The sequence below is a fragment of the Nilaparvata lugens genome, chromosome 4, assembly GCF_014356525.2.
Source record: "Nilaparvata lugens isolate BPH chromosome 4, ASM1435652v1, whole genome shotgun sequence".
Taxonomy (NCBI): domain Eukaryota; kingdom Metazoa; phylum Arthropoda; class Insecta; order Hemiptera; family Delphacidae; genus Nilaparvata; species Nilaparvata lugens.
Window position 1 is genome coordinate 62918958 of NC_052507.1, and position 72089 is coordinate 62991046.

Below are 72089 nucleotides of genomic sequence, written 5' to 3' on the forward strand. Positions count from 1 at the left end.
AGTCTATTTTGTATGGTTGAAAAAAAAGGATGGAAACCTTGAAAGAAAAAATATTGCTCTACTATCTCGTGGTTTTGAGTTTCTGGTGAAAAGTAGGCAGCCTATTAAACTTCATTAATGTGATAATTTATTTATTTATTTGAAAATTTACATATTTGAGGGCACCAGGAACTGAATCCCATTATTGCGGCATAACACACATTGAGCATACAATTTGAAAATACAATACATTAAAATGAAAATAAAATAATTTAACTAATATACTATTGAGTTTTAGAAAAAAAAACAAAATACAAAAAAAAATTCAAATTCATATATTTGCCATAAAATAATACAGATTGATAAAATAAATATTCTAACTTACAAAATGGCACTACCGGCAAAGAAAACTTGTGCGCCTGCAGTGAGTTCGAACAACTAGGTACAGCAAACATGTCAACAGAAAGAAAAAGAACTTATTCAAACCACTAGAATAACTAAAATTATGGAAACCAGGTCACATCTCAATACTTACAAACGATAAGACAAAGTAACAAAATCACAAGCAAGTGACAAACTCAAAAAGACCAATTCAAGGAAGCCATGGCAATAATATCTTTTAAAATTTATAACATAAGAATGAAACACTACATAATGGATATAGATAATTTAAAATAAGCATTTATCCTAATCCAATCCAGTATAAGATTCATTATGGATTTTGTAATAATTCTATTAATAATGAAATCAGTTGGGACTTTATTTATAAACAAGTAACACTGATATTCAAACTGACGTCTACATACCGGTACACTTAAGCTGGTAAAGTCAATATCAAATTGTAATGGATTGGAGGGACGCAAATTATATGGATTATTACTTAAGTTGAATGTGTCACTATTCTTATTAATGAATAATATGATTCTTTTAACATATGTTTGCCTCACTGTAAGCACCTGGAATTCTTGAAAAAGAAGTCTACTAGGGTACAATCTTGGCCTGTATAATGCAGCTCTGATAAGGTGTTTCTGTAATGTGAATAATTTGTTCATATGGTATTCATAAGCAGCCCCCCATATCTCAATTCCATATGGAAAAGTGATTGCGCATAAGCATAATAAATCTTTTTCATTATTACCATATCAGCTATTTGATTTAGTTTATAAAACTTATCTAATTTATAAGTTTTATAAACTAAATCAAATAGCTGATATGGTAATAATGGAAAATATTTATTATGCTTATGCGCAATCACTTTTCCAATATGGAAAAATAATAGAAAACCTTGCAAATATGAAACTTATAGTATAGCAGATAAAAGACGAAGAACTAAGTATGTAACTAATACTGAAGAATTCAAGAAGAAAAGAAATACTTATTATACTAAGCGAACATTTAATTAAATGCTGTAAATCACCCCGAAAATCAAATCAGAATCAAAATAATTTATTTGCCAATTATAAAGATAACAATAATAAATAAAACAAATACTTCATACTTATACAGAATAAAAAGACTTCTGCTACTGCAAATATTGACATCAGGGTAAACAGGAGGTAAGCATTCAAATTTAGTTATTATTTTTCTTAATAATTATGATTTATCAATTAGCATTTGAACAAGTTTAATTTTCAATTTATTTTCATCTGTAATAATAGCTCATAAAAAGCATCACAATATTTGGTATGGATGGAAAAAACACTTACTTTTCTTGGAGTATTGAAGGTTTTTCAAATATTACAAATTTTTCAAATGTTTTTCAAATATTTACAAGTAACACAGTGTCAGAACTACAACAGATTTATTATATAGTGTTTCGTCATGGAAAGCAACATCAAAAGAATACATAAATAACTTTTAAATGTATTGGAAATAATTATATACCATTGAAATTGATACAGGCCTAGTCAATAACAGATTTCTTCAAACATAACTAGTAGACACTCCAAAAGCCAAAGATTTTTTAACTGTCAATACATTCTTGAAATAATATTTATTATTATAATATCGTGATACCAAGCTTGCTCAGGTCTGGTGTCAGAGTTTTCAGGTAGCACATGATCAATTTCAGGGCCTCTGACATGACCTAAAGACGTTTTTTAGGCAGCCGGGACCGACGGTGAACATGTCCATCCAAAACACCGAAGTACCCCGAGAAAAATATAATTAAATACAGTACGGTACTGTACCCACAAAAAATTACAAAATAGACCCAAAAGCTGACCACAGGTAATAGACAGCCAAACACACTAGTACAATATATTACAAGTAAGATACTTTTCTGTTGGAAAATCAAACAAATCTGCTACATTCTTAAAAAATCCCACTGGCCCCAAAAAGATTTGTTTCCAGAAATGCAGCTATTATTTAGTGGCTATTTTCCTGTTCATGTTGGAGAGAGATGGACAACTGAGATTATGGATGAGAGAGAGTGAGAGAGAAAGAGAGAGAGAGAGAGAGAAGGCAATTGATTAGTGTGCTGGAGAAAGCGGAAGGGGATCTGATGATGATAACAAAAAACACCAGTGGTCAACCGCTCTGTATGTGTGTGTTGGTGGACTGTATGTTAGTGTTAGTGTGTGTGATAGTGGACTGTGTTAATATGTGTTAGTGTGAGAGTGTGTTAGTGTTAGTGCAGCCACACATTTTCAAGTGCAACTTGCCGCAAAACTGGTTCGTCTCTCGTCGAGTATATGTTGATCTTTACTCAGAACTCAGTTGTGTGGTGCGGTTCTTACTCAACTGATCGCTGCACGATCTTATCTGAATCTCCATCAAATCATACGTTTGTTCAATGCGCGCATGAAGCTCCAAATCAGTGCGCGCAAAAAAACGTGAACCATCCATAGGCGCCACTCATGATTACGATTGTGGACTACAATTTACGCGGTTCTCCGCGATTATTCTCTAGTGTGACTACTCCAAAACTTGTAAAGTTTATGACGTTAAATTTTCTAGAATAACTTGTTTTCAACGTTAAATTCTCTACAGTTACTTATTTTTGTAGTTAGATTCTCTAGAATCTAGAGTTTTCAGCGTTAGCTGCTGGTGTTTTTGTGCACAGGTAGAACACAAGGTAAAGTTTTTGACGTTAGATTCTCTAGTGTGACTTGTTCTCGACAATATAGATTCTCCAGAGTGACTTATTTTTGTACGGTAGTTAGATTCTAAGGAATATAGAGTTTTTAGCGTTAGCTGGTGCTTTTGTGCACTATATTAGAGAACCTGTAAAGTTTTTGAGTTAGTTTTTTTAGTGTGACTTGTTTTCAACGTTATCATTCTCCTGAGGACTTGTTTTTGAAGTTGGAATCTCTGAAATCTAGAGTTTTTGGCGTGAGTGTATATGTTTTTGTGCAAAATCAACGCAATGATCTTCTCGTTTGAACTTGTTTTGTTGAGTCTGTTCATCCTTGTCTCACACATCACCACCAATGCGGCCAGAACAGGTGAGAAGTTGTCTCTCTCTTTCTATCTTGTGGTTTTTGAATTAGTTTTGTTTCTCATTGGTTTGTTTAGCACAAAAACGAATAATATTCTGGAATATTTTTGTGTGTTTCTATGAGGTTTTTAATGATTTATATATTTGATGATTCAGGTGAAATATCAACCGTAAATTGAAAATTGGAACATGCTGATAAATAAAAAATATGCAATTTATCTATTCATCAATCTTAGGCTATAACAAAATTCTCATAAATAAAAAATCTGTAATTTATCTGTTTATCAATGCTTATAATAAAATAAATTTTCTGAATCTAATATTCATAGCTGTCAACTCCCATAAAGGAATCTTCATGAGTTCTTAATTTCTCATAAAAGCACCTATTTCTTTCATGTAGATACACTATATATTATAAGATTTCAAACTGTCATGTTCTTTTTTTAATGTATTGTATTACTATTTTTATACATCTTTAAATAGGATATATTATTATTCTCAATATAGAAATTTTTTCTCTCAAGCAATAAATGGGGAAATAATTTAATAACGCAAAACAAATGAAATGATGAATTTCCTATAAGATAAGTCAGATCTGCGAGTGGGAATTATATTCTTATTTATTCATTATATTATATAAATTATTATATTTTCAATGAAGAAGATTCTTTCTTTCAAAGAATAAATGGGAAATAATGCAATCATGAGAAAATGATAAATTTCCTATAAAATAAATCAGTTCTAAATGACTGGAATATAAAGTACATATTGAAATTGAGAACTAATAGACCTTTAGAATACTTTGACATCCAAGTGTACATTTTGTGCACCTACTTTGTGAAAACTATGAAAACTGAAGTTATTTAAACATTATCAAATAATATTGACCGATTATTGACAGGGTGTTATATCTCATAAATATATATTGAACTATAATTTTTATTTTCACAATTTCTATAGCCTACACCATATAAACGACCACTGGACAATGTAACTTAGTCTATAACAATAAAATATTATTATTCCATGTTATTCTCTTTTGAACCTGAATTATCCAGTGTGGAGAATAAAATATAATGTTGTCTTAGGTGATATTTGAAGAAGTTCATTTTGATAAGATAGTTTTCCACTCTGAGGAAATTTTTTAGTAATTTTGCAAAATTTTGAGCCAGAAAAGAAACACAACTTCACTACTAGTAGTTCTGTGAACAGTAGGTAGACCTTGCAGCGGTTATAAACCGCAGCCTCCTCTCTCATACTGTCAAATTATAAAGATTAAATTAGATTAACCCAATTTAAATTAGTGAAAAAAATTTTAAGAAAAAAAAATATTAAAAATAAATCACCTAAATTGAATTTATTAAACAAAATAACCAGATATCAGATTAATCGATTTTCCTCTCGATTTACCTTCGTCCATTTCTTGGACGAAGATATGAAGATATTTATTGGATGATGGTGATATGAATCATATTATTCAAGAATCAAGATTATAAGACTAGAACTTTCAAAAAATAGCTAATTAAATTATTATGATTTATTTGCATAACTGAGTTCTTTCTTCATCATGTGCATCTAGCAGTAGTAGCCTACTGTAAAAAGAATGAATTTTAGCATCAGAATGTACGGATTTTAAGAAAGAATTGAAAATATATTTAATTTCAATTAGCCCATATTCTATACAAGACTTTCTCAAATGATTATTGTGATTTATTATTTTATCTTCATCTTGAAACTATTTATATTGTATAAATGCAATGATGAATAAAGAACTGCAGTATTTGATTTGATTTATCTAAATATATTTAACTATATATAAATAACTCTAATATATTTTAGAGCTGTGAATAACAAATAGTGAGTAGGTTTTTGATTTTGTATTCAAATTTTTTAAATAAGTGAAATATTTCTAAAGTTTTTAATTCATTGTGATTCATTTAGAGTATAAAATCAACCTTCAAAATTCAAATTTTTAAATCATCATTTCTGGACCGAAAATCAAGTGACGAAGCAGTGTGTGACTATATAACCTTATCTTTTGGACAACATTAACATTTTATCAAAATTTTTGGAGAGAGATAGTACAGGCTTAGCCTAGTTTTTCCTCCAATGTCATAATTGTATTATGATTATAGTACCGGGTGTCTATAAGTGAATATCGGGGTTTTAACGCTTTATAAGATTTATTACATTATACTTACATCAGTTATAAATGATATGTCAAATGAAAGAGCAACTCAAACAGTTTTTGTTCGTTGGCACCAGTGCGCATGTGCGTGAAATGTTTCCGCGGCGATCCGCTAGAATGCGGTATAGCAAAGATGGTTGAACGTAACTGTACCCGACCGCTGGATTGGCCGCAAGGGGCCCAATGACAGAGCTTGCTATGCGTGGCCTCCACGGTCACCCAACCTAACGCCATGCGATTTTTACCTTTGGGGTTTCATCAAGGATCGTGTGTATGTGTCTCCGTTACCAGCTGACCTCCTTGAATTACGAAAGAGGATTGAAGCAGCTGTTGCAACAATTACAGAAGACACACTACTCAACGTTTGGGAAGAACTCGGCTATAGACTTGATGTGTGCCGTGTGTCAAATGGTGCTCACATAGAACACTTGTAAGCTTGTATATAAAACTGTTTGAGTTGCTCTTTCATTTGACATATCATTAATAACTGTAAGTATAATGTAATAAATCTTATAAAGCGTTAAAACCCCGATATTCATTTATAGACACCCAGTATTTTATACAATAAATGAATAAAATAAAAAAATAAACAAATAAACAAAATTTGAGATAAATTTATCACATCCATTGGAGAGCTCCAATAATATTCGCGAAAAGAATACGGTACATTTTGATCCTAATCATCATATATCGCTGCTATGATGTGTAGTAGAAGGTCAGAACAAGGAATGTAAGCAATATGTCGACGATCGCAATTATTCAAGGTTGAGTTGAAAGAACTTGTTTGTTGTCTCATCAATAGTCCAAAAATTAGCAGTTTCTCACTTAATAGTCCATTTTTTTCATCATATTGTATATATTCATAATTATGTAGGCTAGGTACCGTACTTGATGTTGAATGTAATATTATATACACTTCATGCATTATAAAGGTTGCAATCATTATTATTGTGTATAATCAGAGGCGAAATTATACTATGAGTAGCCTATCATTTCAATATATTTACTCTATGGTAAGTATGATATCTTTTAGGATAACTTTTAAGGACCTCATACTAGAGTGGCTTGTATTCTACATCGGGAAATGCTGTGATTAATCGAAAATCCATATAAGCAACTACAGTAACAGAGTTACATTTGATTTTGAATTTTAAGTAAGAATATTTCTTGAAATTGATTTTATAGGAGTAGATTTTGAAGTATTTCTTCATAATAAAGAGGAAACTATCTCTTATCATTGTGTATCAGTATAGGCTTGCGAAGAAAGTTGCTATGGGATAAGTCCATGAACAAATCCACTACATTACCGTATTAGAAGAATGAAAATTAAATTAAAAACGCCTTCATTGGCTTCCTACTCCATACAATAAGAAAAAAGAATATGAAAAATTAAACATCTCTGCTAAGGTAATACTTATTTCTTACAATACTTATTAAAACATTACTGAATTCAACTATAATTGTATTCTTTTTTTAGTATTATTTGAAGTACAAAATTGAATTTTAAAATGCAAAAATCTTCTTTTTCTTTTGTTTATGGAAGCCAGGTCCTCTATTAGACATAGGCCCAGAAGAATAAAAAGCGAGGTATAACTCAATAGTCCAGTTGCACAAAATCTTTCAAATTTTAACTGATATTAAGTGCTAATTAAAGACGTCTTCTCTGATTGTTTTTCATGGCATTTATTCATCACTTAATCACCCTCAAAATTTAACAGACTTTTCTTGTGCAACTTAGCAAATTTCTACTTCAGTACCCTACTTGAAAATGTTTGTGAATCTACAGAACAATATGCAATCCAAAATGCTATGATATTATTGAATTTAAATTTGAAATATGACAACATCCCATTTTTTTCCACATTTATTTCTCCAAGGCTAAGTTTTATTTTAGAATCACTAACTACAGTGAGGTCCACGTTACAATGGCAGTGTTTGATTGACAATGGTATTGCTATCCTTGTCTATCATTCAACAAAGCCGATATAGCGCTATCACTTTCTCGCTTTGCTCTGTTGCTAGATCGTCTTACAACAATGTAGAATTAATAATTAATTAACAAAATATTTCATCTTAATCATTAAAACTCATTATGAGATTATTGAAAAATATAATTTCCTGCTTAATAAAATATAATTGATTATTTTAAACGAGAATGAACAGTAAATATTACATCAATAAACCTGTATCAGCTACCGCCTATAGAATGCATTGACAAGACAACGTTCGGCAACGTTGTTCTGCTATCTTTATTAATTGCCAATATATTGTAAGAGCGAGGACTCTTACAACACAGCAGTTCAAAAAATGCATCCATGTATTCCTCGTGAAAACCCCTCTGTATTCAATAAGAGAGTTTTTCAATATCCCGAATGCTACCATCAAAGAATTTTATTCATGAACTTTATGGGATACTGTCTTTATTCATGTGATATTGTCTTTTTTCGCACCAAAGACGTTTTGCTTTTAATATAGGCTTTATCAATTTCTCCTTTGTTGATATATATATAGGCCTATATATATATATATATATTATATATATATATATAATATATATATATATATATATATTTATATGTTTTGTGTGCTTGTTTTTTGACGAACCAATTGCTACAATTAGCTTACAAGGTAATAAAGATCATTTATTCATTTTATTTAACGTGTACACATCATGATGAACAACCAACATAGATGCATATGATGAACAACTTGATTATTCAGAATAATTAATAATTGAATTGGCTATTTTTTGAAAAATTATTCTTCGTACAAGAAACTGGCAATCTCAGAATGGAAAACTATCTTATTAAAATATCTTTCAAGACAACAATTTTATTCTGTACACTGAATAATTTGGGTTTAAAACAGAATATGAAATTGATCGCTTGGTACAGGCTGAGTTAAATTTTCCAGTTGTCATTTATGAAAAGTATAGAAATCGTGACAAAATAAAATATATTGGTATCAGCTACCGTCAATAGAAGGCATTGACAAGACAGAGCATCGGCAACGCTGCTCTGCTATCTTTCTCCACTGCCATTATAACGTGCACCTCACTATAGGTAAGATGACTGTATAGTCACCAAAGAAAATTATGCTAGTGTGATTCTATAAAATAAAATTCCGTTTTTTATTTGTTTGTGTCCTGGAAATATCTTCCTCCTTCGATTTTGAGAATCACCGAATTCCATTAGTTACTCATCCTGGGACAGCCCGCTACTAAAACTGATGCGTCATCATAATATCAGTAGTTAAAGCTTCCGTTTAAACTACAGAACGCGACGAGAAAGTTGTTATATTAGCGAATAGCCCCAAGTCACGCCACCTATAGCGTTCACTGGAATGTCGGATGAGCATCTAAATAATTAGATTATTTTAAACATATTTTTAAACTTGTGACGTGTTTTTTAGTCATGTTGAAACTCACACATATCGCCTAGTGTGGAGAAAACAATGCGTTATTTCCAGTTCATATACAGTGGATGTCTGGATGACTCACGAACCAGACCTGAAGAGTGGTTTTCAATTAAAAAATATTCTCATCGTTAAAGGTTTTAATGTTAGAAAAGATCCTTGAACTTGAAATATTGCTGGAGCCTCATAAATATTCAAGTAGTTAAACATCCTTTGCTATGTCAGATTCATTAGATGAGATTGTATTGAAAGTTTTAGTACTGTGGAGCTCCTTATATTCATAAAACTGTTTGGAGTTGGTTTTACGGCTCAGTTGATTGTTATTCCTGAATATTATTCAGCAGTTTTAATTGTTTCTTACTCCTTGAATTATTGTCTAGTATGAATTAGTGATCATTATCTGTAATGGATTATTGAAAATCAATTATTTTTCCCTAGATCCTTTCAAAGACCTATCTAATAGATCCAAATTGGAAAGAAAATATAAAATAAATTCGTATGGCTTCTGTTAGTGGGGAGTCCCTTGCGGGAAGGTCCCACCGCCTGAATATATAATTTAAACTGTCAATGATGGGCCTTACGACTGTCATACTTCAGCCGGGACGGAGAATTTAACGTGCCCATCCGATAACACGGGAGTGATCTGGTTAAAAACGTTTGGTACCTATTGAGAGGGTTTGAACCCGAGATCTCTAAGCTGCTACGCAAGCACTCTATCCACTAGACCACGGAATATAAAAAGAAAAATATATTGTAAGGATTGAAATTTTTCAAATTATTTATCGGTAGGCTACAATAAAAGTATTATAATTATATTCATTAATATATTGCTATTTATACATTCTGATGAACTAATCTCATCTTATTCGATTCATTTCTCATGTATGAAGAAGTTTTCTGAATGTAGGTATTTCATTCCTATATTTACTATTTTCTCTGATTGTAATTGTTTGATTGGCAAAATAAATTTGAATTTAGATTATATAATAATTGGTAATGAATAGGCCTACAGGTTGGAACACTGACAAGATTTTCAGTTCAGATTTTTCCACTACCGTAGTTATAATTTTGATATATAGGAATATGATTTTTTATAATAGAGAGTCGAAAATGATAGAGAGCATATTTGAGCTACTAAATTTATATTGTAAATTTTCAAATATATTTCAACAGGAATTATCTCCGATGCTAACAACAATTTAGGATCTATTTTTATGTCAACTGTATTGAATTTATCCATTGATAATTTTATTGTATTTCAATAGAGTTCTTGATTAACTATTTCTAAGTAAATGTTGAAATATTCGCAACGGTTCAAAAAATTGTTGCAATAGTAGTATCAGAGAAACCTTATACGTTAAGAATAAACTTAAATTTCAAAACTTGAGACATTGTTTTATTCTATATAGTAGTATATTCATTTAGGCTAGTTGATCTCATATTTTACATGAACATAATCGACATCTAAAAATATCCAATAAACTATCTTAAAGGTCAAAATTTACAAAATTATTTAAGTAATAGAAATTTAAAACTGTTGTACCCAACAGTATGAATATAGTTGATATTATGTTCTATATTAACTAGAAAGACATGCTTGGAAAAATTATTTTGAAATCCACAAATTTACAGAATTGAATATCCAATAGCAATCTACTAAAAATCTATCAATATAAAAAATGTGGACTATTTTTATCAAAATTAGGGAGAGGAACCGTTTTGTGTTCTTCCTCTGTTGATTCCCTCCCAATCATTGATTTGATATTATTGTGATTGTGAGATGTGATAAATAAATGGAAATTACTGAGATATTGCAATTATTCAAATGCTAATGAATTGATTATTATTATTAAACGAAAATCCAAATTAAATGCTGTAATTCACCCCGAAGACTTCTGCTACTGCAAATATTGACATGTCAGTTTGGTGTAAGGGTAAGCATTCCTGACCGGCAATTAGGAGGTACTGGGTTCGATTACCAGGCTGACAAAAAATTTTTGAATAGTAGCGCTCATCGAATTTCCATCTAGCTGTTTTCCCTATTGCCAATATTTGCAGTAGCAGAAGTCTTCGGGGTGAATAGAGCATTTAATTTGGATTTTCGTTCAATGATAATAAATAAATATTCAGTTGTACCCCTACTGAATTTACTATCTCATATGATTATTCTACTGATGTAAAACAATAAGTACCTTTTAATAATTGATTCTAAAGATTATCTTGATTTGACGTCCTTGACTTCTAAACATTATTAATGACTCAAATGGAGCGATCTGTGAGCCCCTATACGAATACTTTTCAATTGCAATATACTTTTTTCAATTGCAAAATTAAGTTGATATTGAAAATAAGTGAACAAAATTTAACCAGTACTCAAGTCAACCATAAACAACTATGTAAATCATTTATTAGCTTCAGTTTAATGATCCGCGATATCTTCGGAATATTAATTTATGAACCCGACAAACTGGTTTAGGCCACCACTGTATTATTCCGGATGAACATGTGTCTGCGTTGATTATAATGAACGAACATCTTTTTTCATTACGAATCCGGTAGCCATCAACTAAATTCATATAATTATAGAAATGCTTCATAATTGGGAGTGTTTTTGGAATTACTTTGATGACGGGGGCTGGGCTAGTTTCTTTTCCTTCATATAAGTTATAGCTACCGTACATATTGGAGAACAAACTCTTATATACAGTATTTTAAGTGGGGTTTCAATTTTTTCCTTCAAGCAAGGTTGAAGGTAGAGAATACAAACTTGGATTTTTATTTTTTATTCCTTATTCTCATATAACATGAATTTGTGCTCTCATGATCGGTTTGATTAAATTTTAGTGTGTAAAATCATCCTGATCCAATATAAAACTTGTGCATAAATGTTTTATCCATCTGAATTATACCATTAATAGACAAACAATACAATGTAGAGGCCTCTGAAATAGGCCCATACGGTACTAAATATATGAAAAATGAAATGCTTTATCTCTCTTCTATGATTATAAATAAATAAATAAATGTTTATTTCCCGAAAAACTAAAACTAAAACATTATTCAATTACACAAACTATTAGATAAATTACAATTACATACAATAGTTCTTTACAAAAAATTCTTATAATGTGTCCTCTACTTGTTTAGTTTTTTCTTTGTGGAAATTGACCTAGGTACTTCACTATGGCGTACCATGTTCTAGAGTAGGTTCTTATTTATTCTTCCATAAATACTGGTTCAAATACTGGTTTATGTATTTAGAAATATTTTCACCAGAGGTACAGTAACAGTTTCAGTTCATTTTAAATTCTAAAACATTATTGGTATGACTGAGTGTATATTAATTATTAACCTTCACAATTTTATCTTTCCGTTGATTAGCATTTGCTGTAGCAAAATTAGGCTTCTTTAGGTATTGTGCAATAAGGGAATAATAATAATAGTTATGATAATTTAGTTATAGAGCAAAAAATATAGTATAAGAAGATATCCCATGGTATAGGTCGTTGATCCGTTGATGTTCCAAATTTCAAGCCGATTACTGTCGAATACTGTCTATTATTACTGTTATTATTCTTAATGAATGAATGAATTACTGTTTTGTTGGGATGAGAGTGTAAGAAGGGCACAATATGAGAGACTACCATCGTCACATAGTTTCACCAAAAACAATAATTACCGTAGGCCTACTAGGACTATTGGTTTGAGGACTATCAGCGCACTTTGCAACACCAACGCCCTATACTATGGAATATATAATACATGATATCTTTTCTCTACGGTATATAGTGTAGTGTACTATAGATATAGTGACAAGACTATAAAGGCTGGAAAGCATCATCTCACAGCCGTCAATTAAGTGGTCTGGTTGATTTAATTACACCTCGCTCGATTCACACGGCAATTAAAGTTTGTGTTTCGATGGATTTCAGTTAGATCCATCAAAATTAATTGCGCAAAATATAAGTTAAAAAGAAATTTTCCGTTAGTGGAATTCTACTAAGAAATGTTTCCACTGTAATCGGAATGAGATGGGGCCGGATTTTGTAGCCTATTGATTGTATTGATACCATAGTGAGATTCAAGTTTTAAAGGTAGCGGGAATGAGTAGAAAAATGTTAGGATGTCGAAGTTTCAAAGTTTCTGTTATCACCACCTTCTATCTATATATATATAAAAGCGAAATGGCACTCACTGACTGACTGACTGACTGACTGACTGACTCACTCACTCACTCACTCGCAGAACTAAAAATCTACCGGACCAAAAACGTTTAAATTTGGTAGGTATATATGTTCAGTTGGCCCTTTAGAGGCGCACTAAGAAATCTTTTGGCAATATTTTAACTCTAATGCCCGGTTTCTCAGTCGTTCAATAAACAACGCTATAGCTATTGATTCAATAACTTTATCAATTCAATAAATTTTTATTGGTTCCTTAAACATATTGATAGAATCCATGGCAATTCATCTGTTCAATGAATCTGGCAGCATGGCATGATTCCAAACCGACCACTTTCGTAAACAAACTTTATATGGTAGCCATGGTAACCAACTGAATCTTGTCTGTTTAATCCTTGCTGCTTGTTGTGAAGTTAAAGTTGAAGGTTTTTTCCTACTTTAATGATATTTTTTCAAGTTATTATTATAATTATGGCAGAGAAACGAGACCGGGGCAAGAATTTTGCAGAGGTTGAAAAAGAACAATTAGTAGAGATCTGCCTAAAGTATAAAAATGTGATAGAAAATAAAAAGACACATAAATATTCAATAAAAGATAAAAGCAAGGCATGGGATGCAGTGAGAGAAGAATATAATTCTATTCAAATCTAACTCAAACACTCCATCATCTGAACTGCTGCTGTAACTAATTATATCTAGATCCATTTCAATATTGTTTTTATTTAAATAACAGAACATCGAACACAAAACATTACAACATAACCTTTAAACACAATTCATCGATTCGATATAGATAATTATTATTACAGGCTGGATTTTGGCATTATTTCGTTCAATAAACAAATCTATAGCTTATCCCATATGATTGTGATTAGGCGTACGGTAGTCAAAGAAGAAGAAGAAACAACGCAATAGCTATTGATTCAATAACTTTATCCAATCAATAAATTTTTATTGGTTTCTCAAACATATTTATAAATCCATAGCTATGGAACGATTTATCTGTTCAATGAATCTGGCAACATGGCATGATCCCAAACTGGTCACTTTCGTAAACAAACTTTATACATGGTTCCTATGGTAACCATGGTAACCAACCAAATCTTGGATGTTAATCCATGCTTCCTGTTGTGAGGTAATTTCCTACAGTACTGACATCTTTTGGCTGATGTCTCCAAAACAAGATGGCTGACACCAAATGAGGGCTATCGATGCTAAATATAGTGCAACTTTGATTCTGTTTTGTTTTTAAAATACTGGTGATCTACACTAATTTCAATTTTATTTTGTAATTTAATTTTTCTATCTTAATTTTTTGATTGCTACCAAAAATTTGAGAAATTTATCCATTCCATAAATATTTATAGGCTGGATTTTGGCACTATAGTTTATCAATAGATTTATGGATTCAATAAGTTTAAGGAGCGTTCTAGAAACGCATTTCTCATTTTTATCGGTTCAATAAAGTTATTGAATGGATAAACAGCTTATGGAGCGACTGAGAAACCAGGCATATAGTGTTTATCGAGAGATTTAAGGATTCAATAAGTTTAGGGAGCGTTCTAGAAACGCATTTCTCATGTTTATCGATTCAATAAAGTTATTGAATGGATAAACAGTTTATGGAACGACTGAGAAACCGGGCATAAGGGTGGTTTTTAAGGGTTTAAAGTTCTTCTTTCAGCATGTATATTATTATTCTTATGCCCGGTTTCTCAGTCGTTCCATAAACTGTTTATCCATTTCTCATTATCCATTATCATAACTGTAACGCATTTCTCATGTTTATCGATTCAATAAAGTTATTGAATGGATAAACAGTTTATGGAACGACTGAGAAACCGGGCATAAGAATAATAATATACATGCTGAAAGAAGAACTTTAAACCCTTAAAAACCACCCTTATGCCCGGTTTCTCAGTTCTCTTTGAATAGAATTATATTCTTCTCTCACTGCATCCCATGCCTTGCTTTTATCTTTTATTGAATATTTATGTGTCTTTTTATTTTCTATCACATTTTTATACTTTAGGCAGATCTCTACTAATTGTTCTTTTTCAACCTCTGCAAAATTCTTGCCCCGGTCTCGTTTCTCTGCCATAATTATAATAATAACTTGAAAAAATATCATTAAAGTAGGAAAAAACCTTCAACTTTAACTTCACAACAAGCAGCAAGGATTAAACAGACAAGATTCAGTTGGTTACCATGGCTACCATATAAAGTTTGTTTACGAAAGTGGTCGGTTTGGAATCATGCCATGCTGCCAGATTCATTGAACAGATGAATTGCCATGGATTCTATCAATATGTTTAAGGAACCAATAAAAATTTATTGAATTGATAAAGTTATTGAATCAATAGCTATAGCGTTGTTTATTGAACGACTGAGAAACCGGGCATCATTCTCTTAATTATAATTGAAAAATGTCCATACCATATGTTAATATAGAACTACAGTATAATCTAGAGAAAGTACCTCTTCGAAACAGTTGTTAACTGGTAACTAAATTAATAATTTTGTCAGGTTGGCATTAAGTTGAGTTGACTTTGTTAGGTTGGCACCAAGTTGAAGATTGAAATGCATTCATAGCGGAAAAATTGATTGGGCACTGCTACTTCAATCAGAGCTATCCATGGGAATATTATATTACTAGCCGTCAGGCTCGCTTCGCTCGCCATATCCGTTTAGCCAGACGTTTAGTCTGGACCCCCGACTGGATCGTCCTAACATGATAAAAATGCTCATATGAAAAATGCAGGCGAGCGAAGCGAGCCTGCTGATCTCATTCTTGGACGATCCAGTCGGGGGTCCAGGGGGCGGAGCCCCCTGGCTAGACGGATATGGCGAGCGAAGCGAGCCTGACGGCTAGTCTCAGTATATATCTGATCTAGAACTATAATTGTTGATTCTTGTCAAAAATTATCAACTGTATTTCAAATTTAATTTATTCGCCAACAAAATATTTTTTCATGATTCGATAACAAATTTTCATAATTGTGATGAAATATAAGGTGATTATAAAAGGACTTTACAACTTTGAAAGCATATAAATATTTATTGAAATCACTTCCGGAATTGGAGATTAGTAAGTGAAACCTTCTGTGCAATTATAGTATAGTGAGTCCACGTTATAATGGCAGTGGAGAAAGATAGGAGAGCAGCGTTGCCGATTCTCTGCCTTATCATTGCCTTGTTGATAGCTGGATATCGGGGCACAGAGTTTCGCTCGTTATTTATTCATCGACTCTTGATAAACCGAACACAATTCTTCAAAATGATTGAGGAAGGACAAACAGGCACAGCCCAAAACTGTTTCTTCCCGAATTTTGATTTATATACACTATAAATAAATAGTCCAGAAAGTAGGTTATGTTCCATACTGTTTCTATGGGATGTAGCTGATACCAGCGTATATCTGATGCAATATTAATTGTTCATTCTTGTTAAAAATAATTAATATTCTAATAAAGTTACAGTTTATTTCACGATATATTGTATAATATTCCACAGAGAAACTGCAGTATTATATTTTTTCTTTAGGGCTACTTTTAATACAAATAAAAATATTAATCTCTGAGACTTATATTTTTATTTAAACTGCAGTATCATTTGTAGTTTTCATTATCTTTGTGAAATAGAGTGTCATCAATATGATACCGAAATCCAAGAATCATCTTATTATATTTTATTTGCCAAGAAAAAATTTATATTTTCAATTATTATTTAATAATAAATTTTCATAATTGAGACTGAATACTGTATTTAGTTGATTAATTTTATCTCGACATTGTTGGAAAACGATCTGGCGGAGCTAGAAAAGGATAGCGCTATCTGCTTTGTCGAATGATAGACAAGGATAATAGCAGCACCAATGTTGATTGAATACTGTCATTATAACGTGGACTTCACTATAGCTATTACCATATTCAATGGTCCACTTGACGTAGGAGCAAGGAGTCAATTGTCGAATAATTATTTCATAATATCAGTTGCAGTTCTTCACACAACGAACCGTTTGATGCTTTAATGTGAGTAGGCCTACTACTCATGGGAAACTCTATGGCGTATTCCACTATTCATAAATTATTACAAAGATACATTAAGTTACTCATCTTTAAATTGGAATCCTTTTGCTTCTCAGTATGATTTTTGTGTACAGATGAATAAACTAGTAGTTCTGTGAACAGTAGACCTCGCGCAGTCATAAACCTCAGCCTCCTCTTATACTGTCCATCAGAGTAAATCCTGTCTGTATGTCGTGTCGGCGAGATATCGGTGTGAAAACGGCTAATGGCTGTTGGGGTTGGTGTATTAAAAAATAATGCTAACATCAAAAGCTAATCTCCTTTAAGACATACTGGCAACAGGACAGCCCGAGTTCAAAGCAGAGAAAGTTCGAGAGACAATACTATGTTATTTTAGTTATTAATTGCATGCGTTATTGCACGCAATCAATACGGTAGTTCATAAAAATTGCATTCAATGAGGCATGCAATTAATAGTTTACACAGCTGCTGATTTTTCACCAAGTTACATTGAGATATTGAATTGCATGCGTCATGGCATGCAATTTATAATCCACTCGACAGCTGATTTATGACGAATTCTATAGTCTGATTTTTACTCCAATATTGGAGTATGAAGGAGGCTTCTTTTCTCTTTTATATTATCCTTGAAATGCAAAATTTCCAAAAACCTTGTATGTACGTCGACGCGTCGACAATTTAAAAAGGAACATACCTGTCAAATTACATGAAAATCTATTACAGCGTTTCGCCGTAAATGCGCAACATATAAACATTTAAACATAAAGAGAAATGCCAAACCGTCGACTTGAATCTTAGACCTCACTTCGCTCGGTCAATAATTTCATATCAGTTGCGGTTCTTCACACAACGAACCGTTTGATGAGAATCCTAATCATGGGAAACCCTCTGGCGTATTCCACTATTCATAATTTAATTCACAGATGCATTAAGTTACTCATCTTTAATTTGGAATCCTTTTGCTTCTCAGTATGATTTTTGTCGAGAGATGAATAAACAATAATCCCCTTCACTTTTTCCCTAAGTATAGATTGAACTATGAAAAACACATTAGTTTGTTAAAAACTCAGTGGATTTTTAAGGTATAATCGTTAATTTTCAAGCCTGATGATTTTTTCTCTTTTGCCCAGTATTTTCCCATTCTGAGACAATTTTGTCACGATTTATACATATCTTTCTTGTCCAGCCAAAACAATTATTATAGGGACTAGGTATTTTATTTATTTATGTTATTTTTTATTTATTTCAAGAAAACATAGGAAGGCTCACAGACAAACTCCAGTACGAGCCTTAATGACATAGGTATATGATAGTAAAGCATTACAATTAACATACAAAAAAGTAAACAAAGTAAACATGAAAACATTGCTTATAAGTCTCGTTCCTATCTAATTTCCTTAGAAAGTTACTATTTTACCATGATGTTCATTTGCAAGGAAATCCAAACTTCTCTCAATTAATAATTATTATTTAGTGTCCCCTTAAACTGCGTTTACACCAAAGTTATTAACAAAATGTTAATAACTCAATCCTTATAGATTCATAATTATTATTTAACAACAATCCTAAATAAATGCTGCAAATCACCCCGAAGACCTCTGCTACTGCAGACATTGACAACAGGGTTAACAGCTAGATGGAAATTCGATGAGAACTACTATCCAAACAGTAGTTGCCAGCCCGGGAATCGAACCTGTTAATTTTCGTTAAATAATAATTATATATTAATCAGAATTTGAATAAATGCATTCTCTATTTAATTCCATCCTTATAGATTCTATTAGATTCAACGGAACTTGACAAACACATATGATCATCATGTGTGTGATAAGTTATGTTCAATCTAATAGAATCTATAAGGATTAAGTTATTAACATTTTTTAATAACTTTGGTGTAAGCGCAGCTTAAAAGAAATAGGTATTTTGTATTCATAAAAATGAAAAAGCATATAGAGTAAAGTAGATTATTCTAAGAAATGATGTGCTTATCATTTGGCAGAAGTTATAATTTGTGGTGAATATTATAAAATGATCTATTATATGAATAAAGTAGGCTAATATATATAACAACTTCTCTATTCATACTATTCATTCTACACATCCTATTCATTCTATACATTCTATTCATATATAACTTTCCTCTATTCATGATAAATTAATGGAGTAAAGTGGAACATTGTAAGAAATGATGTGCTTATCATTTGGCAGAAGTTTATAATATCTGATGAATATTATAAATGATATTTTACATGAATTTAACTTACCTTCCATTATGCGTTCGTTTAAAAATATTGACATGCAAGTTATTGTTAACTGGGATCAACTTTCTGCTATTGAATAGTGAAATATATTGATAATAATAGTTTTGAAAGTGATTGAATAAAAACACAAATATGTTGTCAAATTCTACACAGTTTTATTCGGTACACGACCATGGTTTCGAGACCACACCGGTCACATTTTCAAGCTGACTTGAGAGACATTAAGGCGGGATGCACACCGGAGAAACGCATTTCGTGAAGCCATCTTTCATGAAACTTGTTTCATGCAATCCGTTTCACTCGCGCATGCATACAAGAGAAACGTTCCCTGCTTAATCTTATCAGTCGATTGCGAGCAACTTTCCTTTCACGATTCCTGAAACTTTTTTCACGAAACGCGTTTCTCCGGTGTGCATCCCGCCTTAATGTATTTCAAGTCAGCTCGAAAATGTAACCGGTGTGGTCACGAAATCATGGTCGTGTACCGAATAAAACTGTGTAGAATTTGACAACATATGTGTGTTTTTATTCAATTATGGAACGGTTCTACAATATTGACAATGACTTAGTCGAAGTTTTGAAAGTGTTCCACTTGTAATCTATTATTTATCATAATTATTCTTGAAATATAATAAATAAAGTTCAGCCTTTGAATCAAACTTGGATATGAAAGCAAACATTCGACTACCTATCTCAATAATATTGAATGGGTCAGTCAAAAACTCATTCCATATAATAAGTCTTGTTCTGCTATTGCAATATTATATATAGGTATTAACTTTTTTTCAATTCTTGTAAAATATTTTAAAATGATAGCTTCAATCAATCAAGATCTAGTACAGCCTTCTGCTTATGGGTGAAAGCTGCAGTTGCATTAAGGAAAAATTGGTATTCGATAAAAGTCAACTCTTATTTCGTGTGAAACCTGATGCTGAATTTCTTCCAGTTCACTTTCATTTTGAGCTGATGCCAAAGTGATGAGGACTTCAGCTCTCATTGTATGCAGTTCACGTTTAGGCTACCGTGTGAATGAGCTGTAGTGAGGTCCACGTTATAATGACAGTGGATAAAGATAGGAGAATAACGTTGCCTATTCTCTGCCTCAATCTATCTACCGTATATATATAAAAGCGAAATGGCACTCACTCACTGACTGACTGACTCACTCGCAGAACTAAAAGTTTACCGGACCACTATTCTCTGCCTCAATCTATCTACCGTATATATATAAAAGCGAAATGGCACTCACTCACTGACTGACTGACTCACTCACTCACTTGCAGAACTAAAAGTTTACCGGACCAAAAACGTTCAAATTTGGTAGGTATGTTCAGTTGACCCTTTAGAGGCGCATTAAGAAATCTTTTGGCAATATTTTAACTCTATGGGTGGTTTTTAAGGGTTTAAAGTTCTTCTAGCATGTATATTCTTCTTATTCCAATATCTTAAAATTATAATTGAAATGTCCATACCATATGTTGATATAAAACTATAATCTAGAGAGAGTACCTCTTCGAAACAGTTGTTAACTGGTAACCAAATTAATAATTTTGTCAGGTTGGCATTAAGTTGAGTTGACTTTGTTAGGTTGGCACCAAGTTGAAGATTGAAATGCATTCATCCAGGACCTCCTAAATACCAATTTATCCAATTAATCTAATTTTTTGCAAAATTAGCGTTTTCTCAGCTTTTCTGCGTTTCCTCACCTTTTTCATTAATTGATGGAAATATATTTAAAAAAAAATCAGTAAACAGGTTTAGCTGAGGTGGAAAAATTTTATTCGCCAAAGATACGCCGATATAGTAACAGGTGTTTTTCGAGATCAAATTGACATAATACGTTCAAATTCGGTACAGAGGTTCCGCTGAGGTCTACATGCAGGCGAGCGAAGCGAGCTCTCCGATCTCATTTTTGTTTCGGACGATCCAGTCTGGGGTCCAGGGGGCGGAGCCCCCTGGCTAGACGGATATGGCGAGCGAAGCGAGCCTGATGGCTAGTTAATTATATATCTACATAGTCAAAAACATAATTGGCATCGTTGTGGAGCTAGAAAAGGATAGTACTACCTGCTTTGTCGAATGATAGACGAGGGTAGCAACACCAAAGTTAATCAAATACTGTCATTATAACGTGGACCTCACTATAGAATAGATTGTATTAAATCACTTTCAATATGAATTTCTCCATACTGCTGGACACAATATTTTTGATAATTATACAAAGTGTTTCAAAAGTTATTCTACAACTTTGAAAATTCATATAAATTATTGATGAATCAAGGTACAGAGCTGGTTTTAGTGTTGTTTCAAAGGAGAGCACTTCAATTTATTATTGAATTTCTGTTTCTCTGCCTTGCCACTGCCTTCTATAAAGGATAGCTACAGAGCTGGTTTTAGTGTTGTTTCAAAGGAGAGCACTTCAATTTATTGAATTTCTGTTTCTCTGCCTTGCCACTGCCTTCTATAAAGGATAGCTGATGCCGGTTTATCTGATGTAATATTAACTGCTAATTCTTGTTTAAAATAATCAATAATTACAGTATATGTTATTCGTCAAAAAAATATTTTTCAATGATTAAATAATTTATTCTCATAATTGAGATTAACTCTTTTAAATTATACTACTTCACATTGTAAAAAAACTATCTGGCAACGTTGCAGAGCTGGAAAAGGATAGCGCTATCTCCTTTGTCAAATGATTGACAAGGATGGCAACACTAATGTTATTCAAATACTGTCTTTATAAATTGAACGTCACTCTAAGCCTATATGCATTAAAAATTATAACCAATATAATTTTCAATCAAATAAATAAATGTATTAATCATGATTCAATTTATGTGAAATTTGTGATAAAGTTGATTCAACTCGTATAGCGTTAAAACGTCGGGGTTTTCTTGATAACTAGTTAATAGTCAAAGTTTAATTTTTGAGATTTGTGATGCTGAAGTTGATTCGACTCGTATATAGCGTTAAAACGTTGAGTTTTTTTGCTAACTAATAGTTAATTATCAGAGTTTGATTGTTGAGATTTGGGATGCTGAAGTTGATTCAACTTTTATTATGGAGTTAAAACGTCAAGTTTGTTTTTTTGGTAACTAGTTAATAGTCAGAGTTTAATTGTTGAGATTTGTGGGTACTACTGAAGTTGATTCAACTATTATTATGGCGTTAAAACGTTTAGTTTTTTCTTAGCAGTTGAGGAAAGCTAATACAATCCTATAACTATCCATTAATCCTTAAAGATGTCTTGACGTACAAGGAAAGTATTCCGAAATATTTTCCTGTAGTGTGACCATGAAATGTTTTCTCGCGCTGATGACCTCTCTCTTTTTACCAACTTACAAAAATAACTTCTTCAGAATGTTAAATGTTGGGTAGCTTCTCATTTTCTTTTCTTTTGGAATTTGCAGCAAAAGAGGAATGTTTAAAATTAATTGGATGGATGCCATCATTTATAGTAATAAAGATCTTTACTCCAATAAGTTATAGGTGTCTATACATTCCTACACATTAATCTGTAGTAGTACTAGTAGGCCTACTGGAGGAAATTTGGCTTATACTGGAAAAATATGATAATCTGGCTTTTAATTTATGAAACGACAATTCGATTTTTGAATCGATAATTTTAGATGTTGTCTGGTAGTTTTTTTTGTATAATGTGTAGGTATTTCAAGGTATATAATAAACATTTTATGACTCAGGAAAACTAGCCTATAGGGGAAAAATAATAATTCAGTTCTTCCATGATTTCTATTAAATTGAAGATTCAACTTCCATACAATAGCTTTCTTAGTTCTAATAATATTCAAATTTAAAACGATTATTGGTTAATTCAACCAATTCAGTACAAAAAAAAAAACTAATTCAATATGAAGATAATAATATAATTTGAATTTTAGTTTTATATTAAATATTCGATATACAACTATTTTTAATCAGTACATTAAAAATAATGTGTTTTTTGCAGTGGATTTCATCAATGTCATTTTTCATTTTAAAGGTTAACAGTTAGTTTTTCTCTTTGTCTAATTCTTGAAAATGAACTTTTTCCATATAATTTTCAGTCACCCCAATCTCAACAATTGCAACACACCTGGTTGACATTGTCTCTTAATTTCAAAAAATATATCTTTGTTAAAGTGAAGAAAAATATTAACTTTTATAATGAAATATACTCTTTAAACATTTATTTATTTAGCAATAGTATTTATTTATCTACATACAAAAGCTCACAGAATAAATTCATGAAGAGCCTTATTTACATCAACTAGCTTAGATACATGATATTTGATGCAAAATAAGAATGAAAAAATAAAATAAATAAATTAAACACAATTTTTGAATACTAATATGTTAAGAAGAGGCGAAATGAGAAAAAATAATAAAATAATGATGATAGAAAAATGTAGAAGAATGAAATAAAAGTAATAATAAAATAATGTTAATACAGAATAGTGGAAAAATAGGACTTTAGAAGAGAGAAAAAAAGAAATTAGGGAGTTTAATATAATTATTTATCAATCATGAGTCATTGCAGAATACGTTGCAGAATACTCTAATAAAAAATGTTGCAAGATATTTGTTGCAACTCAGGTATTGATTGCAAGCGGTTTAAAATCTCAACTCCCCAAAATTGGAACAAAGTCACCCCAGTTTACCGGTAATTATTTATTGTTAAATATAAAGATAGGCTTATCACTACTGATTCTATCTATTGATTGATGATAGAAGGGGTGGAAAAATTTGGCCGTTAAAAAAAAGATTGACAGCTGATTCAGCTCCCAATTGATGTTTTGTCTACAGTTCTATCCATTTTGTGTTCAAAATATTTTCACACCTGTTAATATTTCAGAATCCAATCAGGAACATTTCATAGGTTATATTATTTTCAAAATGCGATTCACAACTCTCAAAAAAGTGCAAAACATTTGGAGAAAGTCCACAGAAGGCACAGGTTTCGATAAAAACTTCAAAAATGTGCAGATAGTGAAGGCACATGACGGGACTTGTACAGCGGAGATGATAGTTGCGCCGGAACATGTGAATGTGTTGGGTTCGCTTCACGGAGGATGTACGGCATCTTTGGTCGATATTGTATCGGTCATTGCTTTGCAGACAAATATTTCAAAAGGACAGTTTACGCCGGTGGTGTCAGTCGACATGTTTATATCCTTTCTCAGGCCGGCGCCTTTGGGCGAAAAAATTATTATCGAATCAAAAAGCCAGAAGAGTGGAAAACATTTGGCATTTATGGATGTTGTTATTAGAAGTTCAAAGGGAAAACTTGTTGCCACCGGATCTAATACCATATATATTATTGCTAAGGATGAATAATTTTGTTTCAATTATCAATGTTTGAATAAATGTTAAGTTTAAATTATACATCTAGCTTACTTCATATTTATACAAATAGGTACTAAATTTCTAGCTTCCTTTTTTACTATAAGCTCCATGTTTTTCTTTGTGTTGGACATAAATATATCACTTTTATAGTTACTATATATTATGAATGTTTCATTCATGTATGGTAATTAGAGTCTATAAAAATTCTTCTTCTCGGTGTAAGCTATTTAAAAATAAATCATGATTGGCATCCTACTTCATAAATTACAATAACAAAAAGAATACAATGCTATGACATCAATTAATTCTGATATTTAGGTCAAAGTAAAAATAAATAGTAATATATTCATATTAATTTATTGATTTAAATTTACACTATTCATTTAAATGACTAAAATAATAGTAGGCTATCATGAAGAACTGTTCAATAATTCTAATAGCCACAACGATAATAATTGCGATAAAATACAATACGAAAGTGCATATCTCTTCCCGCGCTTTATTGACGCCTGCGTGACGATCAGCTGTTTTTAGGTGATCCTTGCTTACTGACGTATCCTAGCAACGGTCTGCAGTGCGGCCTCAGCGCCCGATTTCAAAATAATCTAAAATGAACAAGCCTATGGTGACGCGCAGCAGACGTGAAAGATTGATAAATGGAGGAAACTTAGAACTCAGTAATTTGAAGGACGAACTTTGTAATGAGGTAGTAATTGAATTTGCGATAAATATAAGAAGAACACTTGCAATTATTGCCGATTTATGCACAAACGATTCAATCGCTGACTTGATTCCAAATATCGTTGAAGTATTAAACAAACTGGATAAGTCTATTTCAGACAATAATGATCTAAGATAACACTGACGGATATCTCAGATGAAAATAAAGCATTGTCTAGGCTTCTGGACGAGGAAAGAAATAAAAGGAAGGTAAATTTTGAGGACTCTCTGTTGTATGAGGATTAGACTGAGGAAGAGATTAGACTGTTGAAATCGCGTATTGAGATTCTAGAGATGGATAAAAAACGACTAAAAGAAGATCTACTGAATAAAACTGCGATAATTGATATAATCCAAACCGAAAACGATAATTTACAGGAGAGAGGAAATATTAATTTTAGAAAGAATGATCCCGGAAATGAAATATTACTATCTCATGATGGCGTCAATCACTCGATTGATAAAGTAGAATCTACTGCTACGAAGCAATTGAGAAGTAACTTTTCTCCGAAGCCCCCCTTCTAAAGCTATAAAAGGATGTCCACCGACAGAGGACTGCGATGGAAATATCAACATATAGGCTGATAGTCACGGCAGGGGAATCAGAGAGCTTCTACAACGCTTGCTACCTTCCTATAAGTGCACGGCCTACATTTCTTCTGGGGCCCCGTTTCAAAAACTTTCAAATACTTTTCTTAGTGCAGATCATAGTCATCAGTCGAAAAATGATTGGAATATCATAATAGGAGGAACAAATAGTGTAGATAAATATTTTAGTGATAGAGATATTGAAGAATATGCAGATCATCTTGTGAGAACTGTAAGAGCAAATTGTGATAAGAATATCATAGTAACCACGGTGCCTTACAGATATGACTTGCAAGCTGACTCAAATGAGAACAAAATGATTTCTAAATTGAATCGTGTGATTTGTAGTCTACCTTACATGTTCAATGTAAACATCATCAATATATGGATGTTTGAAAGAAATAAGCACACGCGACATGGACTTCATATGAATAGAAAGGGAAAGGTCGAACTAAAGCAAATTAATTTACAATCAAATCAAGCAGCAGGCAATCAGCGATCAGGTACAGCCGTGTAATCATAGGGAAAAAAGTCAATGTTTGAGTAGTAATGCTGATGTCACTTCAGATTATGATAATGAAGAGGAAGCCTATTTGAATTATGAAACTGATAAAGATGTATCTCTTGATTTAAACTTGTAAACATTGACAAAAATGATAATTTGGCTAATTTTTCAACTAATGTAAGGAATCACTCTAATGTTTCAATTTATCATGCAAGTAGTATTAAACCTCTAGATAGCGTGAGATATCAGGATTCTGATGTGAATCTACTCTCCTGGAATGTTCAGGGACTAGGTAATAAAATTGATTACCTGGAAACTATTTTGCATGAGAATAATACTGAAATTGTATTGTTGAGCGAGCATTGGCTGAATAAGGATGATGTAATCTATGTAAGTGTTGATAGATTCAAGTTAGGTTCATATTTTGTTAGAAACAATAGAATTCATGGAGGGGCTGCTATCTTTTTGAGAAATGAGCTTGAATTCAGGGAAATAGAGAAAATAAGGGATTTGTCAGTGGAAATGATATGTGAAGCATGCGCTATTAGAATACCGGAATTGAATATTATTGTTGTATCTGTTTATAGGCCATATAGTGTTTCAACGAGCAATTTTAGAAAATTCCTAGAGGTGCTTAATGAAATTTTGAGTTATTTGTTTAATTTTAATTGTAATGTTATTTTGGGAGCTGATTTTAATGTCGATTTCAATGTTGAATCAGAGAACAGAGATGAACTATGTACCTTGTTGGCTAGTTTTAATATGTCTATTACAACTAAGGAAATAACCAGACCAAACATTAATAATATTAATTCACAAGGATCGTGTATAGACAACATTGCCACTGATTTACATTTCAGCCGATGGGAGAGTAAAGTATTACATACAATTGTTTCAGATCATTATGCCTTGAGTCTAAAAGTTAAAATTGAAAAAAAGTCTTGTATCGATAAAAAGAAAAAAAACAATACTACTAAGACAAATTAGTGCAGATAGGACAAACCTATTCCTGGCATATCTAGAATCCTTAAACTGGATTTCAGTCTATGAGCTTGATGATAATAATTATTAGTCATAAAATACAAAAATTTCAAAGCTTGTTTATGGGGGCGGTTAATATGGCTTATCCGCTAGTTAAAAGGAAGATATATCAGAGTAGAGATTATAATAAATGGTATACACCTGAACTGCAAATGTTAAAAATAAAGTGTGAACAATTATTCTATTTGTATAAAGACTGCCTTAGTGACACAATAAAAGAGGAGTATAATAATAGTAAAAAGCAATATAAATTAGCAATAAAAAAAGCCAAACTTGAATTTAACAGTAAATTTATTTCAGATAGTAAAAACAAAACTAAAGCGGCTTGGGAAATAGTTAACAGACATGTTTGTAGGAATAGTAAATCTTCCAAAATTGAATGTGATATGCCAATCAATGACAAAAATAGATTTTTTATAGATAGAGTGGACAAGCAGATAGGAACCATTCCCAAGAGCAATTTTGATTCCAGCTATTATGTCAAGAAAATACCACAACCAGTTACGAAGTTCAGCTTCAGTCATGTTAAAGTTGAAGAGGTATTTGCTGCTATTAATGGAATAGGTAACAGTAACTGCTTGGATGTATATGGCTTAAACTCTTTTATTGTGAAATTAGCTGCTAATAGGGTCTCTGAAGTATTGACACACTTATTCAATAAATGTATAGACTTTGGCATATTCCCTGACGGCCTAAAAAAAGTTAAAATGATGCCTACTCATAAGAAAGGTGACAAGTCGAAAATAGAAAATTACAGACCCATTTGCATAGTGCAGATATTTTCCAAGATATTTGAAAAGCTCCTCCACAAGCAACTAGCTGAATACTTCGAAAATAGCAAATTACTATCAAAAAATCAGTACGGATTCAGAAAAAACTTGAGTACATGCGACAATGTGTTGGATCTAGTACATGATATTATAAGTAGTTTGGAACAAAAGAGAAAAGTTAATCTAAGATCCTTTGATCTGTCACGTGCATTTGACACAGTAGAGCATGGAAAACTATGTGATTAGGTATCTTACTATGGTCTTGACAGGGCAGCAGTAAATCTCATTGACTCCTATCTCAGCAACAGGCTACAATATGTAATTGAAAATGGGGAATTCTCAAGTGGTGAGATGATAAATTTCGGGGTCCCACAGGGATCTATACTGGGACCACTTCTATTTATAATCTATATAAATGACTTGCCTAATTTTATCAATGAATGTTGTAATGATAGTCACCCATACCTTTTTGCAGATGATTTAGGACTAAGAGTTAGTGGTCTTAATGAAGCTTCAATCAACACTACAACTGAGAATTGCACAACAGCAATTGAAGATTGGTGTGCTTCTAACGCTCTATGTCTTAACAAGCTTAAAACAAAGGACCTGCAATTCACTTTCAGCAGAAAATCAGAAAAACTCAGTTCCTTCAAATTTCTAGGATTAACACTTGACACCAATCTTAATTGGAAAGATCATGTTCTTGATGTATGTAGTAAGCTTGCAAAGGGAATTTTCATGTTACGTAGGTTAAGAAATATTGTAAGACATGAGGTGATGATAAATGTATATTATGCTCATATTTATAGTCATTTGGCATACGGTATTCAATTGTGGGGAAATAGCTCTATGTCACCGACACTCTTCAAGCTTCAGAAGAAAGCAATAAGAATAATTTGTCATGCGCCACCACTGGCAACTTGTAAGCCCCTTTTCTTGAACTTAAAAATGTTGACTCTTCCCTCTCTATATATATTTACATGCTTGTTATATATGAGGAAGCATGTGCACAAATATACTCTGAATGCCGAGACTCACGATTACAATACAAGAAGTAGGCTAAATATAAGGATTGACTCTCACTATTGGACTACTGCTCAGAAAAATTGGCGTTACATGACTATTAAGCTGTTTAATAAATTACCATTTGAGGTTAGAATTATGGATAAAAATCATTTTCAGTCCTTAAATGCAATGAAAAAACTAGACAATCCAGCCTTCTATGTGTCAAGTATTCGAAGCCTATTAATTCACTTGTATGTTGAAAATTAAGTAGTGGCTATTGATATGAAAGATAGATCGAGTCCTCTACCAGTATGAATTTATCTTTTTTTTACGGTATGTTATGCTATAATTTTTTAGCTACTGATTTAAATAATAGGAAAATCTCCCTATCAACCTTTTGAGAGAAATAGATTACCGTACTTTTAATTCCAAGCATTCAAAAAATACAATTTTTGAAGACTTATGCAATGTTTTCTGGCTAAAATGTAAAACTTACTGGATAATTTTTGGAAATATTTGTAAAAAATCATGACCTATTTTATTACTTCATTTTCATAATTATTTTCACTATATTTTTCTATAGACAAAAGATAGCATACGCTGATGTAATTCACTATATCTGATCAAATAACCAAATAATAATGAATTGGAGAAGGATGAGAAGCCTTCCAATATGACTATATGAGATATTGTAGTATGTATTTATGACGATGCGCAAACTGAGCTAACTCCAGCTAGTCATTTCTTATTAAAGTATATATATATATATATATATATATATATATTATATATATATATATATATATATATATATATATATATATATAATATATATATATATATATATATATATATATATATATATATATATATATATATATATATATATAATATATATATATATATATATATATATATATATATATATATGATCTATGTATATATATATATATATATATATATATAATATATATATATATATATATAGATATATATATATATATATATTATATATATATATATATATTATATATATATATATATATATATATATATTATATATATATATATATATATATATGGACAACAGCTTAATGCTAGTTTGGATGCATTCCAATTCTACTTACAAATTTATCCCATACAAATTTCCCCAGTAACTCATAAATCTATGCGATTTTTATTTGAATCCAACTAACATGATAATATCCCTATTTATGGATACAGTATGATTATGCAAACCTCTATTATTAAACTGAGTTTTTTATTATTATTTTTGTTACCAGTAATGCAAATTCCTGTGTATTATTCCTGTAAAGCATTTTGCTCATAAATTATGTGAATTGCATGCATTGAGGAGTATAGGCTACTTACTGTAAGTGAAACGCATATTCTCAGATGACTAAGTGAGACGCATATTTGTAATTGCTGTCTTGTTTTTCAAATTATGAGCAATTAATTTGAATTACTAGGTTCAAGGTTGTGTCAGGATTTCAATTAGTATCAATGAGCTTCTTCTTATTGATTCATTTGAGACTTTAAGTCGCAGTTTAAATAGAATTGTTTTTACTACTGTGTGTATTTCAAAAATAGATTAGAATCTCTATCATCAATGAGATAATATCCTAATTTTGAGTATTTTTCAATTTCAAATAGTATCCCCAATGAAACCCACTGTCAAATTATTCTTGCAAAAGAAATATTAAGCTGTTTATCCATAATTTTCACCAACTCTGTATATTAAAGAGTTGCTGGTTTTAAAGATGACAATATAATGTGCAAGTTCTCCAACCCAGGGGGTCACTATTTTATCTATTTCTACCCACGAGGGCAGAGATAGGGCGCAGCCGGCCCTCTTTTACACTGAACTATTGATTTGTTTAAGATTGATTCATTGTTCAACGGAATTGATTCAATAACTGATGAATTTCAAAAATAGAATAGAATGTCTATTATCATTTTTTGACCTACCTACTAGAAGTGCGGAGTTAGAACAGCCAGCCCTCTTTCACACTAAACTCTCAAAATGGAGAATTAAAACTTTATAGTAGGCTACTTGAATAATTAATTAACTTAGTTGTAGTTTAGACACTATGTTATTAAATCTGTAATTAATATGTATAAAATATTTGTAAATATAAACGTTTGTAAATATAAGCTCCTCCTCAGGAGTGAAATGCATACCTCAATTCGCCAAGAAAAGTATTTTTTTTCAAATATATACAAATGTAACACAGTTTCTGAACTACAACAAAGTTTTTAAAATAGAATTATAGTACCCTATCAAATATAACTTGCATTCTTATTCTATTATTTTATTAATTCCAAAAGGGTACTACAATTCTATTTTATAAATACAAGAAAGTAGCCCTGATTTCATACATTTTAAGAAGATACAACAAAATTATTTAATAGTGTTTTGTCATGGAAAGCAACATCAATAATATAATATTGTAGAATACTATTATGTGTCCGTTTTCCGACTTGTATTGCATTATTTATCCCATTATTGATTCAATTATTTCTATGATTTGGTGACTTGATTATGGTAAAAGAAAACCCTAAAAACCGTTATCATGTCATAAAAAAATTGAAAGCTTACTAGAGTGAGATCCACGTTATAATAGCAGTGGAGAAAGATAGGAGAACAATGTTGCCGATCCTCAGTCTTGTCAAAAGTTATAGTTCTGGGGTAATCAAACACCTTCTTAAAAAGAAATATTTATTTTCAAACACATAGTTATAAAATATACAGCGAATAAGAGAGAAGTGCTCTCGGTGAAGTTTGGCAGTAGACTGACTAAAAGGTAAAAGTACTATGATCGAGCATTACAATGGAATACAGCGTCAGCAATAATATTAGGTGTTACCAGATGTAACTAATGACTTCTATAGACGGTATCTGATACAGGTTTATTGATGAAATATTACCGTAACTGTACATTCTCGTTTAAAATATGGTAAACAATTATATTTTATTGAGCAAGAAATTATAGTTTTCAAGAATTTCATGATGAATTTTCATAATTAAGATGAAATATCTTAATTAAATCGGTCTGAAGAGAAAGGGAACATGTCAAAAATCATAAATTTTCAGGGGAGATAAAAAACTTAATACAGATAAAAGTATTGATAATTTCAAGATTGTTTTTTGTCATTAGGGTGCAAACTCTTTTAAGACAACAATATTTTAATCCAGTATAAGCACTTACCTACATAAGATTCACCCCTTTGAGTTTTTTGTTAAATTCCTTCTACTCATGATGAATGTTCGCCGAATGTTCGGCGTTGAAAGGAAACATGTGTGTCATGACTAGTTCTCTTTCACTCCAGTACAGCAAAAATACGATATCTGTTTCTCGAATAAAGAGAGTGCTGATATGTTCCCTTTCAACTCCAATCGATGTATCCCACAGTAAACAACTCATTTCAACCATAAAAAAATTTAAAAATTTTGACATGTTCCTTTCTCCTCAGGCCGATTCAATTATTAATTCTACATTGTTAAAAGACAATCTGGCAACAGAGCAATAAAGCGAGAGAGAAACAGCGCTATCCTCTTTGTTGAATGATAGACAAGGATAGCAATACCATTGCTTATTGAACACTTTCATTTATAACGTCGACCTCATTGTTAGAAGACGATCTGGCAACATAGCAAAGCGAGAAAGAGACAGCGCTATTCGCTTTGTTGAATGATAGACAAGGATAGCAATACCATTATTGCTTATTAAACACTTCCATTATAATGTGGACTATTCTAAAACTAATCACTTATATTATTATGTTGTCTGTTCATTTTCTCAAGTTGATTTCATATTTTTGTTTGTGTTTTCAGGTGCAACATGCAACTCAAACTCGGGCGCAGGCACATGCAAGCCAATTGCCCAGTGCAGCCAACTTCCCCGCATGAGAGCTAGCGGCAAGAGCCCTGTCATGTGTGGCTTTGACCACACTGGTCCCATTGTCTGCTGTCCAAGGGTCTTCAGCCCTAGACCCTTTCCTCGACAACCCTTCACCCCCAACAGCAATCGACCCTTTTTCGATTTCGACCTCAACGACGAACCCTTCAACACGGCAGATGACAACAGGAAGCAGACAAATCTGATCTACGACAATCCAGCAAATAGCTACGACACTCCAGCACTTATCACTGATCCCGAGTCTAATGGTTGGGGTGGTGTGGGCAGGGCTCAGATGCGGCCCCAAATTTGGGGCCAGGAGACGACCAGGCGTCCCTCGCTGCACGAGAAACCGGTACAGAACACCTGGCGGCCCCAGAACGGAGCCAATATCGGGGAGTCCTCTTTCTCAAACGTTCCGGTGCAGTCGCAGTTCCCAGATTTGGCGCCTGATAGTTGGAGCTCTGTCAACAACAACAACAACAATAATTTTAACAACAACAACAATCGAAGACCCCCATCCAACAACAATAGCAACAACAATCGAAGACCCCCAACAAACTCAGGATCCGGTCTTCGTAGAACGACCACAACTGAAGAGCCGTTCATCTGGAGTTCAGCGCCTAAGAAAAACAACACCAGAAATAAACAGGGTGATAGCGGCTATGGAAAACCTCGTATTAGCAGTATTGGTGAGTGAACTTTTAAGTTTGAATAATTGTTTTAAGATATTATGTTATTATAGGGAGGATGTAGGATGTGTGGCAGAATGTTACCAGCACCCAAAAAAATCCAAATTTAAACAGAAAGAGTAATATCCATTGTTAAACAATGGCTTGATATTAATACATTGAGTATAAATACATCAAAAACTAAATATATTACATTTTCTCCTACAATATTTGGTCAATCAAATGATGCTATGAATTTAAAAATACATACAAATTGTGATTTTGAGAAATGGAAGGATTGTGCATGCCCTCAACTAAAAAATGAAAAATCTATAAAGTATCTGGGCATCATGGTTGATTGTAACTTTAAGTGGGAGCCTCATATAGAATATATTTGTAAACGCTTAAAATTTATTTCCTTTATATTTTATAAAGTCCGTAAAATATTAGACATTAAATTACTTAGGGTCCTTTACTTTGCCTATGTTCAATCGGTGCTGCAATATGGGTTAGTGGTATGGGGAGGAGCGTATGATGTTTTCATGAATAAAATTTTTACATTTCAAAAAATGATAATAAAAGCAATTCTTAATAAGCCAAGAGCTTTTTCTAGTAGTGAAACATTTGCCGAATTTAAAGTGATGACAGTACGTCAAATTTATATAAAGAAACTTTATGCATGGATGAGGAAGGAGTAATTTACAGTGAATAATAACGTTTCTATGTATAACCTGAGAGTTACATCTCATAACATTTATAATATTAACTATTCAGATTTGACAATAGTGCGAAGAAAATTGGGGTATCTTAGCTCAAAAATAATAAATATAATGCCAAATGCATTGTCAGAATATCTTTCTAATAGGGGTAGACAAAGGATGGAACAGATAAATAAGTGGGTGATACAAAATTTTTTCTTCGACATCAGTCAAATATTATAATTACTAGTAATTTATTCGATTTTTTGTAGCTTTGATTATTAGTAAATAAATTTTTATATTGTCTAAACAGCTGATACTCTCACTCAGCGGTCAGGGTTTTGCCCTTGCTGGGTGGTGACATGTAATTTTAATTTATTTGTAAAATAGCATAATATATTATTATAATCTAGAATATTTCTTTTGTAAGTTATTTATCTTTATTTAAATCAAGCTCAAATCCTACTACCAATAAAGTTCTAGGTATTCTGTGTGTATGTACTTTCTTAATTCAAATTTCAGATAACATACAAACTTGAAATTTTTCAAGTTTTCAAAATCTTAAGATGTGTATTGTATAGCTGAGGCCAAATAGTTAGGTAGTTTCGTGGGTCTCTCGTGCTCTCCAACAGCTGATGTTGTCAATTAGAGTTCTTATTTGGCTAGGACCTCGATAATGTTTTTAAAATTAGAAGAGGCACTAGATGCTTTATATCAACTGTTACTAAGTTACATCACTTACAAGAGACCCACGAAACCGCCTGACTATTTGGCGTCAGATATACGTCAGGTATACGTAGTAATGGTTCAATACTGAAATAGTGATTTTTGTCAATTTTTTAAATGTTCATTACTTTGTAAAATATCCAGAATAATTCACAAGTTCAATGCCGTGTTGCATGACAAGCTTGAAGTGGAATCATTTATGTGTTTCAATTCCTGGTTCATCAGGCTCTGAACTAACACCACATAATGAATTAGTCTTATTTCATCAAATCATTTTGATAAAGGATTCCTATGTGAGTTGCAATGAAAAGCATACCATATATTTTCATGAAGATAAAATTTATTATATAGATAATAATGTTGGCATTTGAATAATTGATAAATGAACAGCAATTTAATTATTAAACTTCATCTAAAACATCATTGCCTTCATCGCCATGGGGAAGACTTTGAAAAAACCCATGATATTCTTCAGGAACCCATTTCAAGAGAATTTGAAGATCTTGGTATTTAGCATTGCTTATTTTCTTCCTTTGTGCTCTCAGCTGTGGTAGCTCTTCAGGAATAGAGACATCCTTTCTTCTGTTTCGAACTAGATCGACGCACTTGAATTCACTTTCTTCAAATGAATTTTTGAAGAATAACTTCCCTGGTTCATTTTTTTTCACTTGAAACCATACTGCCGACGAAATTTGAAAGCTGCTTCCATCAATACATTGCTTCCTCTGAATAAGAGGTCCTGATCTTTCTGTCAGCGATGTGAAGGACAAAAATTTTCCAGCATCATTCTCACAACATTGAAAGGTGGGCCTGTCTTTTTTGCATTTGTGATTACATTCACCCAGTCATTGCATGTGAAAATTGAGTGACTGGGTGCCTTCTTTGACGCTCTCTCAATGACACTGTGGTCACTGTCCACTTCCATGTGTGTGTGTCCTCTCAAAAGAAACTTGTGATTGATTACTTTCAATGTTTTACTTATATTCAATAGACACATGTACATCAACACCATCATCAAGTTTCTATTCTGCCCGGGACAACTATCTGTCCACACAATCAAATTTTCTAAATCCGGGTCATCTTTCAACCCTGCCTCAATTGCCCATGTGTAGAAGCATGAGGCTATCTCGTTGCCACCGCGACCTGCCGTCGATTCATCCCATAGCATACAGTAGGTTTTATTAGAGCTATGAATTGTATAATTTAGAGTCCAAAGTTTTCTCAAATAGAAGCTTTGGGAATTTGATAGGTTTGGAGTAGGTAGACATTTTTGGAGGTCTGCCATGACCACTTTCACAGTTGTTTTATCTTTTTCTTCAAGTTTGTCTTCTTTTTTTAGTTTATATCGTGACTCAGCGTCTTTTTGATGTTCATTTAGTTCATCCTTTATTCTTCTACTCTCCTCATCCGTCTTTGCACTCTTCAGCTTACAAGCATAGAGGTCACATGTGTCACATGTATCATTGTTGGGTAATTTGAAGGAAATGTTAAAATCTTCGTTGAAAACTTTTCTGAAAATCCATTCTTTGCCTTCTTTTGCTCCATTGGTTTTGCACTCTTCTAAGTAATTTTTGTACATAATAGAAATGTTCAAGTGATGACCAAGATAAAGACGGTTTGTTTTTTCTCTACTGTAGTGACTCTCATATTTTGGATACTTATTGATATGTTGTTTAATGCCTTCAATTATGTCTTCTGAAATTTTAGTTGAAGGCTTGTGCTTTCCCCTTTTTTCCTCTGTTATGAGGCCCACATCAGAAATTTTTTCCAAGGAATTTCGTAAAAATGTCTCTGAAATGCATAGGGTTGATAGGAAAAATGCTTTACAAACTTTGATTTTATTCCCATCAACTGAAAAGAAATGATCAATTGATTTTGTTCTCTTCTTTGAATCGTCATTAGTTGGTCTTCTACGTTGGATGTCCTTTACATTCATACAAGAATTAACAAACTGCCTTTTGCACTCCCATGATTTTTCGGGACTCCAGAACTCTTTATTAATATTAGATCGTACTTCTTCTCATTTGATGTTACCGGTTTTCTGGTTTCTTATAGATTATAATTGAAGACAATCCTCAATATTTCACAAATAATAGATATCTCTGGCAAAGTATTTCAATAATAGATTGAATAAATTTCATTAATAAATAAAACAAACCTAAGACATTGATCACCAGAGTGCGCTGAGCATGATCTGTCTCCCAGCTGTTTTAGCCAGTCTATTAAACTTTCTTTTCGATAGCTAAGATACGCTGATACGGAAGCACTTAGATACACTAGCGCTGGGAGTGGGACTTACGTGAAATAGCCTCATAATCTGTTTAGAGCCAAAGAATAGTATCTGCAATTACTATTCTTGGCATTGGAATTCTTTAGAGCTAGACAGTAGTAAGGTGGACTTACTACTGTTTGGTTTTGGGAGAATATTGGAGTTACTACTGTCTAATCCTTGTTATCTTGAAAACGAAGTAACTCTGGAGTTAATGCTTTTTGGCACTGAAAGAGGGAACCTAAATAAGTCGTTTTATGCAAAAACCTGAAAATGCCATTTTTGGAGTTAAGGTCCTCTGGTTCTGAGGTCCAGATATTCTATCCTTGGAAAAAATCAAATACAGGCTTTTATTAAATTGTCCCCTCGGTATTATTTTTATATCATCCTTATCCATCGTTTCGTTAGTCTCAGGGAATTCAGGGTATAGATAGAAATACTATAATAATATTTTGTTATTGGTGTGTGCAGTCATGAAATCTATTTGTTGAGAGTTGCTCCAAATAATTACCTCACGATGTAATCAATAATTGCTCTCATTCTATTGTCATTAGATGATTAATTACCCAATGACGTATTTGTATCACATTCTTTTAAAGTGAATTACAAAAGTAAACAGGTTGCCTCAATTTTTTATAGCATAGCTTCTGAAATCACTCACTTATATGAACTATTTTTTTCAAATTAATAAAAACAATATAAAAACTTTTAGTAGGTGTATCATATATTATGCTACAGAGTTTGCGAAGAAATTTTCAAAGTTTCAGGTTTTAGAATCCTTCCACACACATTGAATATTTTTATTCTAGAAATTTTCTTTCAAAATATCATCTAACCTTTTATTGAAAACTTTGAAATAGCTTCATAGAAACTTTAAAAGCTTCTGACTATTCAGAATGCATTTGAGAGAGATTTCAAATATTTTAAATAATAAAATTGAGTGTGTTCCTTCAACTCATGTTGTTTATGATGCTGGAAAATTGCTATAGGATATTCCTTAATACAACAATCAGATCACGTATGAGATATTTTTCTGTGAAATTTTCCATTTTTGTGTTGGAGTGGTGACGATTTTCATTTTTCCTCATATTTGGAGAAAAGTAAGCTACTAATATTTTTATAAAGTTTCTTCAACACAGTTTTCCTTATATTCGTCACTGAAAGTATTGAGGAACAATATTTTCATGAGAGGTAGTGTAGGGCCAATTAGAGTTTATAATAATAATTTTTTTTATAACTTCTCTAAATTTTATTGATCAGTAGAATGAGATATACCAGTACTGTCTATTCTGTCTGTAAACATATAAGTAGGTAAATAGACAATATTTCTTCAATGTTGTCTTTTTTCTTTAGGGCTACTCTTGAATATAAATAGTAATAGAAAACCAAGTACCCTTTTTAAGATTGTTTACTCATAACATGTTTCGGCTATAAATGATGCCATTATCAAGTGCTTCACTTGAGCCATCATTTATAGCCGAAACAGGTTGTGTTTAAACAATTTTAAAAAGGGTATAGTTTTTAAGATTTATATTACTAGGTATTTATATTCTTCAATGTTGTTTTCAATCATATAAAATACAATCATATCAAATACAACCCTACATATGAAGGGAATGTAAATGAATTTGAATATGAACTGTTTCTCAATCACTTTTTTGTTATGAAATAGAACGACTAGCAGTCAAATTTCTCCAATGAATTTATTTTTCACTTTTACTGTGACAATATTTAATAATATCATGAGTTTCAATATATAATACTTAATCACCCTGTCGACTTACTGTTAATACTTGGACTTTGCTGTTATAAATAATATTTATACATTATGGAAAATTATTATACATTAGAAAAAGGACGGTGTTGGGCTTAAACCTGTTGTTCTCTTTCACAAGTTATCTGGGTGTAATAAATATAAGTAAATCTATGAATGAAATCCATTCATTTTCCACCGCAGATACGGTTGTTGGTGGGTTCTAGTGATTGAATGGAAAAGACAAAGCAATAAATTGTCAAAAACCACAGATTAAATTTATTGATACTTAGATACTTTAGAGACTTAGATAAACAATGATCAGAGATTGACAATGGTATAATAATCGAAACCGGTCTTTCTAAGTATCAATAAATCTGTGGTTTTTGACAATTTCTTAGTCTTTCCCATTCAATATGAATAATTACCACAATATCAACTTCTCAACTACACAAAAAGTTCTAGTGATATTTATCCCTAAATATCAATTGCTATTTTAATAAGTGCTTAACCTAAATTCTAATTTGTACTGTAGTATAAATTTGAGAAAGGACAGTTTTGGACATAAGTCTGTTATGCCTTCTCACATATAAGTATAATAATTGTACATTACTAAATAAATACCGTAATGAAACAAACTGGAAAGTTGTCTAGGAATATCACGATCGAATTTATTGAAAAATTACACATTTTTCAACATTTCTATATCTTTGAAACATGTCTGTTATTTTGCTATAAATTTGTGATATTTCTAGGAAACATACAATATTGTTTCATCATAATATTTAGGTACATTCTTGATGTATTTTTGAAACATGTATATTATTTTGCAATAAATTTGTGATATTTCTAGAAAACATTCCATTGTTTTATCATCATATTTACTGTATATTCTTATTGTTTTAGTATGTGAGGAGTACAAGAGAATGCTGACAAATGCCCAATGCTCTGGCCCTCTTCAACTAATCGTGGGGGGAAGTGATGCTGAAACTGCCGAATTTCCACACATGGTAAGCATACAATCACATCATTAATTCTCACCAATCAGGTAAAAATTGTGTTGAAAAAAAAATTGCATGGTTGCCTGTAAAGTCGGTATACGGGCGAAAGTTTTACGTGACAACGACTTTGAGTGGTAAAATAATTTTAATGTGAATATTCATTCGTATAGTAGGAAGAAGGATGAAATAATAACTCACAATGAGAGTGAATGAGAGGCACGCGTCCCTTCCACTCGGGCATGGTTAGCCCGCGCCCACCTAAGAGCGAGAGAGACAACCATTGACTTGAAATTTTAAATTAGTGGCGCAGTCGCAGGAGATTGCTTGCGGCGCCTGCGCAGGTTGACTGCTCCGTTTCACTCTCTCTCCAGGTGAATGCCTTCGGGTTTGCTGCTGCGTGCGTTGCTCGCCACTGCTCCTATTCGTGCTCTTTCCAGACGACCGTGAACCGAAGCGAACGCTCTCACTCGCTCTCATTGTGAGCGCATAACGTGGGAACGTAATGCAGTTTCTTGAAGTGTCTCCCGGCAAACCAATTTATAAGACGTTGTCACGTCAAAAACGTTTTTGCCACACTGCACAGAAAGCAGCTGTTTTCCAGTCCCTACGTAGATCTGAAAGACATTGTTCACAGACGACTCTCGTCTGACGTCAGAACAGGTCTCTTTCCGGCCTAGGCCGGAAAGAGTACCCTTTCCAGCCGCTAACATGGAACTAAGAAAGGTGATTAAAAAACAGCTGATCAAAAAACTTTTCATAATTTGTGTTCATTATTCAATAATTGAAACATTCATAATAATATCATCTTATTGTCATTTGAAAGAATAAAAAAGTATAAACTCAACCTCCCACATAATTGAACATCATCTTTTAGGTTATTTAAACAAATCAGAATAAAAAATAAAAATACTTGGACAACTATTTCCTGATATTCAGACTACCTCAGATTTGCTAGAGCTATCACCTTCCACTTCCGCTTCTGGAAGTGCTTAGTAAACAACTATTCTCATATATATATATATATATATATATATATATATATATATATATATATATATATTATTTATATATATTATATTATATATATATATATGTTTATTTTTGTGTGTGGAGAAAAAAGCGTTCACATCACGGGCAAAAATGTTTTTCCGGCTCTCATTCTTTTTTCGAGCCGGAAAAATCTAATTTTCTGCTCTAGGTGCGAAATATACTATTTTCTCCTCTCCACCCCCACTCTGACCAAATTTCACCCTCGTAACCTTAAACACTTCAGTTTCTGTTTGGCTTGAAAATGTGCAATACCAGCACGAAACGGACGTCGCCACATCAAAAAATGTGAATGTTTTTTCAATTAAAAGTTTTATTAAATATGATAGTAATAGTAATAGTGAAAACAAGATGGATAACCAACAACGAACTAGTTTCGATGTTTCACATCATCTTTAGGTTTTAAAAATAAATTTCAAATAAAAGTTTTGCTAAAAAATAATCCAATTAAACGGTCTATGTAAAACGTTTATTTGAAATTTATTTTTAAAACCTGGAAATGATGTGAAACATTGAAACTGGTTGTTTCAATCTGTGTTTTTTTGTTACATAAACTTTTCAAAAAGGGTACTATAATGTTATTTCATAAATAAAACATGAGTAGCCCTAAATACATACATTTCAAGAAGATAATCCAGTAATATTGAAATATCCATTAAAATTATGCGCTCAACTATCTCCTGTATCGTTTAATTGCTTTCAATGACGAATGTAGCTCATAAATACTTATATTCCATATGCTGTTCCAGTAGGCTATAAAGGTTAAGTTTTAGGGGAGTCTTAAAGACCCAACAACGCCTAATAGAGGATATTATTCTTATTATTCTAGTATCACACAATTTGTCTCGAATACCTTCATAATCTAGACTCAGCACGTTTAATTATTTAAACTTCATCCTTCTATGACCAGTGGCGGTTATAGGCCTAGGCTGGGTAGGCGGCCGCCTACCCAGTTTTTATGAGATTTTTTTAAAATTTTTCATGTAAACCTAAAAATGTTAAATAAAAAAATAAATTTTGGAAGTATATTTAAATGTTTATAGTCATGAGTTATATTTTAGATGATTCAACAGAAAATGGTTTTTATTCTATTACTATGCCACATTTGCAGTGCGTGAACGCAGGGCTTTCTATGCTTAGAACGGGGAAAACATACCTCAGGTCTACAATGACAACACAACGTCTAACTAATCTTCCAATTTTATCTATTGAACGAGAGGAAAGTGAAAGGGGCTGATTAAGAACCCTGAAAAAATCTTAGAGGCGTTCAGCAATGTTGGGCAAAGAAGACTACAGTTGTAAATATAAAATGTATTACTCTATGTTCTAAATAATGTTAAAGTGTAATAAACCGTTGATTTCATGAATACTAAAATGTGTATTTATTTCAGAAATTTCCTTCGATGTTCCAAATAAATAGCCTATCAAATTGAAATATTATTTGAAAGAATGATTAAAACAGCAAAATTATGGTTGGCCTATTAGCAAAATAGTGTCGAATTGAACAATTAAATATGAGTATTAACAATTTTTATATTTATTAATACATCTTCATTTAATACCTATATGCTTTGACGTCTTTTTTACATGAATTACTTAAGTAGCCCCACCCTAGGTCTATGAATAGACCTACAGTATGATAAGTTTTGCCTACCCAGTTTTTTATGTCTAGAACCGCCACTGTCTATGACAACTATTAATTTTATTATTTGCAGGTGGCACTTGGCTACAGTAATCCGACAGAAATATCGTGGAACTGTGGAGGCAGCCTTATAAGCAAGGACTATGTTCTAACGGCGGCTCACTGCGTCACTCCAAGCAGGTGAGAAATAGAATGCTTCTAAAACCTATATTAATATTAATTTATCTATTCAAGTGCTCCAATCTTACTCTTAGGCTCAACTCACACTACTTCAAATCGTGGCGTCGCGGAGACTAGAACCGACTGGTCAGAGTGTCACCATTTGGAAACACATGCTCTCGACTAGAGTCGAGTCTCTTTCTCGGCCTGAGTCGCGTAAGTGTGAGTTGAGCCTTAATCAGATTGTTCGATTTTCCAAATTTGACACCTCATGAGTCTAAGAATTTATTCGACAAAGCAGAAATTTATTGGAAAAGCTTGAATATTTTAGTCGAGCTTAGAATCAAGTTTGGATTCTATATTCAAATGAAATTTCTATTTTAAGGTAAATTGAAAATGATAATGTCAGTTCCACAAACAATATCATTTCTATTTCACTTTAATATAGAGAAATTCCACAATATCTCTGTTCATAGTGTGAATTTCTATTTTACTTCAGATACTTTGATGAAGTTCTCTCTAGTTTCTATCTATGAAATGACTGTTCTTCGGGTGATAGATGGTTCCGTGGAACAATACTTCAACAAACACACACAATAACTGCAAACATACTGTGAGAAAATATAGGATACGGCTCCTGCTATTTATATATTAGATTTAGCAATCTTCGTTTTTAAAAATAGACGAATGTATGAGGAGAACCAGGTGAGTCATCCCCATAATACTCGATTTAGAGGTTTTGTTTACCCACATCACAGACTAAGCCTGCTGGAGAGTGGCTCGTTTTATATGGGAATGAAAATATTTAATTCAATCCCATCTCACATAAGAGAAATTGATGGCTTGAAGGAGTTCAAAAAAACACTCAGGGAATTCCTTATTGTATTGTGTCCGTACAGGTTAGCAGACTTCCTTGTTGAATAGTGTTTGATTGATGTATGTTATGTGGGATCTGTAGTGTTGAAATAGGAGGGATGGTAGATATTAGATTAAACTTTGACGTGTCATATACTGCGGGATCGTTGCTCCCTTAATGCAGTTCAGTAATTGTGACGAACAAGTAAAGTAAAGTAAAGATATAATTACAGTAATTGGTGCTTCCTCTTGGTTCAATTATGTAACATTCTTCTACTCATTCTTCATTCTTGTTTATTCAAGAGTGTGATCACATTGAATGCGTATATGTTCGAGTGCACGTCAGATCATGCATGAGACAAAAAGCAAAATTTTAAAAGTGTCATTGAAATACGTTGTGACTTGCATGTAGCTGCTCACACTGAACACAACCAGCAAGTGCAAGCGTTCAGTGTGAATGTTCCTATTGCTCTTTCCTATGGCTCTATATTCTATTTTATTCTATTTTATTCTATTCTATTCCAGGAGACCAGTAAAAGTGCGCATGGGCACACTAAACCTGAACCGGCCTGACGCGACCTATCAGGACGTAGACGTGAAACGCACGATCAACCACCCGCGCTGGAGCGACAAAAAGTACTTCGACATTGCGCTCTTGGAGCTCAGTTGGCCCGTACACTTCACTGCGCATGCGCATCCCGCCTGTCTTGCGCAGCCCGATGATGACGTCACCAGAGCCACCGCTACTGGGTGGGGCAAGCGCAATATAAGTGAGTTCTAGAAAAGTGATCTAAAAATATTAATTTTGAATAATTAGGTCTAATTTTTTATAATAAGGAGATCTATTGTGAGGTCCACGTTTTAATAATTCTAACATGTTTAGAATTTTAACATAAGTATAATTTGTGGATTTAAGTGAAATTTTTTGTGATTGTGAAGGAAGATTTTGGTTTGGATTTGTATTTTGAAATTAATTAATCTGATAAATCCAAAATTATTGTAATACATACATTTTTTGGACTCAAAATAGTGTGTGAATTAAGTTATTATTTACATAACCTCTAGACCGTGAATTCCAAATTAAGGTTTAAAGCAGTTTTGGGCGAATGCCTGTTGTTTTTACCTGCAATGTATTCAGTGATTATATCCACAGATGGAAGTTGATGAAAAATGGCATTTGTTCAAATGCTGTTGAAAAAATGGTTTACAGCATTTTTAACTTTGGATTTTCGTTTAATAATGATCATATTCAATTCAATGATTGAGGTCATAACACCTTTAATAAATGTTTATTTCCAAAAAAAAAAAAACTAAAACTACAACATCAATTACAGAAAATATTAGATAAATTACAATTACATACAATAGTTAGTTACAAAAAATCTTTTAATGTGTCCTCTACATGTTTATTTTTTTCTGTGTGGCAAATGATCTACTCCACTATGGCGTACCATGTTCTAGAGTAGTTTGTAGTAGAGTAGTAATTGAATATACTTTACAGATACCATAATTTCAATGTGTTTTTTTCCTGTTTCGAGTGCTTTGGTTGTAGCCTACCGTACTTCACTATCAAAGTACCTATTGATTGAGTCTAGGCTAGAGTAGTCTCATTAATTTTTCTCCAATTCAGAAATGTTTTTATAACATTGACGAACAATAGAACTGATTTCCAAGTGTGATATTATTAATGTTCATTTTTTAAATTACAAATTTTATCTCATTTGTTTAAGGCTGTGCAAAGGCTAAAAATAAACTTTCTACTGGTGATATTTTTCAAAGTTTTTCGATTTGTATATCATCATGCTATTGAAATGAAAAGGTTTAGCATTCTGGGACAGAACATTTCAAATTTGGTAAGAGATAAATCCATGAGATTCAGAAGATAGATCTTCATTGTATTGTTGATCTAATAAAATAAAAATTCCCTGAAAATTCCAATTTTTGAGAAAGTTATTCAATTTAAGTTAGTCAATTCAAGAAAGTTATTTTTGGTCATTTATGGTAAATTGAATAACTTTCTCAAAAATTGATATTTTTAGAAAATTTTTATTTTATTAGATCAACAATATACAATGAAGAATCTATCTTCTAAATTTCATGGATTTATCTCTTACCGAATGTGAAAAGTTCTGTCCCAAAATGCTAAACTTTAGGCGCTCATATCTCAAAAATTAATGATAGGAAAAAAATGTTTTCCTGAAAAAACTTTTTCATTTCGATAGCTTGATGATATACAAATCGAAAAACTTTGAAAAATATCACCAGTAGAAAGTTTATTTTTAGCCTTTGCACAGCCTTAATGTATGTGACTTTGTCTTATTTCTTTGATTGTCTGGTAAGATATGTTGTGATATTTCGCCATAATTGAAAGAATTAGACGTTGCTGATGTTTTCAACATGAAAATAATATAGTGGTGTTGACAACATCAACGTCTTATTCTTTCGAGTGTCATGTTTTATTTGTATGCAAGCTATGCCAATATTCTGAAAATTACATACAATGCATGACATCGATGAAATTCATTGAATTTAGTAGTAGGCTACAATCGGAATTGTTATTATTCCGATCTCCATCACAAATAATTTTTTAGATCTCTCAATTTAGCCAATAATTATTATTATTCATGATTTGTGCCTGATACATTGATAAAATGTATCGAATTAAATAGTTGGCCCATGCTACAATCTATGAATTTATATTATTGTCTTCCAAATATTTATTAATATTTTCCTACAACCCTCAATCTAGCCAATAATTATTATTATTATCCATGATTTTTGTGCATGACATTAATAAAATGAATCGAATTAAATAGTAGACCTACGCAACAATCTATGAATTTATATTATTGTCTACCTAATATTTATTGATATTTTTCTACAACCCTCAATTTAGCAAATAAAATTATTATTTATAATTTTTGCACGACATTGATAAAATGAATTGAATTAGATATAGTACTCTACAATCTGAATTGTTATTATACAGCTTCCTCATCGCAAATAATCTTCTACAATCCTCAAATTTTAGAATAAATTGAATTGAATAGTACGCTACAATCTGAATTTATATTATTGTCTCCCAAATATTTATTAATAACTCTGTTTTAGTTCAGACACTGTGTTACTTGTAAATATTTGGAAAACACTTACTTTTCTTGGAGTGTTGAGGAATGCATTTCACTCCTGAAGAGGAGCTTCATAATCCTGACACCAGGGGCGCTTGCTCTTATGGGTTGGACTGTGTGGCCAAAATGTGGGAAAATATTACATTTGATTTGAAGTTAAGTTGATCATTTTCCCAAATTAGCAAAGCAGTATAATAACAATTCAGACTGTAGCTTAGACTACTATTTAATTCGATACATTTTATTTATGTCATGCACAAATCATAAATAATAATTATTTGCTGAATTGAGGGTTGGCTAAATTGAGGGTTGTAGAAAAATATAAATAAATATTTGTCATGGAAAGCAACTTCAATATTTTTCTACAATCTTATACTTCGCCAATAATATTTTTCAATGATATATTTCCAGTTGAACAATCCGCGACAGATAAACTTCAAAAAGTTGACATCAATGTGATCAGCAATGAAGAGTGTCGAAGGATTTTCAGGAATCCCGCTTTGACCCAGGGCATAGTCGACGAAATGGTTTGTGCAGGGGGAAATGGCCGGGATACTTGTCTGGTGAGTGAAATGTTGAAATTCTTATTACTTTTGAATATATTTATTTGTTTATAAAATCACTCCACTTGTATAGACAATACATCAACTCTAGTTATAATAAACTTAATAAACTTGTGTCAGGCATTAGGCCTAGTCCATGTAAGGAGCCTTCTTCATACTATTTGATTTTTTTTGAGGCTGTGTCTCTTGCAAGAGGAAGTAACTTCATCTCAAAAATTGCTAATGAAGTACCTTCAAATATAACTCTGACATTTGTGAGGAATAGACTCACACAAAGAAAATAGTTTATATCAATAATTTGAGTAATATTATAATTAAAGGGATAAAGTGATAAAATTGAAATACCTAATATATTGGAGAATGTTTTGACAGATTTTTGATAATTTTTATAGCTTGAATTGGAGAATAATTGACCGAACGTAGTAAGGTCTATGTTTCAACTCGATTTGCTTTTGTCTGTCTGTATGTAACGCGATTACGGCCAAACGCGAAACATAGATTTTCATGAAATTTGACAGGTATGATCCTTTTTCAACTGCGCGTCGATGTATACACAAGGTTTTTAGAAATTTTGCACTCTGATATCACTATATGTATCATCTACTTTGAAGATAGGATCAATCAGATCCTATATCAGTAAAAATTTAATAGATATGACAAAATTCTTGCAATTTAATTTGGCCATACTTTTTACACTCTGATATTTTTAGTGGTTCATTATCACGGAGTGATCCGTGGTCCAGTGGATAGAGTGCTTGCTTAGCAGCATAGAGATCCCGGGTTCAAACCCCACTGAGAGCCAAAAGTTTTTTAAACAGATCACTCCCGTGTTATCGGATGGGCACGTTAAACTGTCGGTCCCGGCTGAAGTATGACAGTCGTAAGGCCCATTGACGGCTTAAATTATTGCCGTGCTACCAATTTTTCCTTAAACGGTTGGAATAGCATATAACACCTGTCACACTAAGGAAAGTTGTCGGCTCCAATAAAATAGATACTTGATAAACTGTGAATGGATCTATTGCCTATGAATGAGAAATCCAGTTTTCAGAGCAAATTAACTTATAATCTTCAGATGAAAATTTTGGCAAAAACACAGAATTATAAAACGAACAATAACTTATAAGCTTAATGATTTCAAGTAACTACGAACTAAAATATACTTATCTAGTTTACAGTTGAAACACAGTGGCTATTGGCTTTACTACACTAATAGCGAATTTTGCACAAAAATTTATATAAACTTCAATCTAAAACATTAATAAATTCATTTAAACAGACAATAATTCAGAGCACAAAATTATACAAGCAACAGCCAGCCATATATTCAGAAGAAGGTCCAACAGGAAAAAAAACACAAGTTGCCAGTCACGAAAGACAACGCCCTGTTCAATATCGATCTTTACAGACACGTCAACACAAAATTATAACTTATAAGTTTAGAATTCACATTCTACATCTGTTCTCAATAAAACTTTATTTTGAAAATGTTATTTTAAATTTTTATACATATATTCTATTCAAATAAACGATTTATTTAGTAATTTGTTAACCCTACCTCGGTGACCTTATGGAACAATGCAACAAACATTTACGATAATAAATTCTCCATCAAAAAGTTTATCCGTCTATTGATAACTCTGACATTTACTATAAAGTTCCATAGATCTCGAATTGAAGATTCGATTCCAATGTGAGAAGAAAAATGTAATATTACAAATACCCCCCTCTTGACATAAAAAAATTTTACTGTTTGAAAAATTTAAAGAAAAAATTTACATTGACCCTAATGAAAATTGTTGAAATTTAAATTCGAGAACAGTAACAATTTTTTCTAGAAAAACATTACATGTCATCCAAAAATATTGAAAATTATTATAAAAATTCATCAATAGCGTTTGTTATATGTTTCCAAACAATATCTCAAAATATAGAATATCAATATTACTTTTGATTTAGCTTTATAATTTAAAGAAAAATATCTCAACAGAAAGTTTAATATGTAAAGAAAAGTTTTTTGAAATTGCACACAAATTTAATAGATAGAAAAATTTAATTTTTATTGCATAAAAAAAATTTTAGTATGTTGAATAAAAAAATTATTATTATTATTATTATTATTTTTTTTTAAATGAATTGAGAATTGTTACATTTTAATTTTCACATAAAATTTCAATAAATCAAAAAATGTTCATTTCTTTCACTATTGACGCGGTTGATTTTATTGATGCACATTTTTTGAAAACAGTCCGTTAAGGCACTCAGTATGATTTTCAGTTTAGTGTGACTCCAGTGTGATGACGTTAGTGTTGGGCTGATCTGGATGCACGTAGTGTTGGGCTGATACTTGTAGTCGACTGCTGCATACCAAACTCGATACAGGTGACATCTCAGTTAGCATTGCTTCATGTTTGTAGTAGACGGCTGCATTCCAAATTCAATACAGAGTCACATAAATTTTGTATCATATTTGTAATTATACAATGTACATTTCAGGCTTGAAATGACAATGTAATTCATTTTTTTTGGAAAAGAGATAGACGCTGCATACAGGATTAATTTAGGTGAGGATTAATTTAGGTAAGGTTTGGTTTTTTGATATTTTCAGTTTTCAAGGTTTAGAGTTCTGCATACAGGAATAATTTAGGAGAGGATTTTTTGAATCAATTCTTTCATGATACTGTGACTGTTCTTCTGAATTCAAAGTTGTGAATGTGAACATGGATGGCAATTACCTCCAGGTAATGCAGTAGTGTTGAAGTTTGAGATACAGAGTCAGCAATAAGCATTGGCATTGCTATTGGCGTATGCTTTGGTGTCGGCTGTGGCATCGGCGTTGATATTGGCATTGGCGCAGATTTTGGCATTGGCGAAGCTATTGGCATTGGTGCAGCATTGGCGCAGATTTTGGCATTGGCGCAGGCATTGACGTAGCTATTGGCATTGGCGCAGGCATCGGCATTGATTTTTGTTGTTGGCATCAGCATTGGCGCAGATTTTTTGGCTTTGATTTTTGTTGTTGGCATCAGCATTGGCGCAGATTTTGGCATCAGCATTGGCGCAGATATTGGCTTCGGCGCAGGCATCGGCGTTGACATCAGCACAGGCATCGGCGTAGATTTTGGCGTAGTTATTGGCGTTGACATTAGCGTAGTTATTGGTATTGGCTGCAGCGTAGATTTAGGCGTAGATATTGGCGTAGTTATGTCACACTAGTTTGAAAATCACCCAAATGTTCTTAACACTCTTCATGGCGTTCACTTGTTACTGATTTCGAGATTCACATGATAACTATTTCAATGTTAATGTCTGTGCTGTACCTGTTGTCTTAAAATGCTTATAAACTAAGAAGAAAAACTTGATCAGGCTATCAATACAATCTAATACACATAAAATTTATTTTAAGTATCTATGAAATTGAAATTTGTTAACATCTTATTATACAGTCAGCAATACATAAATTGTGAAATATGGACATATCAATGATAAATTTAAAAAAAAAATCATTCATTTTCATCTATTCACTGTTCAAATATCAAAATTTTAATCCATTCTTCAAAATAGAAATATAATTTCATAACACCCTGTATCATTATCAAAATTGTAAAAAACAAACATCATAACAACACAACAAAAATTTAATTTCAATACATATTTCAATAATTTCAGACATTTGGTTTTCTATTCAATCATTTCATAATATATTTGCATTTCATTATTATTTAATATAACATTTCATTTATAGCATGTTCATTTCACATTTATGATTTATCATTCAGGGTTTCAAAATTATTTAGTTTTAATTTTGTTCAAAAATTGTATAAAAAGCAAATTATCTAATATTGTTAATCATCGTTTGTTGGATACTATAGTTTATTTCGACTTTTCAATGTTCTAAACACAAACTACATTTCATGACAAAACTTTACTATCAAACATTAAACAAGAAACCATTCAAAACATCAATAATATTTTGCTTCAAAGGCAAACAATATTCATAATTAATCATCATTTTGCATCTATGGCAATCAACATTATTAATCATTAATTTGCATCTATGGCAATCAACATAAGTAATCAACACAAAAAATATTATCTCATTACTGCCTCTCTAAGTCATAACCTCTGTTATTCCTTCTTTAGGCAATAATGGGTTTCCATCTCAAAAAACAATCACATACCAGCAAAATTCTAATCAACAAACCCCACTAAAAATTCTACATACACTCCAGCATCCATTTCAAACGATAATCAATCATATCAAAATTTATAGAACAAACAGTTTTAAAATTAAAAAAAAATATCAATTACAAAACACTTTAGAAAAATTTTAGCCTTTAACTCATTTCAATTGATAATATAACACAACGTTTTAAATTAAATCAATTATTTTTTAAAATAATTTAAAATTTAAAGACTGTATAATAAGTATAAACATTTCAAGATTATAATACAAAGATGATCAAGATGAAATACTGGGTAAATAAGTTCCCTAAAAAATACAAACAAGAGAGAAAGAAAACTGGGTAAATAAATTCCCTAAAACAACACACACAAAATTGATACACTTCACATAAGTGATACATGATGAAAAAATATGCCACAAGCAAACAATTATTTACACTACAGTGGATAGATTTTAGAAAAGTTAAGTTTTATCAACAATTAAAGATTAGGAAAATAAGCTACTATTTCAACTTCTAATATTATTTCAGAAAAAATACAAATTTAAATGACTATGGACAAGATTGGTTAAGATATGCTTCATAGAAGAAATTTACTGAATATTACACAAAGACAGGAAAGAATCGAAAATTGAAAAGATTAAGGGCCAAGAAAATAGGCTACAGGAAAGAAAAAAGACACAATTATGGACTCTTACCATACACTGTGTAGCGATTATGCTATTCTGAATCCCGGCATAACACAGGATTCCTAATCATTGTGTGTTGGGGAATACCCTTTCATCATGTGATTCACTGTCATAATCTTGTAAATAAGCAACTTGAAACAACCTTTGAATACTAATACATCAATGGAAACTTTGCGTTTTGTTTTCTTCAAGAACATGATTTTATTATTCATGGGTTCATTAGTTTCAACCAAGCAGTTTTGCCTACAAAAGTTCGTCATGTTCACTTGAGAATGCATAGCATACACCTTTTCAATTTTCAGTTGAAAGTTGAACTCATCAACTTGACTCAAAGCAACATTCATTTTGTTTACATTTTTCCTAACCTCTACAGAAACCTGTCTCATGTAAACATTCACTTTACTTATAGTTTTCCTAACCTTCAATGTAGCAATATTACTTTCATGATAGTTGACTTTCAGTGAAGACAACTCCCTACCTACTTCTTTATTCAATTCTACTATCTCACTAGGGTTGACTTTTTCAACAACAGTAACTAGGCCTACATTGTCAGAAACTTGAATGAGTTGATCTTGTATCTTAACACTACTATTATCATGCTTCAATTTGTTTTCATCTTCATTATTATCACTCAATTTTTCATGTGCATCTTTCAATAGAAGGTTTATACTAACCTGCTCTAGTCTAATGCTAGTACATTCTTGCTTCATATCATCAAACCTAGCATTTTGATTTTTAACATTTGGTCTAACTTAGCATTTTGCTTATCAAATTTAGCATTTAACTCATCAAATCTAGCATTTTGATTTTTAAACATTTGGTCTAACTTAGCATCTTGCTTATCAAACAGTTGTGTTAAGGCAGCTATTAACTCATCATCAACTTTAATATTTTTCATATTGTATGCCATTTTGCTAGTCTGCACAGATAATATATTCATTAGGACTTGATCTCTCTTGAACTGATTTCCCACTCAGCAACAAACCATTCATAACCTATCAAGATATCTATCCTACTAATAATTTTTATAACCAGGGATTTCATAGTGTACCATTTGGGACATATTTATTTTGTAATTCTGTCCCACCACAGGGGTAACATTTGGAACAAATGTGGTGATTCAGTCCCACACCAGGGCGTACCATTTGCCGTGCTACCAATTTTTCCTTAAACGGTTGGAATAGCATATAACACCTGTCACACTAAGGAAAGTTGTCGGCTCCAATAAAATAGATACTTGATAAACTGTGAATGGATCTATTGCCTATGAATGAGAAATCCAGTTTTCAGAGCAAATTAACTTATAATCTTCAGATGAAAATTTTGGCAAAAACACAGAATTATAAAACGAACAATAACTTATAAGCTTAATGATTTCAAGTAACTACGAACTAAAATATACTTATCTAGTTTACAGTTGAAACACAGTGGCTATTGGCTTTACTACACTAATAGCGAATTTTGCACAAAAATTTATATAAACTTCAATCTAAAACATTAATAAATTCATTTAAACAGACAATAATTCAGAGCACAAAATTATACAAGCAACAGCCAGCCATATATTCAGAAGAAGGTCCAACAGGAAAAAAACACAAGTTGCCAGTCACGAAAGACAACGCCCTGTTCATATCGATCTTTACAGACACGTCAACACAAAATTATAACTTATAAGTTTAGAATTCACATTCTACATCTGTTCTCAATAAAACTTTATTTGAAAATGTTATTTTAAATTTTTATACATATATTCTATTCAAATAAACGATTTATTTAGTAATTTGTTAACCCTACCTCGGTGACCTTATGGAACAATGCAACAAACATTTACGATAATAAATTCTCCATCAAAAAGTTTATCCGTCTATTGATAACTCTGACATTTACTATAAAGTTCCATAGATCTCGAATTGAAGATTCGATTCCAATGTGAGAAGAAAAATGTAATATTACATTATATATTCAGGCGGTGGAACATTCCCGAAAGGGAACTCCCCACCAACAAAAGCCATACGAATTTATTTATTTTTTTTAGTGGTATTTTTTTATAATCATTTTCCAAATCCTTTTTTTAGTTTATTATCACAAAATCATTTGGAAACTATCTATTCAATACCTACTATTACTTCTAAGTAATAGTAGGTATTGATCTATTCCGTAACTTACATCTGGGAAAACTTCTACGATAGATTGTTTTTACCGTGCTAACAGTTTCAACAAACATAATAGGCTAGTAAAACATCCTAAGTTTTGATGCATAGTTGTATTTCATACAACAATGTAGAATATTAATGGGAGAACCATTGCTAAAGTAAATCAATCATACTTAGAGTAGAATCATTGGTGGAGTACTATAATTATTGTTAATACAAGAATATCAGAAGAATACATATATATTAATACTCTATGATTATGAACCATTGCTAAAGTAAATCAATCATACTTAGAGTAGAATCATTGGTGGAGTACTATAATTATTGTTAATACAAGAATATCAGAAGAATACATATATATTAATACTCTATGATTATGAAGAATATCATTGCTAGAGTGAGCAGAGGATGATTCTCTTAACACAGACCACACTGGTTCAGGCTAATAAATTACTGTGTATATTTTTGCATATTCAGCCTAAGTTTTGCACCCAAAAAAGCTTGAAGTGATAAATTATAATAAACTATATAAGCATTCTGTCCTGTGTCATATTGAATTCGAAAGATTTCACGACGTTTTCTGTATTTGTTCGTAAGAAACTGTACAATTCTCTCTGGTTTTAAGAATGAATTTCAATAAGGATTCATGAACACTTTTTCTCTGGCCTTTATGTCAAATTGTGACATCCTGTTTTTGGGCCAATGAAATTGATTCTATTCTAGTCCTCTAACCAGGCTTAGTCTGATGAGGAATGAACATGAATTTTCTCAATATTTTGTTATTTGACTGCACACAAAGAAATTTTGTAAAACGTTTTCATTAACAGTTTTTTTGTGTTTTTTTCAGGGTGACTCAGGAGGACCCCTGCAGTTCACCAGAGACAGCAACAGATGTGTGTACCACGTGTACGGGTTGACCTCTTTCGGAGGCAATGACTGCGGTGAGATGGGAGTGTACACCAAGGTGTCATCCTATCTCAACTGGATCGAAAAAATTGTGTGGCCCGAATATTTCGACGAATATTAACGTTGATAACTCTTCAAACAAAATCAGATATTGTCCTTAAAATGTATGAACTCAGGGCTACTCTCTTTTATTTATAGAATAGAATTTTTGTATCCTTTGAAATTAATTGAATAAATACATATTTATTAAATATATTTTTTTGCATTCTTAAGGTGCGTACAGACTTTCGCTCTGCTCCGCAATTGAACGTCACTCTAGCAGATCGATTGATGATCGACCGGGGAGCAAGAGTGGAATGCGAGAAGAGCGTGCAACAGAGGTCGCGCTTGTCAAGCTCCTAGGTTGCGGAGCGTGCGTGGGGCGATTGCGGAGCGAGTGCGGAGCGTGTTGGAGGCGCGTATATATGTACGCACCTTTAAGCTCAACTCACACTTACGCGATTCAGATCGAGAAGCGACTCGACTCTAGTGGAGAGCATGTGTTTCCAAGATGGTGACACTCAGACCTGTCGATTCTAGTCTCCGCGCGACGTCAGAGTCGAGTCTTTTCTCGACCTGAGTCGTGTAGGTGTGAGTTGGGCCTTAATCTATTATTTTATTAATTTAAAAGGGTACTATAATTATATTTTATACGATATAATTATATTTTATACGAATTATATACGATAGTTGTCATGCTCTTGTTTGTGTATTAGTATGGGTTTAGGTTATGATCTGTAGTGCACAAATGTTGTATGTCCTAAACCTAACCTTAAATTGCAAATGAATGTTGGACATACTATATGAGTGCACATATACAAGAGAGAGTAGACCTAGTATTTTCATACACAATCATTACATGTCCAATCTACAATATCTGTGCTCTGAAGGTATTCTTCTCTGTTCAGCTGGTACTGCAATTATTGGACATGCTACGAGTGTGCAGAGTGAAATTAGATCATATCGAACTGTGCACTTTTTCCTTTGATGATTTTTAATGTATTTTTCCTATTGTAAAATGGACATACAATATATATGATCTGAAAGATGAAGTTCTCAGCTTTCCAAATATATAAAAATGTCGGAATCAACAAAAAGTGGACATACAGTGTTTGTGCTTATAACCGACGATATGCTACTCCTACTGGCGAACAAGTGATTTTCACTTATGCCAGTGGTTTCATTTCCACCTCTTGTACCTTTATTTTGTTGATAGAATGTAAGTAAACTAGATTAAGGTACATTATCCTAAATTTTGTAATTGTTGAATTTTGTGGAGGAAATAAATTTGATTTGAATTTGAATTGAATTTTATAAACAGGTATTGTCCTACCTGATCGAAAAAGTAAAGTGGCCCAAGTATTTTGAGTCTCTGACGAGTATTAACTTGAATAATCGCGTCATTATTTGAAGAAAATCAGGAGTTTTCGTTAGTTTAAACTCTGTAATCGAGTGGTTATCTGTCATGACTCTCTCAGGGTACGAACAGAACGGTCAGCTCGATATTCATCTTTCAGTGTAAGTCACATTCAGGATTGACCTTCATGTAAAACAAACAAATTGTGAAGCATATGAACCAATATACCTAGAATAATTTCAAGGTATTTCATACATTGTCATATCAATTTTATGACAATGCACCTAGGATACTTTCAAGGTATTATATGAATGAGTAATAGTTAGAGTTAGATTTAGAGTTGAAGGTACATGTTAGATTTTTTTATATAGAGTTAGAGTTAGAAATTTTAAAGAAATTTCTAATTTTCATGAAAAAGTGAATTCGATACTTACTCGAATTTAACTGATATCACCCTTGAATTATTATCAAGAATATAAAATAATAACCTCACTAGAGGTTTTTAGATTTAGTATAAATATTGGGAAGCAAATTAACCAATGTACCTAGAATACTTTCAAGGTATTATATGAAAATATATTAGTTTTTTTTAAATAATTTCATAATTTTTATGGAACAGTGAATCCTTACTCGAATTTAACTGATATCACCCTTGAATTATTATCAAGAATATAAAATAATAACCTCACTAGAGATTTTAAGATTTAGTATAGCCTAAATATTGTGAAGCAAATTAACCAATGTAACTAGAATACTTTCAAGGTATTATATAAAAATATATTAGAGTTTTTTTTAAGAATTCCATAATTTTCATAAAAAAATGAATACCTTACTCGAATTAAACTGATATCATCCTTGAATTGTTATCAAGTATATAAAATAATAACCTCACTAGAGGTTTTAAGATTTAGTATAGCCTAAATATTGTGAAGCAAATTAACCAATGTACCTAGAATACTTTCAAGGTATTATATAAAAATATATTGGAGTTTTTTAAAGAATTTCATAATTTTTATGAAAAAGTGAATTCCTTACTCGAATTTAACTGATATCATCCTTGAATTGTTATCAAGAATATAAAGTAATAGCCACATTTAAGGTTTTTAGATTTAGTTTAGGTTCTGTTCTTAATGTGATCAATATAATAGTCCAGTCAAATGGTCGTTTTTCAGGAAACAGCCCCGAAAGAATTTTTCTCGACGTTTTTATATGTATTTTGGGGCGCTGAATTCGAATCTGAAATTTGCTGACACGCCAGAGGGCGGCTTCACCCCCAAAACCCCCAAAATTTAGGACTTTTTTCAATTTTCCCATTTTATCTCGTAAACCTTGAGTTTCTCAAGAAAAATCATTCTCGACAAAATTAAAAAGAATAACATTTTCGATAAATTGAGTGGTCGCGCCGGATTCTACCATTTTTGGTTCCGGAGCTACGAATTTTCAAAAAAGGGTATTTTTCAAGGGGTTTTCAAAATTATGCAAACCTACCACTTCTACCCTATACAACTTTGATATTTTTCCAGTATAGATAAAAAACCACACATCACGTGAAAGAAAAATTTATTCATTATGAACAAAATTCCTTAGGAATTTCCGAATTTAGTAGTGGGGGGAGGGGGAATACATCCAAAAATAGAAAATCATGTCCTACAGCCAAAATACAAAGAACAAAAGTACGGTACATAAGAACAAAATTTATTTTTGAATTAATCATTTTTATGAAAAAGTGAATTCCATACTCGAATTTTACTGATATCATCCTTGAATTATTATCAAGAATATAATTAATAGCCACATTACAGGTTTTTTGATTTATTTTAGGATCTGTTCTTAATGTGATCAATATAAGAACAAAAGTTATTTCTGAATTAATCATTTTTATGAAAAAGTGAATTCCTTACTCTAATTTAACTGATATCATTCTTGAATTATTATCAAGAATATAAAATAATAACCACATTACAGGTTTTTAGATTTAGTTTAGGATCTTTTTCTGATGTGTTCAATAAGAACAAAGGTATTTCTGAATGACTCGATTCAGTTTAAGTGACTATAGTGAACATTAAATCTAAATCAGTAGCAGGTAACAAATTGTTCTAAAATTAAATTGATCGTTTTTATTCTATTCATCATTTGAATTTGCACTCATGTTTTGAGTCGTTTCAAGTAATAAATTAACTAGAATTATATTATTAGTGTATTCTTATAAAACTTTAAAGTGAAAAAAAACACTCACATTCTTTCGTGCTGAAACGCGTCACACCAAAGAATTTGAGTGTTTTTCCACTTTAAGGCTGTGCAAAGGCTAAAAATAAGCTTTCTACTGGTGATATTTTTAAAAGTTTTTCGATTTGTATATAATCAAGCAATCAAAATGAAAAAGTTTTCTCAGGAAAACATTTTTATCCGGTCATTACTTTTTGAGATATGAGCGCCTAAAGTTTAAATTTTTGGGACAGAACATTTAAAATTCGGTAAGAGATAAATCCATGAGATTTAGAGGATTGATTCTTCATGCTATTATTTGTCTAGTAGAACAAAAATTTTCTGAAAATATAAATTTTTAATAAAGTTATTCAATTTACCAAAAATTACTCAACAAAAAGTTATTTTTAGTAAATTTAATAACTTTCTCAAAAATTGATATTTTCAGAAAATTTTTGTTTCACTAGATCAACAATACTATAAAGAATCAATCCTCTGAATCTAATGGATTTATCTCTTACCGAATTTGAAATGTTCTGTCCCAAAAATTTAAAATTTAGGCGCTCATATTTCAAAAAGTAATGATCGGAAAAAAATGTTTTCCTGAGAAACCTTTTTCATTTTGATAGCTTGATGATATACAAATCGAAAAACTTGGAAAAAAATACCACAAGTAGAAAGTTTATTTTTAGCCTTAAAGTTTCATAAGAATATACTAGTAATAATTCCAGTGGAAACAAGATGGATAATCAACAAAGAATTATATGTTAATGCTTTTAGGAGATTATCTCTTGGTAGCAATAATAGAGTTTAAAAATTACTTCAGCTACTGTATCCTCTAATCTTGTAGCTTCATTTATACAGCTAGTTTTTCTATTTTAGTTAGTTTTTAAAATAAATTAGTGATGATATCGTTAACCTTTTAAGAATATTGACAAACAAGTAATCACAAGATATAGTTGAATTTTAATTTTCACTTGTATAAAAACAACAGTACCGTATATTAGTATTGCTGTAGTCAACTACAATTTCATCTTTCATCAATTATTATAATCTTTCATCTTTTATTTTTCATCTTTTACAATTTCATCTTGCTCTTCTCCATCGAGGAATCATGTCTCCCAGATGTTGATTGGATGAGTCGTGATTCTTGCATAGTAATTCTATGTATAACAGAAATGTTCTGAAATTATTATAAATAAATAAATTATTGATTTTGACGTTGTCAAGGCAATTGTTTGACTAGAACAATGTGGTTTCTTTGTGAATAAAAAATGATAATTCATTAGAAAGACCGGTTTCAGTTATTACATCATTGTCAATCTCTGAGTTTACAATGGTGTAATAACCGAAACCGATCTTTCTAAGTATCAATAAATCTGTGGTTTTTTGACAATTCCTTAGTCTTTTACTGTTGATTTATGACAAGATCATATTGTGATTCATCTTGATGAGTTGAGTTCAATGCATGCGTGTATAATATCAGAGCTCACACTTTCTCTTGCTTGAAAACACATAAAAAATACGTCGTTTTATAAGTAGAGCTTTTGTACTTAGTTTTAGAAATTATTGTGCCATTCAAATATCTTCTCTTTCTTCAAGTATTTGATTATAAAGTGCGTTCAGTTTAAATTGATAATACAACATTCTTTTGATAATTCTGTGTGTTGATTCATCCGATCTAAATATTTCCACTGTAAGAGCAATCTTTCTATTTCTCAACAGAGATCCCTAATTTATATTTACTTATATCTCACGAGAGAATAATCCCAAACTCAAATATAGTGAGGTCCTCGTTATAATTGCATAATTTTTGAATAACATTTGTATTGCTGTCCTTGTCTATCATTCAACAAAGCAGATAGTGCTATCCTTCTCTAGCTCAGCGACATTGCCAAATCGTTTTTGATAATGTAGAAATATGATAAATTAACAAATTAACAAAATATTCAATCTCTATTAAGGAAATTCATTACCATATTCAAACATTCTAAAATATATTTTCTTGGTAAATAAAAAAATGATAATTGATTATTTTTATTAGGTACTATTAAATTTTGTAAAACTTTAATGTAAAAAAACACTCACATTCTTTGATGTGGCGACGTCCGTTTCATGCTGGTATTGCACATTTTCAAGCCAAACAGAAACTGAAGTGTTTAAGGTTATGAGGGTGAAATTTGGTGTGGGTGGAGGGGAGTTTTGGCGGTTAATGGAGGAAGATTTAAATGAGTTTGTCAAACAGGGTGTGGGAGGAAAAGTTGATTTGGTCATTTAGAATATTGTTTGGCTGTTGTTTGGTGTGTTTGTATATTTCAAACTGTTCTAGTACATTTAATTTTCTGTTTTTGAGGGAATAGTGGAGTATTTCGAGGTTGTTGTCTATGTCAGAGTGTGTGTGGTCAATGGAGATAATGTGTTCTGCAAAGGTGGAATGGGCGGACGGATGGGTAATGGCTCTTGTGTGTTCTTTGAATCTTATATTGAAATTTCTAGCTGTTTTACCTATGTAGAATTTGCTGCAATCTTTTACAATTCAGCTTATAAATTCCTGGTCTATTGTATTGATTTTGAGAGGTGTTGTGTGGGGACAAGAGTTTTTTTCAGTGAGTTTTTTTGTTCTGTGTATGCAACCTTGTGTTTCATTTTCTTGAATGATGCTTCTATTTTGTAAGTTTTATTGTTGTGGTATGTGAGGGTGACGAATGCTGTATGATTATCAGTGTTGTATTTGTCAGAGTTTTGCGGATTGTTCTTGTTGTTTTCAATTTTTGTAGTATTAAATAATAGTGAAAACAAGATGAATAACCAACAACAAAGATTATCTTTAGCAATAAGAACAGTTAATATTACCTACATCTGATTTACCGGTATCAGCTATCCTCTACAGAAGGCAGTGGCAAGGTAGAGAATCGACGACGCTGTCCTATCTTTCACCATTGGGCCATTACAACGTGGACCTCATTATAAGTGAGCTGTCCAGATTCATAACACTTATCAAGACTAGGCTTATAACTATCACATTCTTTTGAGGTTGTCAAATTATCCTAACTATTAGAGATAACCGTATTATAGAAAATATAGCACAAGAAGATCCCATGGTATAGAGTGTTTATGTTCAAATTTTCAATGTTAACTCAAGCTGATATTCCTAGTATTCATTTCTCATGAAGCTATATGTGACGCTGATAGTCTCTCACACGGTATATAGAAGAAGGTATTTTCATCTAAATACAACCTAATGTCTCTAACCTAGAAACCTAGTGGTCTCTCATACTGTGCCGTTCTTACACTCTCCCCCCAACAAATACGTTTAACTTCTAATGACTCGCAAGATGTATTTATTAGATTTTTTTATTTTTGGCATGAAATCTTGAAAAATAGCAAAATTAGAGGCATCCCGACACATATTCATATATATTGGGGCCACATTTTCTTAGATCATCAAATAATTAATAAATTGTATTAATACTTTGTAAATAATTGTAGCTTATATGCTTTTTGTGATCATGTCTATATTTTGCATAAACTATTGACTAAGAAGGGCTGTCGTGTTGTACCCTTGACAGAGCAATTATTATTCCCTTTTTTTCACACAATTGCGGATATAGCTTATGCGATGAGGAGCAAAATTTATGCAACCTCTTGGCATTATTTTTTATTATTGATAAAGTATTTTACCAAGTATGTTGGAGCGTTTGGCGTACTATGCGAGCTGTATCAAGCAGAACAGACTTCTGCATTTTCCCTACCAGAATTTCTGAGACATCAATACTGTAACCTTACAGCTCTCCACTGATGAATTAAAAATCAGACCATTCACAGATATTACAATAATTGGGATTATTCTGACATTCTTGAGTCCATAAATATCTTTGAGCTCAAATGCTAGCTCTTGATACTTTCTAAATTTCTCACCTCTTTTTATTTGACAATTTTCATCTGCTGGAATGGCTACGGTACATATCAATTATCAAGACTTCTTTTTGATTCATGTTCAACATTAGGATATCAGGCTTGTTATGAATGACTTGCATATCAGTGATCATTTGAACAACCCAGTAGATCTTAATCTGGTTTCTCTCAATAAATGCAGAAAGAGAGTAAGAATAGTATGGGGGCATTTCTTCAAAGAACTCAAATTCCTGCTGCAATTTCAGGGGCACTATTTTTGCTACATTATCATGTCGCCTCAAATACTATTTTGGTGCCAGTATTAAGCAGCCTGTAACTATATGCTGAATACTTTCTACTGCAGCGTTACACAGCCTGCATTTATCACTTATGTTCAGCTCTGGTTATATGTCTTCTATTTACTAGTAGTTCTGTGAACAGTATACCTCGCGCTCACTAAGTTACATTGACCTGTTATTATGTTTTCTCAAAAATTGATAATTAATATATCAATTTCAAATGTCTAGAAAAATCCTAAATAAACATACAGCTTTCTATCGTACCGTGACGTGTTGTCCCGGAATGTGAGTGTGAGCGCTGTTATCAGGTCTGGCTTCAACTGTCTACAACGTTGATGGAAAGATACATTTTGAATATGTTCCATGTTTTTGAACGGGTAGTATTATAGTCCACTAGATAGCTGATTTATGATGAATAATTCTAGTCTGATTTTTACTCTAATATTAGCGTATGAAGAAGGCTCCTTTTTCCTTTTATATTTTCCTTGAAATGAAAAATTTCCAATAACCTTGTATATACGTCGACGCGCAATTTAAAAAGGAGCATACCTGTCAAATTCCATGAAAATCTATTACCGCGTTTCGCTGTAAATGCGCAACATATAAACATTTAAACATTAAGAGAAATGCCAAACCGTCGACTTGAATCTTAGACCTCACTTCGCTCGCTCAATTATTATTATTGATTTTATGAAAAATGACAATTCTATGAAAATTGACACTCACATGACAAGTGAGTGTTTATTGCAGTTAAAGTCGGCCTTTGGCAAGACTTTGGTGCATTACTAAACTTAAATGTTCAAAAATGATCTCACAATGGATGATGTGCTGAGAACAACTGCTTTTTCCATGACATATTTTGCACTTTTCGATTTTTCCCATCTGACAAAGATTTGCTGACACTTTTCTAGTTATAACTCCAACCGTGAAGATAATGACAGGAACAATTGTGACCTTTTCTTGCATCCAGACATCCTTGATCTCAGCAACCAAGGGAGACCTTTTCATTATAATACTGGTCCAAGTTGTGGCAGCATGGTATGCCAACATCTATTAGTGTTGTTTCCTTGGCTACCTTATCCACGAGGATGATATCTGGCCTATTATGAGCAACTGTTCTGTCTGTCAGCACCGACCGATCCCAGTATAACTTATGTGTATCATTCTCCAAGACTGGGGATGGCTTGTACAAGTAAAAAATATTATTATTATTATTATTATAGACAGTAATGTATTAGTAGTAGTATTTTTTATAACAATACACAGTAGTCTATGAGGAGTAGTATTTTTTATAATAATAGATATTAGTCGACAGTAATCGGCTTGATTTAACTAGAAATCGGCTTCAAATTTGGAGCATAAACGCCCCATACCATGGAATATCTTCTTATGCTATATTTTCTCCATGAAATAACTATCTAGAAATTAACTATTAGTTGAAGCTGTGAGACAGGAGTAGGGCTGACTGGAGGATTTCCTGTGAAGAAGGAGAAGTTGCCTTAATGATTGTGCCTCTTCTTTCAACGTGAAGACCTGAGCTCGTAGCACAGCGTTTTCTTGTTCCAGGATGGTTGCTCTCAGAGCTATCTGAAAATGTAGTAATTTATTACAATACATTCTTCAATGGAGTATAATTATGTACCATTGATTCTGACAATTTCAATAAAATGAAATTTATTCCTTTTTACAAAAGCATAAAAAATTACAATTTAAAAAATGGGAACTAAGTTGACCACATTAACCAGTATTCGTGGTCAACTTTCAGAAAAATGATTTAATCATCAGTAGCCTACATAACAGATCACAGCATGTTTATAAAAAATAAAATCTATCGATCTTTTGAGTCCAGCATTATTTAAAAAATCTCTCGCACATTTGAAAATCAAACCGTGACAGTGACAACTTTATGTTTAACCCTTCTGTACTCTCATGGGGTGTACAAGACACGCCAGTGTTTTGAATTTCATTTTTCCAATGTGGTGGTTCGCTAGCGAGCTCTTTGTCTCAGTACCTTAAAACTACAGTAAGGTCCACCTTATAATGGCAGTGTTTGATTGGCAATGGTATTGCTATCTTTGTCTATCATTCAACAAAGTGGATTGCGCCGTCTCTTTCTAACTTTGCTCTGATGCTAGATCGTCTTTCAGAAATGGAGAATTAATAATTAATTAACAAAATATTCAATCTTGATTATGAAATCATTGGAAAATATAATTTCTTGTTTAATAAAATATAACTAATTATTTTAAACTAGAATGAACAGTTGATATTCCATCAATAAACTTGTATTAGCTACCATCTATAGAAGGCATTGACAAGAAGATAGATAGATTTCATTTTACAATTGTTACTAGGCTTGTCGCCTATGGCAACATGGTTACAATAATAATTCCAGTTTTACAAATCATCTTAAATAATGATAAGGCGGCTACACAACATGATTTTATTACATTCTCATTATAATAAGAGATATAATAATACATAGATAATAATTCTATATGATTCTAAAAAAATTAATAAAAAATGTAAGATACATAATAATACATACAATCAACGAAAATAAGATGCCATTAGGTATTATGATTTACAGGTATCAGTAGGTGTCAATCAAATGCTCCAATACTCCAGCAAAACGAGCAAAATAATATTGTTACTGTACAACGATTTGCAACTTTCCAATAGAAAAGTACGGTATTCACAACATCTACAAAATGATTATGTCGAAAACATATCAATCAATCAATCTCTTTATTCAAAACATACATCAAAATGTACATGAATGCGTTAAAATAAATACAAGTAAAAAGCAAAATACATCAACAATAGGTAGTCTAAATACATAATGAGTTGGCACTATAAAATTCTTCATAACTGTATAATTCTAATTCCACGATATACTTTTTCAGTTTGTTTTTAAACCTTGTAATATCTTTTTCAAGGTAGTTTATCTAAGTAGTCTCATTCAACACAGCAACAAGCCCGGACCTGAACGTAACCAAGGTTGCTGCAAAAATAACATCAAGACAGAGGATCGGCAACGTTGTTCTTCTATCTTTCTCCACTGCCATTATAACGTGAACCTCACTATGGCTCTTTGCCTTAGTACCTTTAAACTAGATTGAATAGTAGGACTAACCGGGTTTTATAGTTTTTTGTTGATTTGTTTGATTATAAAACAGCTATGTCAAACTTGGCAGGGGTGACCACAAACACCCCAGGTGAGTAATTATGTACCTATCTAAATATAGTGGAAATTTACACATAACACATTAATGTACTGCATAAATAGTGTATTAATATAGTACATTATAGTAATGAATATAATATATTCCATTTATAAATGTAGATCAATGAAGAAAATGACAGAAAGAAGAAAGTTGACAGATTAGCATGATGGATCTTATTATTCATTGACGTTAGTCCTCACGCTTGTATTTCTTATCAAACGTAAATCCCAATTAAATGCTGTAAATCACCCCGAAGACTTCTGCTACTGACAATATTGACAACAGGGTAGACAGCTATAGATGGAAATTTGATGAGTGCTACTATTCAAAAATTATTTTTCGCCCCACTTGGATGTAATGAGCTGGTTCTCGTGCGTCATATGGAGGCCGAAAATGATTTTTCGCCCCACTCGGATGTAATGAGCTGGTTTTCGTGCGTCATATGGAGGCCGAAAATGACTGTTTTCTGACCAGGCCGGTAAAAGTTTTACGGCCCTAGGGCTGTAAAATAACCTTGAAGTCAGCTGATTCTGATTTGATGTGAACGAGTTTACAAAATGGTTTATGAAACGGGATCAGTTTATGCTTCTAAAGTTGAATAAGTATTCTGCAATAAGATAATATCATTTTATTTGGATGAATAGATTTATATACGGTATTATAAATTATTCAAATTCGATTTTCAGAGTAGGATAGAACTTCTAACCTAAACTTCCGAAGTCAACGACAACAAGCATTGTTGACATTCAGATTGGCCTAATTTCAGTGCTAAAACAGCTGATCAAAAAATTTTTCATCATTTGTGTTTATTATTCAAGAATCAAAACATTTATAATAAAATCATCTTATTGTCAATTGGAAGAATAAAAAGTATAAACTCAACCTCTTACATAATTGAACATAATCTTTTAGGTTACTTAGACAAATCAGAATAAAAAATAAAAATACTTGGACAATTTCCTGATATTCAGATTACCTCAGATTTGCTAGAGCTATGACCTTCCTTCGCTTTCGGAAGTGCCTAATAAACAATAAATTATTCTCATATTCATATTGTTTATTTTTCTGTGTGGCGAAAAATAACGTTCTCACCTTGGGCAAAAATGTGTTTCTGGCTCTCAATCTTTTCTAGTCCTCGGCCTACAGCCTCGGACTTGAAAACCGATTTCGAGCCAGAAAAGTCTCATTTTCGGCCCTAGGTGCGAAATATACTATTTTTCTGATCAGGCCGGTAAAAGTTTTACGGCCCTAGGGCTGTAAAATAACCTTGAAGTCAGCTGATTCTGATTTGATTCTGTGAACGTGTTTACAAAATGGTTTATGAAACGGAATCAGTTTATGCTTCTAGAATTGAATAAGTATTCTGCAATAAGATACTATCATTTTATTTGGATGAATAAAATACAGATAAGATATATATTATAAATTATTCAAATTCGATTTTCATAGTAGGATAGAAACTTCTAACCTAAACTTCCGAAGTCAACAACAACAAACATTGTTGACGTTGACATTCAGATTGACCAAATTTCAAGTGTGCTAAAACAGCTGATCAAAAAACTTCTCATTATTTGTGTTTATTATTCAAGAATCAAAACATTTAAAATAATATCATCTTATTGTCATTTGGAAGAATAAAAACCTCTCAACCCCCCTCAACCTCTTACATAATTGAACATAATCTTTTAGGTTATTTAGACAAATCAGAATAACAAATAAAAATACTTGGACAATTCCCTGATATTCAGATTACCTCATATTTGCTAGAGCTATGACCTTTCTGTTTTGCTTTCGGAAGTGCCTAATAAACAATTATTCTCATATTTATATTGTTTATTTTTCTGTGTGGCGAAAAATAACGTTCTCACCATGGGCAAAAATGTTTTTTCCTCGGCCTACGGCCTCGGACTTGAAAACCGATTTCGAGCCGGAAAAGTCTCATTTTCGGCCCTAGGTGCGAAATATACTATGTCAGCCCGGGACAAAATAAAATAATAGTTTTAGATAACAGAGTAAATCTGTTGACAATATTTTGCAGAGGCAGAAGTCTTCGGGTTTGATTTACAGCATTTAATTTGGATTTTCGTTTGATAATAATTAGTAATTCATTAGAATTTGAATAAATATGCAATATCTCAGTAATTTCCATCTGTTTTTATTTTTACAAGAAACTCTTTCAAATTATATTTCTAATAGTTATTGGGTACGGTATCTATTTGATGGCATCTATTTGATGGTATCTATTTGGTATGTAAGGAGATGTGTAGTTATTCTTCATGAAGTTTCTTTTCTATTCAATAATTAGGTTATTTTTCTTTAATAAATTTTATTTATCTCCAAACCCCACCTGGTCTTCTCTGATTTTTCTGGCATCCCTCGATTTCTTCGCAGCCAAGTTGTTACGTTTACGCCTTTCAAAGTACCTTTCATCTTTCATTTCTTCAGGGATTGGTTTCTTTTCACCTCGGGGCCTTCTTATATTTGACCCTAGAATTATAAACAAATTGTTGAAAATATTATATGAATACAGATAATCATTTCAGATGAATATAACAGGATTCAGAAAAATGTAAGATACATTTTATGAAATAGAATATGATGATTATATGAAATAGAATACAGGAATATTAACCTGAATTGTAGAGTTACCAGCTACCTACTTACCATATTCATTGGTGAACTAAATTATTGGTTACCATATTCATTCATATGATGAATTGGTGAAATACATTTAATTGTATTTCAAATGGATAAATAAATAATATGATCTCAGTCTTGATAGTTGATATTTTTATCGATTCTGGCAGTACTGTAGCCTATATTTACAATCAGGAACAAAAATAAAATATAAAGTAGGTCATTTTATAGTGAGACTCTTTAGTTCTTTTGAAGTTAGCACCTGATTAACGTTATTTCGCTACACTTGGCTCTGTCATTTGACAAATCAGATAGCTCTATCCTTTACTACCTCCACACTGTTGTCAAGTTGTTTGTTGACTGTGTAAAAACATAATGGAATACCAAAATATTTTACCTGAGTTATAAAAATTTAGCATTTAATCCTGAGAAGACATACTTTCTTGGCGAATAATAAAATATACAGTATTTGAGATAGGAAAGAATATTATTAACAAGAGCCAACAAATATTGAAAATATTCTTTGATAGGAGTGGAGAGAGAAGAATTTGTGATTTTCAAAGAGTTTCTCGAAACAAATCAAATGTCGTTGTACCTAAGCCTAATCTAACAATATTCAGAAAATTCTATCTTTTTTTAGCACCAACATTCTTCAATCACCTACCGATTGATATCAAAGATTGTCAGGTGAAGAATATTTTTTTGAAAAAAACCTGTAAGCATCTTTTAATGGTTGACGACATTAACAAATATTTTAATATTGTAGTATAATTGAATTGTAACCTTGTTATTATATAAAGATAAGGAAGCTTATTCTAAATATTGTACAATAGTTTAGAGGTTTCGCTGAAATTCAAATTGTTATTAGTTTTTATGTTATTCTCGAGAGTTGTGTGTATATATTTAAAAAATATGTTTCCCAAACAGGTTTTTACCTTTGGGCTTTATTGTTTTGAAGGATATTTATACATTTATGTTTTGTAAAATTGTATTGACAATAAAGAAGTTTCAAATCAAATCAATTACCTTATATCATATAAGATTTTCCGGGATAAATCGAATCACAGCTATCTACTATAGAAGGCGGTGGTAAAAGAAAATTGGCAACTCTGTCTTCTCATAATTTCAGCTGACTTTATAACAAGAATCTTACTATGGATAAAAAAGCTTCACTTACATGGGCTACTTCTGTACAAAATAAATTTAAAAACCTTGTAGTAGGTACCCTTTATTATTGAAAACATTAAAATATTTCAACTACGTCTAGTTTCGACCCTAACTTAGGTCATTTCAACTTGGAAATATTTCAACATTTCAACTTGAAAATGACCTAAGTTATGATCGAAACAAGTAGTTAAAACATGGTCAGGACAAAGATTTCTCAAAAAGTAAAATTTCCTGCATGCTATGACTAATTGTTTTTTTAGATTCTGTATATGTTCGTTCCAGTTCAATTGCGAGTCCAATGTTAATCCTAAGTATTTAAGGGATTTTGCTTCAGTGATTAGTCCGCAGTCACAGTTATCCCTATTATCACAATCTGGGCTATGGAATGGTAGACATAGAGGAATTGGTTGCGGCCGCAGATCAATCCTGAGTATTTTTGATTTATCGATATTTAGTTGTAAATAGTTGTAACGGAGCCAAATATTGATTAGTTTTAGGTCTTCAAGTATATTGTTTGTAGTTGTGGTTCTGAATCTGTGGTGTAGCATAGAGCAGTATCATCGGCATAAGAAGTGAGAGTGCCTTTGAAGTTACCATTGCAGAGGTCATTGATATAAACAAGAAAAAGTTCACTTGATAGAGCTGACCCTTGAGGCACGCCATTTTTTATGATAGCTGAATTACTCAAGGAACCCCCCACATTAAATCGCTGAGAACGTCCCGATAGAAAGCTCTCAAACCAGCTATTACATACACCCCTTACGCCAGCATCATACTGTTTTTCTCAGTAACTTTCCGTGATTGACACAGTCGAAAGCTTTCCTGATGTCCAGGAATAAACCTGCGACTTTTTACTCTCGTTCACACCAATAAAAAATTTAGAAATCACCCTTTTCATAGCATCTTCCGTTTTAAACCCAGCCCTGAACCCAAATTGGTTGTTGCTATAAAATTTAATAGATTTAAGATAATTCTGTAATCTGTTCTTGACTATTTTTTCTAAAATTTTTGAGAAGACAGATCATAAAGCTATGGGTCTGTAATTATTCATTAATTTTGTGTCTCCTCCTTTAAATATGGTTATTACAACACTCTCTTTGAGCTGACACGGATATGTCCCTGTTAAAAAACTCAAATTGTATATATAAATTAGAATTTTTGAGAGAGGTTCTTTTGCAGCTTTAATTATTGATGTTGTAATCCCATCTTTACCCGGCGATTTTCTACTTTTAAATCCATTAATTATTTTCTGTATCTCAGATGGAGATGTCGGCGTAAAGAATAGGGAAGATCTGGGTCGATTTTCAGTGAATGTATTGTTACATATGATGTAATCTGCTTCGGATGTAGTAGAATTATGATCTGAGACTAAATTTGTGAAAAAGTTATTGAATTCATTAGCTATCTCTGCTTTATCTGTAATAGTTTCACCTCT

At 32.0% G+C, this 72089-nt stretch overlaps 2 protein-coding genes across 3 annotated transcripts; one reads left to right on the top strand and one right to left on the bottom strand.

Moving 5' to 3' along the window:
• The first annotated feature begins 2608 nt into the window (after window positions 1-2608).
• Window positions 2609-59445, top strand: LOC111059538 (phenoloxidase-activating factor 1). Of its 2 annotated transcripts, XR_005571094.1 has the most exons (8): window positions 2609-3425; window positions 33322-34077; window positions 40409-40512; window positions 43266-43372; window positions 44732-44976; window positions 47746-47897; window positions 55771-58898; window positions 59083-59445. XR_005571094.1 is itself a non-coding variant. In XM_022347179.2 (7 exons), the coding sequence occupies exons 1-7, from the start codon at window positions 3323-3325 to the stop codon at window positions 55948-55950; spliced, it is 1647 nt and encodes a 548-aa protein (XP_022202871.2). In that variant the 5' UTR covers window positions 2609-3322; the 3' UTR covers window positions 55951-59445. The 2 variants fall into 2 exon arrangements, 1 of the variants encoding a protein (XP_022202871.2); XM_022347179.2 differs by having other exon boundaries at window positions 55771-59445.
• A 5507-nt stretch (window positions 59446-64952) lies between these two features.
• LOC111059540 (cell death specification protein 2-like) lies at window positions 64953-69926 on the bottom strand. Its single transcript, XM_022347180.2, has 2 exons — window positions 69198-69926; window positions 64953-65210 (listed from the first exon to the last, which is right to left on the bottom strand). The coding sequence occupies exons 1-2, from the start codon at window positions 69285-69287 to the stop codon at window positions 65049-65051; spliced, it is 252 nt and encodes an 83-aa protein (XP_022202872.2). The 5' UTR covers window positions 69288-69926; the 3' UTR covers window positions 64953-65048.
• Between the last annotated feature and the right edge of the window lie 2163 nt (window positions 69927-72089).

Excerpts from the sequence above, each read along its gene's own strand:
- LOC111059538 (XM_022347179.2), top strand. The coding sequence starts at position 3,323 with ATGTTTTTGTGCAAAATCAACGCAATGATCTTCTCGTTTGAACTTGTT. Across the intron at positions 34,078-40,408 it reads ACCTCGTATTAGCAGTATTG|TATGTGAGGAGTACAAGAGA; the intron begins GTGAGTGAACTT and ends TTATTGTTTTAG. Across the intron at positions 43,373-44,731 it reads CACTGCGTCACTCCAAGCAG|GAGACCAGTAAAAGTGCGCA; the intron begins GTGAGAAATAGA and ends ATTCTATTCCAG.
- LOC111059540 (XM_022347180.2), bottom strand. The coding sequence starts at position 69,287 with ATGAAAGATGAAAGGTACTTTGAAAGGCGTAAACGTAACAACTTGGCT. Across the intron at positions 65,211-69,197 it reads GAAAAATCAGAGAAGACCAG|ATAGCTCTGAGAGCAACCAT; the intron begins GTGGGGTTTGGA and ends CTACATTTTCAG.